At 38.2% G+C, this 72089-nt stretch overlaps 2 protein-coding genes and 1 pseudogene across 2 annotated transcripts; 1 reads left to right on the top strand and 2 right to left on the bottom strand.

The window, feature by feature from the left end:
- The first annotated feature begins 6610 nt into the window (after positions 1-6610).
- Positions 6611-7960, top strand: LOC141641692 (uncharacterized). The gene is made up of 2 exons (XM_074450345.1): positions 6611-6919; positions 7097-7960. The coding sequence occupies exons 1-2, from the start codon at positions 6611-6613 to the stop codon at positions 7958-7960; spliced, it is 1173 nt and encodes a 390-aa protein (XP_074306446.1).
- Positions 7961-30829: 22869 nt separating this feature from the next.
- Positions 30830-31261, bottom strand: LOC141641693 (uncharacterized). The gene has a single exon (XM_074450346.1). It carries the CDS (start codon positions 31259-31261, stop codon positions 30830-30832), a length of 432 nt encoding a protein of 143 aa, XP_074306447.1.
- A 3943-nt stretch (positions 31262-35204) lies between these two features.
- LOC141641694 (L-ascorbate oxidase-like) lies at positions 35205-37691 on the bottom strand (annotated as a pseudogene).
- Between the last annotated feature and the right edge of the window lie 34398 nt (positions 37692-72089).

The raw sequence follows: 72089 nt of genomic DNA on the forward strand, positions 1-72089 counted from the left end.
AATCACTTCATTGTCTTGGAGTTGTCTAACTGCAGCGTGCCTTATTCGAATATGTCTCTTTTTCGAATTATAGACACTATTCTTTGCAACACCAATAGCAGCCTACGAGTCATAGTGCAGGGAGACCGGTGTTAGCCGTCCGCCCCACACTGGTATATCAGCTAGAAGGTTTTTCAACCATTCAGCCTCTTGTCCTGCCAACTCAAGAGCTATGAACTCAGATTCCATGGTAGAGCGTGCGATACAAGTCTATTTAGAGGACTTCCACGATATAGCACCTCCACCCATGGTAAAGACATAACCACTAGTAGAACAAATCTCATCGTTACCTGCAACCCAGTTTGCATCACAATATCCTTTTAACACAGCAGGAAATTTACCATAATGCAAACATAAGTCAACTATTCCTTTTAGGTATTTTAGTAAACGACGAAGAGCATTCCAGTGTTCATTACTAGGGTTATGTGTATAACGACTCAGTCTACTAACCGCATAAGCAATATCTGGTCGAGTACAGTTCATTAAAAACATCACACTACCTAAGATTTTAGCATACTCTTCTTGGGAAACACTCTTGCCCAAGTTTTTACACAAAGGTACACTAGGATCATAGGGTGTTCTAGCATGCACATCATCAAAGCAGTTAAACTTTCTCAACACTTTTTCAACATAACGAGATTGACTTAGACAGATTCTATTGGGGTTTCGGATGACCTTAACTCCTAGGATAACATCAGCTTCTCCTAAGTCCTTCATCTCAAATTGTGATGACAAAAATTCTTTGGTTCTAATTATCACCTCCAAATTATTACCAAGTATTAACATGTCATCAACATATAGGCATATAATTACACAATAAGATCCCATTATTTTTGAATAAACACATGAATCAGAATTGTTAACCACATAGCCATTACTTATCAAAGTGTTGTTAAATTTCTCATACCACTGTTTAGGTGCTTGTTTCAGTCCATAAAGCGACTTGTTCAGTTTACACACTTTACTCTCTTGACCCTCAATCACAAAACCTTCAGGTTGAGACATATAGATCTCTTCCCTTAGTTCACCATTCAAAAAAGTAGTTTTAACATCCATCTGATGTATAACAAGGTTATGAATAGCAGCTAAGGCGACAAGAGTCCTAATATTCGAAATTTTGGTCACAAGAGAGTAAGTATCAAAATAATCAATACCATTCTTTTGTGTAAAGCCTCTAACTACAAGTCTAGCTTTGAACCTCTCTATTGTACCGTCAGGTCTCATTTTCTTTTTAAAGATCCATTTACTTGTAATGAGTTTACTACCTTTAGGTAAATCAGTCAACTCCCAAGTCTGATTTGACACAATAGAGTCAAGTTCGCTTTTAATAGCATCTTTCCAAAAATTAGCATCAATGGATTTCATTGCCTCACTATACGTTTTTGGGTCATCTTCTATTAAAAAAGCTAAAAAAAATTCATCACTAGCACAAACAGTGTATCCATGTTCAGACATCAAAGTTGAAACAAAATCAGCTCCAAAGTTCTTTGGACATCTAGGTCTCTTAGTCCTTCTAGGTTCAACAACATGATCAATAGAAGTGCTACTACTAGCATGTAAAGAGATATCAACAGATGTAACAGGTAAACTAGGAGGTGAATCAACATTCTTCTGTAATGGAATAACATGCTCAAAAAACACAGCATCTCTAGCTTTACATATAGAATGATCACTTAAAGACATGAATCTATAAGCAGAACTATTTTGAGCATAACCTATAAAAACACAATCATAGGTCTTTGGTCCAACAGTAGGTCTCCTAAAGTCTGGTAAACCCACTTTAGCCAAACACCTCCATACCTTAAGGTAACTCAGGTTAGGAGGATAGCCCTTCCACATCTCGTAGGGTGTCTTGTCAAGTTTCTTATGAGGTACACGATTAAGAATGTGACAAGCCGATAGAATTGCTTCCCCCCCCCCCCCACATATCGTCAGATAGGCCAGAACTTAAAAGCATAGCATTCATCATCTCTTTTAAGGTTCTATTTTTTCGTTCAGCTGCACCGTTAGAATGAGGTAAGTAAGGTGGACTAGTCTCATGTATTAAACCATTAGCAGCACAAAAGTCGGCTAGATAACTAGATTTATACTCACCACCTCTATCAGATCTTACCCTTTTAATTTTTCTGTCGAGTTGATTTTCGACTTCAGTTTTAAAGTTTATAAACGATTGTTCTGCTTCATCTTTAGTCTTAAGCAGATAGACACGGGTGTACCTTGAACAGTCGTCTATAAAGGTGACATAATAATTCTTTCCACCTCTACTTGCCACATTTTTGAAGTCAGCTAGGTCGGTGTGAATTAACTCAAGAAGACTCGTATTCCTAATTGTGACTGGTTTACTAGGTTTCTTTGTGAATTTAGCCTCAACACAGCTAGCACGTTTAGAGAATTCTTGACTCGTCAAACTTGGAATTAAACTCATAGTTCTAAGTTTTTTTAATATAGTCAACATTCACATGGCCTAATCTACCATGCCAAACATCAATAGACTCAGCAATATAAGCAGAAGTAGATGCAATATTATTAGAAACTGAATCAGTGTTCAATACAAAAAGATCCCCAGAAAGATAACCCTTGCCCACAAATTCCCCATTAAGCGACATTACAACCTTGTCAGCCTCAAAAACAAGTTTCAAACCAGCCTTGTTCAATAAGGCACCAAACACGAGGTTTCGACGCAATGAGGGTACAAACAAAACATTAGTGAGAGCAAGTGTTTTCCCCGAGGTGAGTTTGAGAAAGATCTTGCCTTTGCCTGTGATGATTGCAAATGAAGAGTTACCCATGTAGACACATTCCCCATCAGCTACTTCCTCAAACTCAGCAAATAACCCCTTATCAGCACAGAGGTGTCTAGAAGCACCAGTATCCAAGACCCATTCAGCAACGTTACCCACCAGATTAGCTTCCACAACCACAACAGCAATGACATCATCAGTCACAGCAACATTGGCTTCAGCAGTTTTCTTTTGAGTGCATTGGTAGGCTTTGTGACCCGTTTGACCGCAAACATAGAAAACAAGAGGACCCTTCAGTTTCTGGATCTTAGCAACCGGTTCAGTGTGCTTCGCTGGACCATTCTTTTTAGCAGGACCCTGGCTCTTGGACTGACCACCCTTGGCCTTACCCTTGCCCTTTTCATAAGCAACATTAGACGGACCACCAGACTCAACCACAACCATGTTGACTTTAGTAGCATTAATAGGAAGAGTAACACGGTTATCTTTTAGACGGTTAGCCTCCTCAGTCCTCATATGACCTACAAGCTCTTGGAGGGACAAATCCTTTTTTCTTATGCTTGAGATGATTTCTATAGTCAGACCATGAAGGAGGGAATTTTTCAGGAGCACATTAGCCAAGAAAGTGTCATCTAATTTCATCCCCTCATTAACGACATCAGCACATAAATTTTCATAAACATATACTTGTTCCATTATAGGTTTACCATCCTCTATAATAAACTGAAGCCATTTCTTAACCACATACTTCATTTTACCCGCGTCATCCGACCCATATTTAGACTCTAAGGTTTCCCAAATGACTTTGGCAGATTTATTTGGTGCAAATAAATCGAAAAGGGTATTAGTCATGTGATTTAGCAAATGAAATTTGGCAGTTTTGTTGTCTTTTTCGAATTTCTTAATGGTATCTTCATTAGACTTGACAACAGTAGCAGCAGGAGGGGTAGTCTCAACATAAGTAGGAACAATAGGTTTGGGAGGGTCATTAAACAGAACATAATCGACCTCTAATTGCTCAAAATACAACAACAGTTTCTGGGACCATCGCTTATAATTATTGCCATCTAACGATTCGAGTTTAGACAAATCAGGAACGATTTTCGACATGACAGACATTGTTACAGCAACAAAATAGTTTTCAAATTGTTATAACGAAGTGCAGTAACAACGAAAGTAAGAGAAAAGAAATTAGAACCGATTTGCAGCGACGAGGTATAAAGGCCTCAGCCTTGAAAACTATTTCGGCACGACCGTGGTGGCGATCAGCAAATACCGGTAGTTCCCCAAGGTTTGACACTGCAACACCTAGACTCGCCCACTCAAGGCCAGAAGCTTTGGAACGAGAGCAAATACTTTACCCAGAATTACAGAAGAGAGAAATAGAGGAGAAGATTTGTGATTGTTGTTGTGTGTTTACTGTGACGATAGGGCTCTTATTTATAGCAAAATAAGAGCAGTTAGAGGAGCCTAAACAGCTTCCTAAAACCGAGCAGTCAAGGACTGAAAGTGGGGAGGAAGAATCGCACCCACTAATAGTCACAAAGACTGATTAAAAACCGCACATACCAAATGAACTTAGACAGTTCAGAAACACACAAAACCAAAAACAAAGGACAAAAGGGGGCCTTTGGCCCGCACCGCAGGTGCTCTACCCAAACCCAAACTGGAGCCCGAGCTCGAGCCGGGCCGGCGCGCGCGCGCTTGTGTGTGTTTGGACCCAAACCCATAGGCCCAACAATCACCACAAAAGCCTCCTTGGTCCAATCTCTTAACCATACAAAAGAGGGAGGATATATAAACATATGGAACTTGTTGTTTCCCACCGATGTGGGACAACAAAAACAAGATTTTGCCTTCTACTTCTCAGGCATTATGTCCAACAAGATTTAGGGGATCCGCGGTTGTATGATGATATCATGTTAGGTTATTAGGTTTAGCAGTTTACTCCGTCTGAATTGTTAATCGTAGCATCTTATAGCGGTTAGATTAATTAAGTGCACGTAATTAATTGACCTTCTTGTTAAACCTTGACCTGGATCGAGAGATTGGAAAGGGCGAAGACTTGCTACGAACAATAGGATAATCTAATTAGGGCGAGAGCTACATTAGAATTCTAGGGCAAACAGTGGACGAAGAGGACCTGTTCAGTTCCCTTTAGACCGTTTATTGATGACCGTTGACCTTACCTTAGATCGTTATAGACCGCGGTGAACCGACCATCCTAGCTGTTTCTCTCTTATTTGAATTCATTTATAATTTACTTTCTTTTGTTTGCTACCCTAATTATTAGACAAACCCATTTCAAACCCCCAATTTGTGACTTAGACGGACTTGAATTGACATTTAGATTTGCAAACAGCCTCCCAGTGGATACGATCCCGACTTCCCTAGCTATATTAGTTAGAGACCAGTTGGTTATTTTTGGTAGGTATACGATTAGCCTGTCAAATTTTTGCGCCGTTGTCGGGGAGGCGACGCATTTTTCTATTTGTTTTATTTCAGTTTGTCTCTTGTCTCAAGGAACCTGTGTTCCTTGAGACCGTTTCTCACCTTCCAGTGCTAGTTTTGTTTATGCCCAGGTCTTTCAGGTCTGAACTCATACCCTTTGATCCAGAACCAGAAAGGACTCTCCGTGCTAGACGAAACTTTTGGCAGGAGATATATCAATCATAAGACTTGAGTACGCTTGATTTAGCTTACGCAACATTTCTTGTAGAAAATCAGTCTTTAGAGGAAGACACGTCTACTTCTGCCCCTACTACCATCATGCCGACTTTAGCAAGTCACTCTAAGCCCACTCTTGCTTCTCTCCCCAAGGGATTCAAGCTCCCCACCTCGGATATGGGTACTTTCGAAATTCGCCCATCTTACATTAATCTGGTGGAGGGGAATTTATTTGGAGGAGGAGCTGGTGAGGACCCAGCTAAACATATGGAGAAGTTTGTAAATTACTGCTGCTCCATTCCTGTGACTGCGGGGGTGACTCAGGAGCAAGTCAAACAAACACTTTTCCCCTTTTCCCTGCGAGATGATGCAGCGGAGTGGCTGCGTGACTTGGATATGGAAGCTCATGGTGTCACGGACAGGAATTCATTAGCTCTTGCCTTCTACAAGAGATACTTCCCACCCCAGAAGACTAATGCTCTCCGAAGCCAAATTACGAGTTTCAAAAAGGTCCTGATGAGGACTTTAATGAGGCATGGGTTCGTTTTAAACGACTTGTTCACTCTGTTCCACATCATGGTTTTCCGATCTGGTTCCTCTGTAACCAGTTTTACAATGGGCTATATGACGATCATAGGGCATTACTTGATTCAGCTGCCAATGGGAGATTCCAAGACAACACTAATGATACCAATGCCTGGAAAATAATTGAACAGATAGCTACTCACACAGCCGAGTACGGTAATCCAAGAGGCAGCAAAAGAGGAGGAGGCTTGGATAGTGAAATTGCAACTCAGTTAGAGGCTCTAATTTCCGAGATTGCCGAACTAAAGACATCTCAGTCCTTGGGAAATCGGCAGACAGTTAATGCTTTGGTTCAGCAGGAGGTTCCTTGTGAGCGATGTGGTGCTCATGGTCATGTTGCAGCTGGTTGCATGAGTACTTTGGAGCAAGTTCATGCCTATCAATCATTCAAGCAAGGTACTCCGTATTCCAATTTCTCTGCTGAGAGAAATTAGAATGTGTACCAACCTACTCCTCTGTCGGCCAATCCTTACATCATCCCTCAAAATCGTGGTAATCAACCACAAGGGAACTCTATTAGGCCGCCTCAACAGCAGTTTCAGCAGATGCAAGCTCCTCCTCAGGCTTCGATCAGTGATATGTCAGATATTAAAGCTATGTTACAACAACAAATGGCTGCTTCACAAAAGCAGGAAGCTTTAATCGCTCAATTGTTGGCTCACAATAAAGTCTTAGACACTCAAATTGCCCAGTTATCGAGCCAAAATACAAGTAGGCAGCCAGGTACGTTGCCGTCTAAACCTGACAAGCCTCATGAGACTGTTAATGCGATATATCTACGAATTGGTCTTACATATGATGGACAAGAGATATCCCGGGTGAACAACGAGGTTATTATTGAAGATCTGGATATTGATGCGGAAGATGAAAGTGCGGACGAAGTTGCTGTAACGTCTGAAAAAAGTCGATCGACTGGAAAAAGTGGTCGATCGACTGGTCCTTTTAGTCGATCGACTGAAAAAAGTGGTCGATCGACTGAAAAAAGTGGTCGATCGACTAATTTTCCAAACGGAGTTGCTTATTCATCGTCTACTGCTTGTAAAACGCCTTCTACTGCTGATAAGGCGTCCATTTCGGATGGAGGGAAGAGTAAAATTGATGAGCCACTTATTGCGATTAAGCTTCCCTTTCCGGCCCGACAGATGAATACAAAGATTGAGCAGCAATTTGGGAAGTTTTTGAAAGTCGTGAAGGATCTGCAGATAACGGTACCTTTCACTGAACTTATAACTCAAATTCCCTCATATGCAAAGTTTATGAAAGAAATTCTGTTTCGTAAGAGGAGTTTTGATGAGGTAGAGACTATAGCTTTTACTGCAGAGTGTAGTGCACTCCTACAAAATAAGTCTCCACCTAAATTGGCCGACCCAGGTAGTTTTTCTATCTCCTGTTTTATAGGCATCCATACTATTGATAATGCTTTGTGTGATTTGGGTGCCAGCATTAGTGTCTTACCTTTGTCTTTAGCTCAAAAGATAGGTTTAACTGAGCTTAGTTGCGCAAATATGACTGTCCAAATGGCTGACCGTTCCTTGTCGCGTCCATTAGGGGTCCTAGAGGATGTTCCTATGCGGGTAGGGAAGTTCTTTATACCCATCGATTTTGTTGTTTTGGACATTCCTGAGGATACCCATACCCCTATTATATTACGGAGGCTATTCTTGCACACTGTTGGTGCAATTATTGACGTGGGAGCGAGAACTCTGACCTTTAAAGTAGGGGGTGAGACACTAACCTACACCCAATCTAGTATGCGCAGGGCACCTATGCAAGTCGTACCTTGCCATGTGATAGTTGATAGTCCTACAGTTGAGTCTTGTTTTGCTATTACTGTGACACCTCCGCCCCATGCTGGGAGCAAGATGGAGGACCATGTTTTCGTATCTCCTTTTGCAGGACATGACAGGTTGATCTACCAGGAGGGTTAGGGTGGTGCACTTGGTGCGTTGGGTGCTTTTTCTGAGGCTGACGATGCTGATTATGGTGGACAAAAAGGATATCCCTTGCCGTGTGCAAAGAAGGAACGACCATAGGCCAAGTGTTGTGAGGAGGCCTATGCTGCGGGACGCCCTTCTATTTTCAAAAACATGTTCGAGTGGTGGCCCAAAGTGAAGAATGCTGAGGGGACTTCATTGAGTCAGCGGCCAAGCTGTGCGCCGCCTGATTGTTGATGACTCATGAAGTAAGGTCGAGCGGGACCTCAAAAACCAGCACTGATCGGGAGGCAATCCGGATTGAATAAACTTTATTTAGCAAAGGACATTTTAGTTTAGTTTATCGTTTGCTTTATTTGCGTTGTAATTAGGATTTATTTCCGTTTGCTTCCGAGACAATTCGGACACGTGCTTTGGTTTTTGCTGGGAGATATGTGCTTTATTTTCAGGTGCGCCGGTAAAGAGGCTAGTCATTTTGGCGAACTATGATTAAAGACGAGTTTGTGCATCGTATAAGGAATAGAAAAGTCGATCGACTGGTTGTTTTAGTCGATCGACTGGGGCTGTTATTCGATCGACTGGTGATGTTGGTCGATCGACTTTTCCTGGAAATCAGCACGTTATTTAAGGAGGTGATGATCCCGATTTTGCTGTGGGTTATGATTAGAAACTGCTGGCCACGACCTCTCTTGTTTTTGGCTGGTTTGGGGAGGTCGTTAAATTGTAAGTTCCCGCTGCCCCTATTTCCTTCTACTTTCCTTCACTTGTTTTCATCTCGTTTTGCGTATCCTTTCCCATATATTTTGATGCTTCCGATGGTTGTTTGCCGAACACAATGAGGGCATTGTGTGATCTGGTTTGGGGAGGGTATGCATCTGTCTGTTTGCATCCATCTGCATTTTTACTGCATTTCTGTTTGCATGTTTATTGCATTTCCGTATGCATTATTTTTCCTTTTTCACCATAAAAAATTGAAAAATTTGAAAAATTTGAAAAAATACAAAAACATGTTTTATTTTGCATTTTAGGTCGAGTCGGAACAGTTAGATAACAATGATGAAATTGCTTATGTGCTTTATTTTTAGCCCAAGCCTTGCTTTGCCAATCTTGTACGATCGTTGCATAATCTACGAGTTTGTGATCAACGTTTCTGAACGAATAGACCTGACTTAATATCGGCAAACTACTCAAAGTTTCTAAGGAATTAGAGCCTTATAAACTGATGACATTCATGATCAGTTTCATTCTAGGATGAGAGTAGTACTCCTTATAAGACATGTATCATCAATTTGCATAAACATGATTTTTGTCTCTTAGTGCCTGTATGCATTCGGGTTAGCGGTGGTGTCACATGTGGAGAGGCATCCTTTTTCCTCTTATTTTACCCTTGAGCCTCACATATCCATATTGACTTATTTTGACCCAATTGTTAACCACATTCCTATATAGCCTACCCAAGTCGAGCTAGTACGGTTAATATTTTTGGGTATGTGTGTATCTGTCGATCGTAGCAAATATTTTTTGTTGTGAAGGATATGAGAAGAAGGAAATGGAAGAATGAGAAAGAAAAAAAAGGTAAGAAAAAAGAGAAAAGGAAAAAAAAACGTGAATATGAAGAATGAAAAAAAAAAAGAGAAAAATGGAAAATCAAGTTGAAAAAGAAGATAGTTCACTCCTATGCTCTTGTTCCATATTATCTGAAGAGTAATTTGTTTTGGTGTGTGAGTTTATGCCAGTTTTGGCATCGTTTTATCTTATATGGTTGGGTTGTTGAACGGGATTTGCTTATTACTATTGGTTTCGTTTTGGTACTAGCTTGGCTCTTACCTCCACTTTTCCAAAAATGTTTTGCCTCTTCTTACCCAACTACCTCACTTCACCATATTTGTAAGTGCTCGACATGTGACTTGGTCCTGTTTGGTTGGAATGCATATGTACGGTCAGTAGAGATGACTATCATGTTAGACTGCATGCATGTTCTTATAGGTTGCAGTTAGGTGAGTGTCTTATTTCTTTCTATCTTACATTATATACTCACCATGTTCTTTAACGAGTGGGCGACCCGTGAGAGTCCGATATATATGAGTCTTGCAAGGTTGAAGGTTCAGTAAGTTGTTTCATATGTATAACTCGTTTGCAATCGATTATGTACTTTGGTTTTGGCTACGTGCATTAAATTGGTTTGGGCGTATGAAGCATAGTTAGCTCTGAGCTTGTCTACCGTTCCATTAGTTGTTTTTGTCCTTAGTCTTTGCTTGCTTGGGGACAAGCAAGGGTTTGGTTTGGGGAGGTTTGATGCGTGCCTATTTCGTACATTTACCTTACTCATTTGCACGCATTTCTATGCTTATTTAGTAGCGACTAGCTACTTTTCTCCCATGAATCGTCTACTTTGGGCCGTGTGGTGTTCTATGCAGGTTATAGGCTCGAGTATGTGCAAATAAGCTAAAACTCATCACGAAAGCTTGAAATCCTGGTCTTGATGGAAATGAGCTTGGAAACCATCCTTTTGGAGTACTTAGTGAAGTAAAGAAGCTTAGCGAGCAAAAGAAAGGCTTCACATTACTAGTGCCTACTCTGAAGAGCCATAACTAGGGTTCTACAAATGATAATCAAGTGATTCCAATTGAAGGTGAAAGCTTGTCCTCTTAGCTTTCCAACGCCACCGAAAACGCTTTATTTTCCCAAGTAACGAAGAAATTGCGGCTGTTTGAAATTCGGTGCGCGTTGTAGGAAATGCACGCTGAAGAAAAGTCGATCGACTGGTTATTATAGTCGATCGACTGGTACCTTTAGTCGATCGACTGATCTGTGTAGTCGATCGAATTTTTTCTAACTGGAGACCTGGCGCTTGTTCTATTTAGTCGATCGACTGGAATTTTGGTCGATCGACTATTTTACTTATCAGGCCGTGTTTGCTTAGCTTTTTATTTCGGCCCGGTAGTCGTTTAATTAATAATTCTTAGCTATCTCTATATAAAGACAAGCTGAGAACTTGATTAGGGCATCTTTCACTTTTGCAAAAACACAGTTTTACGTTACTTTGTTCTTTCAATTTTCCGGATCTAAACTTGTAATCTTTCTTTCCCTATTTCGGTAATTTCAATTGTTCTTCATTCCTTATTTTTATTATTGTTCTTTTATTGTTCTTATTCGCTCCGCTTTATGCTAGTTTATTTACCTAATTCCATTATGCAATTCTTAATTTTCTCTTCCTCTTTAATTGTTGTTTTCCATTTAATTATGCGTAGCTAATTCTTTTATGCTAGGATTTAGGGGATCCGCGGTTGTATGATGATATCATGTTAGGTTATTAGGTTTAGCAGTTTACTCCGTCTGAATTGTTAATCGTAGCATCTTATAGCGGTTAGATTAATTAAGTGCACGTAATTAATTGACCTTCTTGTTAAACCTTGACCTGGATCGAGAGATTGGAAAGGGCGAACACTTTCTATGAACAATAGGATAATCTAATTAGGGCGAGAGCTACATTAGAATTTTAGGGCAAACAGTGGACCGAGAGGACCTGTTCAGTTCCCTTCAGACCGTTTATTGCTGACCGTTGACCTTACCTTAGATCGTTATAGACCGCGGTGAACCGACCATCCTAGCTGTTTCTCTCTTATTTGAATTCGTTTATAATTTACTTTCTTTTGCTACCCTAGTTATTAGACAAACCCATTTCAAACCCCCAATTTGTGACTTAGACGGACTTGAATTGACATTTAGATTTGCAAACAGCCTCCCTGTGGATACGATCCCGGCTTTCCTAGCTATATTAGTTAGAGACCAGTTGGTTATTTTTGGTAGGTATACGATTAGCCTGTCAAGGTTACATCAATTCTTTATAGGACTCGATGCGACATTATACGGTAATATCCGCTCTTAACAGTTTCAACTCGATCCCCTACCCACTTTGAACCGTGCTTATAACCTTGTCCTTCAAGAGGAACGTCTTCGTTTCGAGTCTGTTCCCGATGTGTCTGATGTTAGTGTTTTTGCATTATTATCTGCCAATTCGACTGTTGATTGGCGGGTTTTGCGCGATAAAAAACGGGCTAATCGTCGCCCATTATTTTGCTCTCACTGTGACACCCGAGGACATGAGATTGTCACCTGTTTTTTTAAGACTAATTGTTTTCCGGATTGGTGGGGAGACAAGCCACGTACTCTAGCTGAATATCGGCGTTATAGGGTGACACACTCAGGGAGTTCGCGTGGTAGCAATGTCACGGGTTCAGGCTCCTCTAGTTCTGGGGCTAGTACTCATAAGGATGGAGCTGTTCCTGTTCATGCTAATGCTATGATGGGTCCTACGGCTCATTCTCTTTTTACTTCCGATCGACTAAGCGGTATGTGTAATTGGATTCTCGCCACCGGCGCTTCCAATCATGTGACGGGCATTCTGTCATGTTTGGAAGAACGAAAAACTATCAGTGGCAGGCCGGTTTGTTTAACCAATGGACAACAAGTCATAGCCACCATGATTGGATCGGTTTATATTAATGCCTCGCTTTCCCTTCATGATGTCCTTTATATACCAAGTTTACAATGCAATTTGATTTCCATTTCGCAGCTTACATCGGGCACTAATCTCTGTTTTGAATTTGCTAATTCCTCTTGTCTTATTCAGGACCGTTCCTCGAGGAGGACGATTGGAGCCGGTGAGTTACGGGATCGACTATATTGGATCTGTGCGGGGACAAAGCCTACGGTGGTGCATAATGTGACGCAACAAGCTACTTTTGATCTTTGGTACCGGCGTCTTGGTCATCCGTCGGATAAAGTAGTCAAGATTATTCCTCCTCTTAGTCATTTAAATTACAATAAGGATTTGGTTTGTGATATTTGTCATTATGCAAAACAACATCGTCACAGTTTTACTTCGAATAATAAGCATGCTTCGGATTTGTTTGAATTGATACATTGTGATTTGTGGGGATCTTATCGTACTCCTTCATCGTGTGGTGCGCGATATTTTTTTACCATTGTTGATGACTACTCACGAGCTACATAGGTTTATTTATTGCTCGATAAAACTGAAGTAACCGACATGTTTATGAGTTTTATTAATATGGTTGCCAATCAATTTTCAAAAACAATCAAAACCGTTCGTAGCGACAATGGGACGGAATTTAATTGTGTAGCAGCATATTTCTTTTCTCAAGGCATTAAATTTGAGACATCTTGTGTCGGCACGCCTCAACAAAATGGGCGTGTCGAACGTAAACATCAACATATTTTAAATGTTGCGCGTGCCCTTTGCTTTCAAGGTAATCTTCCCACATCTTTTTGGGTGAATGTGTCCTATCTGCTGCTTATTTAATTAATCGGACTCCGTCATCGTTACTAAATGACAAGACTCCATTTGAATGTTTATTTGGAGAGCCACCATCGTACATGAATATCTGTGTCTTTGGTTGTTTGTGCTTCGCCCATAATCAACACACTAAAGGAGACAAATTCGCTAAACGAGGACGTAAGTGTATCTTTGTTGGTTACCCGTCTAACAAAAAGGGGTGGAAACTCTATGACCTCGAAACCCAATCATTTTTCATTTCCCGCGATGTCGTGTTTCATGAAACCAAATTTCCATTTCTAACTGATGATGGGCCCGCTGCAATGACACCTTCCCCTGAGTGTGATCCGCCACTGTCAGACGAACCCTTTAATGGGTCTCTTTCCTCTGATACGGCTCATTCTCCATCGACTGAAGGGTTGGGTACTGTGTCCAATGCCGGGTCTGGTACAGCGGGTACTAATACGTGCATTTTATATAGTCCTTTTTGGCCTTTTTATGTACGTATTTCTATGCTATTATCGTAGTTTTATGCTACGAAATGCCCCGAATATGCTACTTTGGTTTGTTTTGTTCTATTTGCATGAATGGACTATAAAGTAGTGAAATCGAGCCTTTTACCGTCCGTTTAGCATGCATTTGGAGGAAGAGTGAATTTGGAGCGGGAATGTAGCTGTCTTGAGATGCGCAAAGAAGTAAGATAGCTAGGCGAGCAAAGGAAGGACTTCAAATTACTAGTGCCTACTTTGAAGAGCCATATCTCGCGTTCTACCACCTATTTTCAGGTGATTCTAATTGGGGATGAAAGCTTGTCTTCTTATCTTTCCAACGCCACTGGAATCGTCCTATTTGCACAAGTAACGAAGAAATGGCAGCCATTTGAAGTTCAGTGCGCGAAGCAGGAATTGTGCGCTGGAAAGTACTCGATCGAGTACAATTGTGTTCGATCGACTCCTTTTTCTACTCGATCGAGGAGTTACATTTTAGGGTTTACTCGATCGAGTATTTATTTCACTCGATCGAGTGGTTTGAGCTTAATTTTGCTCGATCGAGTGGTTTCAAATCACTCGATCGAGTGGTTTCTTATTGGGCTCGGGCTTTTTAGCTTTATTTTGTTTCTAGGTCAAATAAAATCGTCCTTCCTATAAATAGGAAGACAACAGTACACCTTAAACATCACTTTTACAATATATTTTCCATGTTACTGTTACTTATTGCTTTCCTCTCTTTTCCGGATCTTTTCTCTGTAATTTTCTCTCTTTTCCCTTTTCTCTTTATTTAATGTTTATTATTTCTCTTTCTTTTGTTTTTGTTCTTTCTTTTATCATGTCTAGCTAATTTCTCCCTGCTAGGATTAGGCGATTCGATGAACTGACGTTAATTGCTAATTAGTTTGCAGATTGTCGTTGTTGTTTTTGTCTATGTTGTTAATCACTGCTTTAATTGTATTTTGCTGATTGAATCGATGCAATTAGCTTATTTAACATCGGTAATATAACACCCCCATACTCCAAGTGCCTTACCAGGACCACTCATGTATAAGGATACTACCATCTCGGTCGCCCGAGGCAATGAATATCATAAGACAATAAAGAAACGTACTTTAAAAGTAATTATAGTTTAAGTGATTACATGTTCAAAACCAAAACTGATAAAAGGAAATACAAGTTCTCAAAACTATCTACTATCAAAATACTATCAAGCGTCAGACACAAATAAAGACTTCTAAACGCAACGTGGTGACTCATCCCAGCTATCCTATACGCATCGTCTCATACCTGCTCAATAACTGCTCACCACCCCCGAATGGATCACCACAGTTTTTAAAACAATAATCGGGGTCAGTACTAATCACACAATTTATATGATCCAACAACACAACAAACAACATAGCTCAAAGAGTCACACACACAATCACACCCACTCCAATCAATCTCCGTCACCGACTGTCCACTGGACCAGCCCTGCCAGTGGGGGACCGCAGTCGTTCCCACCTAAGCCCCGCTCATCATACCGAGCGATAACCCTGTCCCATTAATGTGCACATCCCCTCCCGTGGCGGGTTCCACGGAAGGCGAAACTAGGGCGTGAAGCCACTCCCGCAAGTAACTCCACTCAGCCGAGAACGCATCTCGAGAACCAGAGACAAACAATCAGCAATCACAATACAACATCAACAACCGTTTGAATCAATCAACAATATACAATCACAACCGTCTGAATCAATCAACAATCACTAACTACAGCACAATCACCATACATTATGTAATTAATACTGAGTAGGGAAACCCTACGGAATGCAACACAAACATCGACGATCTAGCAAATTGCCTCAAAACCTTTCCTCTACGAACCCTTCTCCTATACACATAATCAAACAATTATCACCTAATCAACATAACCCTCCCAAAATCCCCAAATCTACCCAATTAGGGTTTTAAACAAACTCAAAGAAACAGTATAAAATTGGTATGTAGATCTTACCCTTGACGCAAGGAACACTATGATGCAAAGAACAAGATGATCCGACACTCCTAGCCTTGGGGATTTGCCAACAACGCGACGAGAGAGAACTACGTAACTCCTTTTTCTTTTGAAGGGTTTAGAAAGGTTAAAAGTGATTAAATAAACTGACGGAAACCTTTTATATCAAACTCGTGTTATTAGCAAAATCCGTCAAATCATTCCCCGTAAACCGGCTACTCGATCGAGTGGCTAAGGTACTCGATCGAGTGCCCCCTTACTCGATCGAGTATCTACGTTACTCGATCGAGTACCCAACAGGTCAGAAACTATTTTAAAACGCAACACACCCTTACTCGATAGAGTAAGGCCTACTCGATAGAGTACCCAGAGACTCATAAAACCGTAGTATTACAGTCTTCCCTCCTTAAAAAGAACTTCGTCCCCGAAGTTCAACCCATACATAAAAACAACATACTAACTCGGTCAAGACGCAACAAAGCTACTAAGAACTCAAAACAAAACCCCAACTTACAAAACATGAAACCATGAACTCTTAACACCAACTCTACCAACTATTCCTAACTCCACACCTCGCTCACGATGTCGTATCAACTACATCATAAACTCTCCCGGCACTAACTCCATACATAACCAACTACATAAACATCAAACGGAATGTTACATTCTACCACCCTTAAAAGGAACTTCGTCCTCGAAGTTTACTCACACTCATAACCTCATCATCCAACTGTCAACACTATCGAAGTATTCTCGCATTCCTAACATCGAACTACTACAAGCACGTCCATGACCTTTTAACACTATCAACCACAACATATACAAATCCATATCTTATGCTACACCAACACTCTACGTCCAAATATACTACCATATGAACAACCATCAAAATCTCTTTTATCGCATCCTACTCCTCTTAAGATAAATGTTACGTCCTCGTAACTCATTAATACTAAATCCTAGATATATCTTTTCATTATCCTCATCACCACCGCATGTCAAAGATAACCACCTATAACCTAAACACTCGCCATGCACATATCCAAGGCTCTCTTACTTAAACATTTTTCATACCTCAACTCGTACGGCACACCACCTAACCTATACCATAAAACTCGTAGCAAAATCACCATACTAACTCTCCATTCTTACCGCAAAACAACATACCTCTCTATGTAAGGCACCTATCTCCCAAAAGCATAACTCACGATCTACACTCGTTACGTACACTCACACTAGATCCTCAAGTTCTTTTCTTTATTACCGCAAAACTCATACAAAACTTAACATGACACTAATTCCCAACACCCTACACTCATTGTCCCAAAATCTGATTATGAACCACCTGCAGCGTCCACATCAATACAACACATGTTCCACCAATCACTTACCATGACTATGTCTAAAGCCTCATCTTAAAACAAGATCAAAAGTACTGTAACAACTTCTGACAACTGTGTCCCATCAACAGAATGACACTATACCATGACAACAACGAAAACATATACAACTCTCTTTCATATCATACTCTACCCTCATACCAAAACTTAACTGGTAAGGAACATCAATAAACAAAACAACTGTCTATCTGTACAAACTGAAACTCACAGGAAGAAACATCAAACAAAACAACAATTTATGTGTAACTGGTATGTACTTTCGAAACTCGAATCATAATCATCCCGCCTACTCCACCACAACCGGTGATGACATCGCAACACCACCACCAACAGCCACACCGCAGTGCGAAAATACCCGCATCACAACACTATGTACCATGCCCGGATCATCACCCGAGGCACCACAACTACACCAATAGACATCACAACAGACACAATCCCATAAACACTGACCCAACATAACTTCTCGGACAAGAAAAACTTACTCAAATCCACTTTACTAGATCACAATGCAACATGTTATATGAATTAAATAGGTAATAATCTCATGAACATCATCCTTACCATTTCACGGAATAAACAAGTATCATCCATACACATACAATTTTAACTATCCATGCCAGATCAATCACATTATTACCTTTTGAACCTCATTCCATTAGTATACCGTACCCAACATAAATTACAAAACAATCATATAACAACTTTATAATTATCACACCATGCCACTTCTTGTGAGGTCAGAACCTCACACAAACATTTACACGTATCATAACCCGTAATCATATCCACCTAGTCAATCCTGATCACGTAAGTTACCACTCAACAAAGGTTACCTGTCGCCCGAGCTTAACTCATATGCCCCTCATAACATATTCTCCCATTCGCATATCCATCACCCCCAGCCAAATGTAGCCATACTATTAATACTCAACTACTAACAACCGCCTCATATAACCACATCGTACACTCTCTTACAACCATACATATCAACCTGGTCTCTGCAAAATCAACCGCTTCAGAATTGTTACCTTTCTAATATACCATCACCCATAACCACTAGTCACAAACCATATCACTACCACTGTCCGGACATCAAATCCTTACACTCATCTCTAATTATCACGATTTCTTTCCTATCTTTGGTTAACATCCCAAATAACGAACATCAAATCCATCAACAAAATTACTTCAACATTCTTCCCAATACCATTCTTAACTGTATCATCATCCAAATCTCCACCAAAATCTCATATCATGTAGATATTCTACCAACTTCTTACTTTCCTGAATTCCTCAAAACTCAAGACTAATTATGTTGTCCCGAAACTCCTCTATAACCATTAACTAACATCCTCATGATTGGTAGCACACATCTCGACGACTCCTTACCTCTATATCACATAACTCCGGTCAACATTTCCTTAGTTTTATTCCCCTCGTTCTTTTCTTTTACACTCTACAAACTCAATTAACCATTCAACTCCTTATCACTTCTACCTAACTTTTTAGTGTTCCGGTTACTTTCTCACTGCTCCAAAACTCACATCTAATTATTTCATATCGATATCATCTCACTCTTTCTTACCACAAATATTCTCTTATTATGTCATCAATCACCCTTGCCACTAATCCATCCATAGAATCAACGTTTACTGTTCAACAATTACATCTCTAGAAATCAAAATTCCTTTCATACCGCTAATTGACCAAGGAAATCACACAGTAGTTTCATCTCTTAATAAACCAAATCTCCCAAACTCATTCACTGTCTACAAATCTACCTCGCGATATGTCTCCACAAAGTTCACTATATACTACTCTTCTCAACCCTTTTAAAACGAACTTTCACTATGTATATTATTAACCCACACGACTCCTAACCATCCCCCTCCATGATTCTTCACACATCTCAAGATGCCACCATTTGCGTCCCTCATTTCAATCTTTTCATTCTCACGTTCCATAAACTCACATCATCCCTTGCCCACATTTAATTACTTTTGCATTACTCAACGTACAAACATATCGCTCATCTCATCTCACAAAACATGCTCTATGTCTCCATAAACCATAACGATCTTCCTTTTCTTTATCCACTATCTATCACAACCACGTATAACTCATGTCCTCCCACCGAACTCATACTCACCACAGGTTCCACTCACTACACCACAAGATTGGGTAACTTACGCGTCAAGACCAACGTACATGTAAAACAATGCATAAAGAAGCAAAATAACAACTTTGAATTAAACATAATATGCAACGAATTCAAAAGATAAGCATATGACCCGAAACAGGGGTCACTAGATCGAGTACAGGACACTTGATCGAGTAAGTTACTTACTCGATCGAGTTGGTGAAGATCAGAAGCACGTAAAACAAATTACCAGGGCTACTCGATCGAGTAACTAACGTACTCGATCGAGTCCCCCCCTACTCGATCGAGTACCAAGGCTACTCGATCAAGTACCTACGCATTTCTCAGCACTGTCCAGTTTTCGTAAAACAGTCATAACTCGCTCATTTCTTGGTCGTTTTGGGCGTGTGACCTATCGTTAGAATCGTAAAAGGACAAGCTATCACCTCCAATTGAAATCACCTTAAAATCATTTATGCTTCTCAAGTTATAACAGTTTAAAGACAACTTCCCTATAATCGAAAACACAACTACTTGATTTTACTTCCCAACAACTTAAACGACAACATGGTAAACAAAAACAACTCGATGCTCATAAAACCAGTATCCCTAACCACATGTTACTAACTTCAAAAGTCAAGCAACAAATAACTCGATGCACATATATCATTCAACTTACCAATCACATATTACCCACATGTTTTTATTATATAACTTTACGTAAACAAAATCACAATTATATGACATCAAGTATCATATTCACATGTTACTAGCATAACAACCTTATAAAATCTCTTCCATCATACAACATGCGTTATAAAAAAAAAAAAATCATATTATCATGCAACAATTATCATCTTTTTCCACCAATTATTCATGCTCTTACTCAAACTTTCAGCTATATAAACACGTACAACACTACCAACAACATATATGTATACATAACTCTATGTATAACTCCAATCAAACAAATTTTCTTTCCGTATTTCTATAATGCCATATCGTAAATAAACTATCATACTTTCAATCAATAACTTACGAAATCACATCATCACCATCTTTTCTACACATTCCCCATTCTCAACATACATACATCCACTGATTCATTCCACACATCACTACATAGGTACACATTACACAAGGTAAACACATAGCGATCCCGACTCATATCCCATAGTGACCGGTTCAAAATTGTAGGGCGAGTTCGCGACTTTAGGACGTCTCCCAAGTCTTTGCATTAGCTCCTACAACTTTTACCCCGGGTTCATTTTATTTGACTCCCTATGTTGATTGGGTTCATTGGTTACAGGTTTCAGGATCGTCTCTCTGATACCATTTGTAACACCCCCATACTCCAAGTGCCTTACCAGGACCACTCAGGTATAAGGATACTACCATCTCGGTCGCCCGAGGCAATGAATATCATAAGACAATAAAGAAACGTACTTTAAAAGTAATTATAGTTTAAGTGATTACATGTTCAAAACCAAAACTGATAAAAGGAAATACAAGTTCTCAAAACTATCTACTATCAAAACACTATCAAGCGTCAGACACACGGAAGACTTCTAAACCGCAACGTGGTGACTCATCCCGGCTATCCCATACGCATCGTCTCATACCGCTCAATAATCGCTCACCACCCCGAATGGATCACCACAGTTTTTAAAACAATAATCGGGGTCAGTACTAATCACACAATTTATATGATCCAACAACACAACAAACAACATAGCTCAAACAGTCACACACACAATCATACCCACTCCAATTAATCTCCTTCACCGACTGTCCACTGGACCAGCCCTGCCAGTGGGGGACCGCAGTCGTTCCCACCTAAGCCCCGCTCATCATACCGAGCGATAACCCTGTCCCATTAATGTGCACATCCCCTCCCGTGGCGGGTTCCACGGAAGGCGAAACTAGGGCGTGAAGCCACTCCCGCAAGTGACTCCACTCAGCCGAGAACACATCTCGAGAACCAGAGACAAACAATCAGCAATCACAATACAACATCAACAACCGTCTGAATCAATCAACAATATACAATCACAACCGTCTGAATCAATCAACAATCACTAACTACAGCACAATCACCATACATTATGTAATTAATACTGAGTAGGGAAACCCTACCTGGAATGCAACACAAACATCAGACGATCTAGCAGCTGTCTCAAAACCTTTTCTCTACGAACCCTTCTCATATACACATAATCATACAATTATCACCTAATCAACATAACCCTCCCAAAATCCCCAAATATACCCAATTAGGGTTTTAAACAAACTCAAAGAAACAGTATAAAATTGGTATGTAGATCTTACCCTTGACGCAAGGAACACTATGATGCAAAGAACAAGATGATCCGACACTCCTAGCCTTGGGGATTTGCCAACAACGCGACGAGAGAGAACTACGTAACTCCTTTTTATTTTGAAGGGTTTAGAAAGGTTAAAAGTGATTAAATAAACTGACAAAAACCTTTTATATCAAACTCGCGTTATTAGCAAAACCCGTCAAATCATTCCCCATAAACCGGCTACTCGATCGAGTAGCTAAGGTACTCGATCGAGTGCCCCCTTACTCGATCGAGTATCTACGTTACTCGATCGAGTACCCAACAGGTCAGAAACTATTTTAAAACGCAACACACCCTTACTCGACAGAGTAAGGCCTACTCGATAGAGTACCCAGAGACTCATAAAACCGTAGTATTACAGGTAAGCCTTGACCTAGACCGGAATGTTGGAAGGGGTGAGACTTGCAGTGAGCATTAGGATGTTTTAGTGAGGGCGGAACCTAAGCTAATAGTATTTTAGGGCGAATTGAGACCGGAAGGAGATATTCGTTGCCCCTTAGACCGATACAACTGACTGATCTGTGACCTTAGCTGCAATTGACCGATAATCATTGATGACCCGACATCCTAGTTCCCTTTTCTTATTGTTAATCTCTCTTTTTATTTCCTCTTGCCTTAATCTCCCTTAGTTAGTTTATTCAACTCAAACCCCCAACTGTGACATAGACAGACCAAATAGACAAGTAGATAGTGACCGCCTCCCTGTGGAGATCGACCCTACTTACTGCTAGCTTCTGTTAGTTGTACTTAGGTATTTATTTTTGATACTTGACGACGGTATCAGGTACCCAGGCCGACACTGCTACTGATACAACCGCAGGTACAGCAGTCTAGGGCAGCTCTGACATGAACATCGAAACAGAGGCTGCCATGGGCAGGGGTCATCGCATTCGCTTCCCAAATTCACGACTTAGTGGCTATGTTCTTGACACAACGCACAGTCCATCTCCGTCTCCTAGTCCACCGAGCTCTCCCACGTCGTCCTCAAGTACGCACTATCAATTAGCAAATTTTCTTAATTGTAATTTATTTTCGGAGAAACACCGTAATTTCTTGGCAGCCGTGACTATGGGCATTGAACCACCATCCTTCAAAGATGCTATCCGTGATCCTGGATGGTGCGATGCTATGAAACTCGAAATTGATGCACTTGATATAAATGAAACATGGGAACTAGCCGATCTTCCGTCTGACAAAAAGGCACTTGGTTGTCGCTGGATTTATAAAATCAAATATAAGTCCGATGGCTCGATCGAACGACTGAAAGCCCGCCTTGTCGTCTTTGGAAATCATCAAATAGAAGGATTGGATTATGGTGAGACCTTCGCTCTTGTTGTTAAAATGGTCATTGTTCGCACTTTCTTAGCCGTCGCAGCTATCAATAAATGGGAACTCCATCAAATGGATGTGCATAATGCTTTCTTGCATGGTAACTTGGATGAGGAAGTATACATGAAAATTACTCCGGGTTTCAGCCGTGGCAAGGAAGGTAAAGTTTGTCGCTTGAGGAAGTCTTTATATGGCCTTCGACAAGCCCCTCGTTGTTGGTTTGCCAAGTTAACCACGGCTCTCAAAGAGTACGGGTTCCAACAATCTCATTCCGATTATTCGCTATTTTCCTACTCGCAAGACCAGGTTCGACTCTTTATTCTTATTTATGTTGATGATCTGGTCATTGCGGGGAATAATTCTTCCGCTGTCGCAAATTTCAAATCATATTTAGGAAAATGCTTTCATATGAAGGATTTGGGACCTCTCAAATATTTTTTGGGTCTCGAAATTTCACGGAGTTCGGAGGGAATTTATGTTAGCCAACGGAAATATGCTCTTGACATAATTTCTGAAGTTGGTTTATTAGGATGCAAGCCCGCTACTACTCCTATTGAGCAGCATCACAAGCTCGGTGAAGCCACCGGCCCATTACTCGAGAATATCCAGTCTTATAGACGCCTTGTTGGACGCCTTGTCTATCTCTCAGTGACACGCCCGGATTTGTCCTATGGTGTCCATATTCTCTCTCGCTTTCTTCATCAACCCCGAGAGGAGCATATGTCGGCGGCATTACGGGTTGTCAAGTACCTTAAAGGGAGTCCGGGTCAAGGGATTTTACTTCGTGCTGATAGCGATTTGACTATTAATGGCTGGTGTGATTCTAATTATGGCGGATGTCCAACATCGAGACGATCCGTAACTGGTTGGTTCATTTTCTTAGGCGGGTCCCCAGTATCGTGGAAAACAAAAAAAACAAACCACGGTCTCGTTATCCTCGGCTGAAGCAGAATATCGATCCATGGCGAATCTTGTTTGCGAATTAAAATGGTTGAAAGGTCTACTTCTAAATTTCGACATCAACATTTGCAATCCCATGAAGGTCTTTTCCGATAGCAACTCCGCCATTGATCTTGCTCGCAACCCCGTTTTTCACGAGCGCACTAAGCACATCGAAATCGATTGTCATTTCATTCGGGATGCTATTATTGATGGCTTGATCACCACGGCTCATGTGTCTACTACGTCTCAATTAGCCGACATTTTTACCAAAGCCTTGGGTGCACCACAATTTCTTACTCTTCTCCGCAAGCTAGGCGTTCTCGACCTTCACGCTCCAGCTTGGGGGGGGGGGGGGTATTAGGAAATATCCCATATTATTAGGAACATATTGTTAGTCATATCATATTTGTTATTCATCCCGATATTCTTGCCTTATGTTGCGAGATTACGATTCCGTTTGTAATGCTATTTAAGCCGTGTTAGGCATAGTAATACGATCAACCTTTTCCCTCTACTCTCCTAACATCTTTTTTTGTTATTGTTGATCGAGAGTTTTCTCTGTGTGTTAAAATTAAGAGTCTTTATTCCAAATTTTAATGTAATTGTAGTTCGATCGATTTGTCTATGTGAAAAATCAATTCTCTCACAGAGAAACGGGATGGTATTAAAATATCCCAAGTGACCTATGAAGCTTGTCTACTTTTCGATTGAATTGTGAAAACTACACTTCCGTCCCAATCATCTATTTATCTTTTTTGTTCTTTGTAAGGGGTATTTTAATTAAAGGTAAACAAATGATCGAAGGACGCATAAATATTGAGATTTTAGTTGAGGTAGAGTTTTCTAAGTTCCATACATTAAAATTGTTCATGTTAGTAACCTAATGAATTCACTATGATACTCATGTTAAACTTACGGCTAATATTACGAACTACATATGCTATCAATCAACAATTAGTTAAATCAAAGTCGATTAGCTCAAATGGAAGAGCGTGTGTAAAACACAAGGTGTGGATTCAATTCCCACGTTGGCTACATATGAAAACATGTGATTTTTAAGTTGAAAATTGGGGTTTTTAACTTGAAATCTCATGCTCGAATTTAGAATCTGTGTCTGAAAATGGAGATGTAAGCAAAACAAACAATACGTGATTCAAATCTCACATCGATCGGTTACGGATTTTAAGATTTTAAACGTGGTATTTCGAAAGTCAATTTTAGAAATCCGGTTTTTAAGTTGACATCTAAAGTTTTTGAATCAAAAACTGGAGCTAGAGACTATTCGTATCTAATTAGAAAACTTCAGTAACATAAAACCTGGCCTTGTAGCTTGAAAACTAAGGTTTTTGATGCCTTCATGGGATAATTTTATTGAACGGTGATATTTGCTCTTAATTTGAACTTTTAAACTCTAGGCTCATAAATGAAAAAATTTGATAACTAACATTATTAAGATGAAAACCATTTATTTTAACTAGTGCTTTAAAGTTGAAAAGTATTTAAGTTGAAAACTTTGATTTATAACATTATTAATTTAAGAACTTAATTTAAATTTCAAGTTAGAGATTCTTATATTTTAACTTGAAAACAATAACTTTTAGATTTAATTCAGAAGTTGTTATGGATACAAAACTTAATTTTGGATTTTGCATATAACTTGAAAATTGAAGTGTTTATCCTAAAAACCCTTCATATTTGCTCTATTGTTTGTTACTTGTGTTTTTTGTTGTAAAGGTGGGACTATAGTTTAACTATTGTTAATTTAATGTTGATGACTTTTTTTTTCTGTAATTAATTTATATTTTTTTTATTAAGAACAATTTGTTATCAATAATTTATGTTTATACATTTGAAATTTTAATTTGATTATAATAGATTTTGTAAAATAAACTTGGCCTTTAACAATGAAAACCAATGATTTCAAGTTAACCTCATGACTACTTATAAGTATTAAATTCTCATTAATAAAAGTAGTACTAGTGGTTAACAAGACAAAAGCTACTGTAAATTCTGCTACTATTCTAAATCAATAGGTCTTGGTATAGACGGGTGGGAAAATGGTAATGGATATTTTGTGAGGGAAAATGGTATCCGTCTATATGCATAGATGGATAGTGTCCGTCTATAATAAGAATTTGTGATTCTAATACTCTAGTAGCACCTCAGCAAAGAAATGCAGTTTGTGAAAAAAGTCTGAAAGGTGGGGCCAGATAGAGGGTAAGTGTTCAATAATTTGTTTCGGTTATACTCACCCCCACGTTCTTTTACTATAAAAATAAAGAAAGATTAGGAAACTATTTTTTCCTTTTTTTAAAATAAAAAAGAAAATAAATTCTCATATTGGACTAAGATCTCCTATTGGGCTAGAGAAGTATGAGCTTAAGCATTGTATGCAAATGTAAATTACTGGGATTGTTTTCGGTGTAAATGTGTGAAAATATTGAGGAGAAAATATTTGTTCATAGGTGACTTTCTCATCTCATTGATAATTCTCTCTCTCTCTCTCTCTCTCTCTCTCTCTCTCTCTCTCTCTCTCTCTCTCTCCCTTACAAATATTGCTGCATCATCTATATATAGCATGGCTCTTACAAGTTTTACCCTAGATGCCATGCTAAAAGACAAAGTACATTCCTTATCATATTCCAGCCTAGCTTCTACCAACTCTGTTGTCTTTTTCCTCCTGCTGTCACCTGATCATTTCTCCTTTGTTGGGATGAGTCATTTGGTGCACAAGCCAACAAACAATTCCTTTTGCTACTGCTGTTATGGACATGGGCCTGCTGCTTACACCACAACTTTTGGGCTGTCCTTTTACACTCCCCCTCAAGATGTAAGTGTGGATTGTCCATCACTCCCATCTTGTGTAGAAGTCTAGAATGTTGTTGCACTGGTAGTTGTTTTGTCATAATATCAACAATCTGATTGCTTGACTGAACATAGGTAGGTTTAACAACTCCACTAGTCACCTTGTCTCTTATGTAGTGACAATCAATCTCTATATGTTTAGTCCTTTCATGCAAAATAGGATTAGCCGCTATGGCATTGGTTGCTTGGTTGTCACACTTTAGAGCTGCTGAGTCAATTTTAGACAAGCCCAAATCTTTCAGAAGGGACATTAACCAAGTCACTTCACAGGTAGTGAGAGCCATAGCTCTATACTCAGCTTCAGCTGAAGACCTGGCCACTACAGTCTGCATTTTAGATTTCCATGAAACAGGTGAGCTTCCTAGAAGCACACAGAAACCAGTGGTAGACTTCCTTGGCTATGGACATGATGCCCAGTCTGAGTCACAGTAAGCAGTCAGGGTGGCTGCAGAATCATTAGCTAGGAGAATACCTTGCCCAGGAGCACCTTTAAGGTACCTTAGGACTCTCCTTGCAGCTTGCATATGGTCAGATGTAGGAGCCTGCATAAACTGACTTAACAATTGGACAGAGAATGATATGTCAGGCCTTGTAATAGTCAAATAGATCAGTTTTCCTATCATTCTTCTGTACAGTTCAGAATTTGGCAGGTTTGTACCTTTAGTAGCATCTAACTTGCAGTGGCTGTCTAATGGAACCTTGAGGGACCTTTGATTTTCAACTTTGAATTCCCTCAACATGTCCACAGTATATTTCTTTTGAGAGACAAACAATCCTTGGTTTGTCTTTGTGACTTCCAAACCAAGAAAGTAAGACAAATCTCCCAAATCCTTCATATGAAACACAGACTTTAGCATAGTTTTGAGCTTGTTAATTTCAGCCATGCTATTTCCCCCTATAACCATATCATCAACATAGACCCACACGGTAGTCATCACTCCATTATTGGACTTGACAAACAGGGAATGATCAGCATGAGATTTAGAGAAACCAAATTGCATCAAGGAATGAGACAATTTAGCAAACCATTGCCTAGGAGCCTGTTTAAGGCCATATAGGGATTTCTTAAGTTTACACACTTGATTGGAATGTGTATTGGAAAAAGCTTGATTCAAAGAAATCCTTGCACCTGTCCTCATGTAACCTTGAGGCAAAATCATATAGACTTCTTCTTTTAAATCTCCATGTAAGAATGAATTTTTGACATCCATTTGGCACAAGTGCCAACCTTTTATGGCCGCCACAGCTAACAAGGCTCTCATTGTGATCATTTTTTCCACTGGTGCAAAGGTCTCAGAATAGTCAACTCCATACTTCTGCCTGCACCCTTGAATTACCAGCTTGGCTTTATGCCTCTCAATAGATCCATCAGGTTTGTATTTTACTTTATAGATCCATTTACTCCCAATGGCTTTTCTTCCTGGTCGCAAGGAACCAATTTCCCATGTCTCATTTTCTTCCAAGGCATCAAGTTCAGTGTTCATTGCTCCTACCCATTCTTGTTTGACTACAGCATCTTTAAAACAGGTAGGTTCTTCAACACAAATAATTTGGGACACCATGTTCACAAAATGTCTTGTGACATTGGCACTGACAATGTTTTCAGCTTGTACAGCATCACTTTTTGTTGTCTGGCCTATGTGTGAGACAACAAAGTCTTTCATCCAACCAGGTTCTCTTCTCACTCTGTCTGACCTTCTTACCTCAGGAAGTTCAGTCTCATTTTGGGCTGTCCTTTCTTGAGGTCCATGGAACACTTGTTCTTCAGAGGTAGGAGAAGTGGTACTGGACCTGTGGTAGATCAGAGGGAGAGATTCTGTCAAAGGTTCAGAATCTGAACCAGGAAATTGGACTGGACAAGGCTGTAAGAGTTGCCCTTTGAACTTGGGCGTGTATGGGAATATGTGCTCATAAAACTTGGCATCTCTTGTGACAAACCTTTTCCTAGATTGTAGTTCTTCAACCATATATTCCTTTTGAGTAGCAGGATAACCAACAAATAAGCATGCAACACCTCTGGCCTGGAATTTGTCCTTATTTCTCAAGGGGTTATAGGCCATAACAAGGCAACCAAATGTTCTAAGAAAAGAGTAGTCATGCTGTTTATGGTGAAAAATTTCATATGGTGTTTTATTGTTGGCCACAGATGAAGGTAGTCTGTTGATAATATAAGCTGCAGTCATGACACAATCACCCCAATAACCTAGAGATAGTCCAGCTTGAAACCTCAAGGCCCTACTTATTTCCAACAAGTGTCTGTGTTTCCTCTCAACAGTACCATTATGTTGTGGCCTGTCATTTATACTGGTTTGATGCACAATCCCATTTTGAACAAAAAATTCTTGACAATATTGTTCATCAAATTCAAGGGCATTATCTGACCTTAGAACCTTGATGCTAGCCCCAAACTAAGTCTTAGCATATTGATAAAATTCTTTCAAATAGGTAAAGGCCTGAGATTTATGTTGCAATAAATAAACTCAAGTCCCCCTTGAACAGACATCAACAATTGTTAAAAAATATTTATATTTTCCCTTATATAGAACCCTGTAGGGCCCCCAAATATCCATGTGAATCAAGGCAAAGGGATAGGTAGCAGTGGAAGACCTTAGAGAAAAAGGAGATTTTGTCATTTTAGCCATAAGACAACACAAGCATATTTCCTTTTGGGCATGTGAGACATTAAATTTGAGAGATGAAATATGCTGAAGTTTACTCATTGGAGCATGTCCAAGCCTGTTATGTCACAAGGAGTAAGACAATTTGTTTGCATTCATAATAAAAAGAGGTCTATTACAAAGTTGCTTCTTAAACATAAATGGCTTTGGACTAACACAGTCAGCCTTAGGAACATAAACTGAAAAACTATTTGAGAAACTATTTGAACGACTCTTTTGTGTTTTCTGCATGTGTTGTGTTGTTGATACAGATGATTTTGGTCTTTCTAAATAGTATAGTCCACACACTGCCTTGCCTTTTGCTTTGACTTCATGGGTAAAACAGACCTGAATAAGACATTGATCAGTATAAAACACAGCATAACACAAGTTGTCATGAACCAATTTTTGAACAGACAAGAGGTTATGTTTAAATTTTGGGACATACATCACATTTTTCAGTTTTAAACCATTTTCCAATCTCAACTCCCCCATGTGAGTCACATAAGCCAACTTTCCATTTGGAAGATTTATTTTTGGCTGCCTCATCAAGGTTTTTATGTTATGCATTTTATCCAGGCTAGTGATCATGTGATCACTAGCTCCTGAATCAATTATCCACTCATTCTTGGCTATGTGAACATTATGGGCAGAGATTCTACCTGCAAAGTTGCACTCCAGCTCCTCATCAGTGTCATTTCTAGACCTGGTTCCTCCTTTCTGCCCTGGGACAAGTTTCATTAATTGTTCAAGGTGCTGGTTTGTAGCTGCCAGAGATGCTGCAAGATCTGCATTGCTTGGTTCAGCTTGTACCACTTGTGCCATTCTCCTGTAGCCTCCCTGACCATAAGAAGCTTGTTGATTATATCCTCCTTGAGGCTGGCTGTAGTAGTTATAGCCACCTCTTCCTCTTCCTCTGAAACCGCCCCTGACGCCTCTGAAACTGTTCTGACCTCTGCCTGAGTTGTTGGCTCCCCTCTTACGCCTGGAGTTACCAGGACCAAACCAGCACTTCTCTGAGATGTGGCTTCTTAACCCACAATGCTTACATGAAGGTTCAGATGACTCCCCCTTTCCCATAAAGGCTGATGCTTCTGCCTCAAGTTTTAGCGTAGTCTCTGGAACCTGAGATTGAAGATTATGTTGTTGTGCTTCTTCTTGCACCATGATAGACATGGCATCATCAACCTTTAGCAGGGGTGACATGAGTAAAATAGCACTTCTTTGAGCTGCATAGGCTGGATCCAAATCATTCAGAAATTGAAAAAGCCTAGCTTCTTCTTTATGCTTGTCTATGGCTTCCATAAACATTCTGATTTCTTCAGTCATTATGGTGACAATGGGATAATCATTCAAATTTTCCAATTCATCCCATATTGTCTTAAGTTGGATGTAGTACTTTGGTGTCATAAGTATCCTTGTTTAGCTTGTACTTTCTTGCTCCATTGCTAACAAGGTACCTATTTTTTAGGAGTTTCCAAATCTCTTTAGCAAACACAGTGTACATGATTGCCATCTTAATGGGCTCACTCACATTTTGAACAATCCAGGCTATAACAAGACTATTGGCTGTCTCCCTTGCCTCAAGTTTGACCTGATCTCCCTTTGGTTTCTCTACTGTTCCCAAGACAAATCCAAGTTTTCTTTTTGTGGAGAGGGCTAGTTCCATTCCTCTTTTCCAGGGAACGTAATTCTCAACTCCAGTCAATGTTGGGGTGATTTTGAGGGAATTTATGTTGTCATTTGGGTGACAGTAGAGGGGGTCAGTGACATCAATAACAGTAACAGGTCCACTTTCTTTACCATCAGGCATGGTTAAACACAATAACAGAGTACACCCACACTACTTGGTGTAAAGACTCAAACTTTAAGGCAACAACACACAATTTTGGGATAAAGACTCAAACTTTGATGCAGCAACACACTATTTGGAATAAAGACTCAAACTTCAAGGAAGAATTGATAAAACCAGAACTATATAACAAGAAACAACTTACAGCAGAGGTGAAGGATATGCAGAAGCCAGAGCACACAATGCTCATGGCTCTAATACCATGTAGAGAAGTATGAACTTAAGCATTGTATGCAAATGTAAATTACTGGGATTGTTTTCAGTGTAAATGTGTGAAAATATTGAGGAGAAAATATTTGTTCATAGGCGACTTTCTCATCTCATTGATAATTCTCTCTCTCTCTCTCTCTCTCTCTCTCTCTCTCTCTCTCTCTCTCTCTCTCTCTCTCTCTCTCCCTCCCTCCCTTACAAATATTGCTGCATCATCTATATATAGCATGGCTCTTACAAGTTTTACCCTAGATGCCATGCTAAAAGACAAACTACATTCCTTATCATATTCCAGCCTAGCTTCTACCAACTCTGTTGTCTTTTTCCTCCTGCTGTCACCTAATAATTTCTCCTTTGTTGGGATGAGTCATTTGGTGCACAAGCCAACAAACAATTCCTTTTGCTACTGCTGTTATGGACATGGGTCTGCTGCTTATACCACAACTTTTGGACTGTCCTTTTACACCCGTCCTATGCTATAGGACGGTCATATAGGAGAGTAGCTGCTCGTGTTATTATTAGTATTTGGTTGGGCCAGCCGGGACTCCACATATATGGTGTAAGATTCTCATATAAATTTTATTTTTTTTATGAAATTTACCCACATAACTAAATAAGTCATCTAAAATATATATATAATATAAATACGGAAAATTTACGTGTTACCCCTAAACTACCCTATTTTGCACGTGGTCATTGTTGTTAAACTCCCGATCCGGATCGTAGGATCTTATGATTCTACGATCCAAAAAGTGGTGACCAATCCCGATCCTAGGTAGGATCTTAATTTTGTAGAATCTTACGATTCAACTTTTTTCAAAATTTTCTAAAGTAGAATCAAAACCCGATCCTACGATCCTACGATTATACGACTCGATCCTACTTAAGTAACATTTCCATTTTTTCGGTTTGTAAAACTTTATATATGACTTTAAGATAGAAAATTACTATAAACTGGAATAATTTGTGGACACGAGATAAGATTATAGTGTTTTGAGATTTTAACGTAATTTGATGGCATAATTAACTATTTTAGTTAATTTGTAGGATCTTACGATCCTACGATCCGATCCTAGTAACCTCATCGATCCAAAGTAGGATCCCAATCCTAACAACATTGCACGTGGTAACCAACTTTTTGAGTTTGTGCACAAAATACTCTTGATTTTTTATTTTCAAGCATGAGGTGCTCTTTTTATCGTTCTTAAAATTTTTAATTGAGAATAAATCATAGACCAGAAATCGTATTTTGGTAATTCTTTTTTTCAAATTGATTTATAACTTGACAAAACGAAAATGGTTATTCGGAAATTTAAAATCAAAGTTATGATTAATTTGAAGTTTTCGTACAAAAAAATCCCGACAAAGCGTCAGTCGACATTTTTTTCCCTTAAATCATAGAGTATGACGAGATAATCATTTTAAAAAAAATTGGTTGATTCTGAATTCTAGTCTAGGAGGTATGTGAATTTTTCTTATAGCGACAAAAAATGTATGTTATGCATGAAAATCAAACATAAAGTGTTGTACATAAATTTTAAATATTGGGTATCATGTATAAAGTGACAAAATTTAGGGGTACCACGCATTGTTGTCAAAATCGCGATTCGATCCAACGATGCTACGATTTTACGATCCAAAAATGCTTGACCGATCCTGGATCCTACGATTCTATCATAGTTGTAGAATCTTACGATCCTATTAATTTGAAAATTTCTAGAGATGGGATCATAATAAGATCCTACGATTTTACGATCCTACGATCCGATTCCATAATAAAAAAAATTAATATATATTTTTATATAATGACACCGAAAACCCAAATTTCGTGTAAGTTGTTCATACAATGATACTAAAATCATTAATTGCCAATATTTTATGAATAAATATTAATAAATAAGTGTGTTGATTTTCAATTATATGTTTTTACCAAATAAAAAATTATATTTAGTGAGTTTGTAGAATCTTGCGATTCTACGATCCGATTCTACCGATTCGATCCTACCCTCCCCATCGATCCAAAGTAAAATCCCGATCCTGACAACATTGGTACCACGTGAATTATCCGATATAAATATTATACATATTGGTTTACCAATTTGACCCTTATAATTCAACAACCATTTAAACCCTACGCCCACCTTTATAAATACATCTACCTATTTACTCCATAGACTACGGTTAGTCTCCCTTAAGTCGGGTGTTATCCAACGTAACATTAAAATGGGGTAAATATAATCTCATCTGTGTATATAATGAGAACTCTTTTTGCTTGTTCCTTTACATTCTACTTTTCTCGTATCCATACTACATGACCGGTGTCTTAAGCTCAAAGATAGATGTATCTATCTTAAATCAGCAAGTCTCCCTTGTAACAGACAAAACAGATTTCTATTCCCTAGACACTCCGTTTTTGTCATATCTAATTATATGAATAGTACTTGACCCGTCGCACAAACTTCCGATAATAGATATGTTTGTCACAAATGAGAATTTGTAATCTCAAATAAGAGTTTATAGAAAGTCTAAATAAATAATTAGTCTCACTTTAGACAGGAAGATTTTGTATGTAACAGTTTTGCTCGTGAGACTAATTCAAAACGTATTATATATGTTTGAAATTTAATTATTGAGTTAACACAAATTCTACTTTAAAACTGTTTTAACTTAAGAATTAAGATGTATGTTACATCCGATTACCATAGAGGTTATGAGAAGTTTTAAATTAAGATGGTAAAGTAAGACTAATGTTGAATTAGGGTGTGTGAGACTGATAAGTGAAACATGGCACAATTTCAGAAGTAGTTTAACTATAGTAATTCTTTGAAAATGTTTCATTTGTCTCTCTAATACAAAGTAGAGTAATTTTACTAACAAAAGCGAAAAATGATCAATTTGAAAGAATTAGTGGGAGTATTACATAAAATTCACCCTGATCTCATTCCTTTGATGTAGATTGTACAATATAGTGGAGGAAGAGCATAAGATTTATAAAGCTCCAATGCTAGTCTCTCAGCTCTTAAGCTTATCTCGAAGCTAGCTGAGGTCTATATCACAGATTCACACGACTCAATATTTTTTAAGCCAAGCGTGGAAATTTCGAATGCCCAACTTATCGATCGGTAAGAAATCATTTTCCCCAATGATGTCTGCAAGCTACATAGTCATGACGATATACGAGAGCGGCTTTGATCATTATTTGATGGTGTCCCAATCGAACGAAATGGCGTTTAGCCTTGTTGTGTTCATTTGTTTATTCATAAAAAACAGGTTTTTAAGTAATTGCCATATTTTTTTTTACAAGTTTGTCAATGTACAAATTGTTAACTTAAATATCTTGAATTTTACATTATAAAACAAAGTTTGAAATTTTTATAGCACATGACTATTTTGAAGATTATCTATGCATACAAAATTACGCTGCATAAAAACTTTCATTCGAAAATCAATTGAAAATGAATAATTTAAGAAAATCATAGAGTCCATTTTTTTTTTCAAGTTTCAAATGATTAACATATTTGTGTCATTTATCATCAAGACATCAACTAACTCCAACCATAATCTAAAGGTTCAAAAATGGAATAATTTAATCTTTTTTACTTTCAAACCGTATTTTATGACAGTAATTTGTTACAATGAAGCAAGAGATAAAAAATGAACATCCGAATCGTGAAATCGAAATGAATTAACTAGCTTAGGAAGTGAATAGAAGCTTGCTTTTACCACAACCCATGATAGAAGAGGGCAATTCCCCAACCCTTTCGATTCCTTCCTCAAATACAATTCTCATGCCCATATAGAAATGGGACTCTATATGACAATGAAATAGCCATACTCCTGGGTTATTTGCCTTAAACCGGATAGCAGTCCACCCATAAGGATGAACGGAGACTGTATTCTTAAGTATAGGGTTTATAAGATTGTACTTCTTTGGATCATTAAAGGGGTCAAACTTACCTTGACCATAGCCCAACACCCAAAAGTCATGCCCATGAAGATGCCAAGGGTGAGTCTCACTATTGTTCACATTCAAGGTGTTTGCATTTTGCAAAACGATATCGATTGTTGAATTAAACTTGAGCCTGTATATAGCATTGCTAGTGGTGGCATTTGGGTTAACGGGTGGGATATATATGTCGTAGTTTTTATAATCGTATTTATCAGGTGGTGACCCTTGATCGAACATTTGTGGGAGTTCTCCCTCTAGCCTTTTCTCCCCGAGGGCCACCAAATAAGGTGTTGCTGGTAAGGATAATGACACATTATTGACAGACCAGCGTAAAAACCCATTAATCTTATTTTTTGTGTTGAGTAACATGATCAACCGGTCTGAGGTGGGGGGCGGAGGTTCGATGAACCCTTGTCGGGCTTTAATGGCTAAGCTTTGGGCTTCTCTTAGAGTAGTATCGTTCCACAAAGGTCCAGTGGTTGGAATTGTGGGCGGGTTTTGTTCTGGTGTGTTTGGATAGTAGTTGAAAATGGCCAGCCCAGTTGTCGTTTTGGGTAGATGGGTTACCACATTAGTTGTGGCCCAATAGTTTTGCGATGGATCTTGGTTGGCTTTGATTAAGACTGAGTAAGTCTCTCCGGAATATATAAATAGGTTTTGGACATCAAATGGTTCAACATAGTGTCCGTCTGCTTCAACTATCGTCATGTTGTGCCCCTGTTTGAATTACATGACACAAGTGCAAAACTAATTAATATACAATTATACATCATGAATAATTAAGACAGATAATCTTTTTGGTAGAGTCTCCAGTTTTAAAAACTTATCATGATATCCTTATTTATTTTAACATATGACCATATTACCCAAACTGTCAAAAAAGAAAGTATAAGTTTACCTCCACAGCAAAACTAAGAGCAGACATGCCAGTTAAGCTACCAATACGTAAACGGTATGTTTTGCCTGGGACAACTGTCAAGGCAAAGGGGGTGCAGTCGGGATTGCTGGCGTTACAAATCGTGGGATTCGTCGGAGTATTTACAGATGAGCAATTGAATCGACCTCTTCCTTGTATAAGTAGAGACTACAAAAACCAAATCAAATTGAAAGATAAACTAAAATGTATCATTTGCAGTTCCCAGTATCTCTGTGAGATCAATCAGAATTAGAATCCTTATATTCTTAAATTAACTGGTCGTCCTCTATATTATATAAAGTTTGTTCCGGATAATCGACTTTATGTTTTCCGGATAAGTTTGTTCCTCTACTTTGTTTACACAAATTTTATAGCAACTTAGCAAGACGGTCTCGTAAAAAAATTATTTAAAGGCGCTATTGATTCTAGACACATACCTGAGGTTCACCGGCCTTGACAAATGGGATGGAAGACAATCCGGTGGCAGCCTCATAGGTGCTCTTGTGCCACCAATCAGTTAAAAGAATGCTATGATCAAAGTCGTAAGTGAAAGGTTCAGATTGTCCCTCGAGAAGCGACACAACGATCATGCCATTCAAACCCGCTTCTCTCTGCAGACCATAATGGCCATGGTACAAGAATGTGCCCGGCTGCATCACAACCACCAAAATGCAACGTTTCATTAGTATTCATCACCAAAATTGTAACTTCATTGCTTTCATCAATAATTTAGGTAGAAAAGAACATACCGTATCGACCACGAATGAGTACACAAATGTGTCTCCAGGACCAAGAGGACATTGTGACACGCCGGCACTTCCATCTGACCACGGTGTTCCAAACTGTCGAAAATTACTAGTTTTAGATATTTTTTATGTGTAATTACATAATCCGGAGATTATGTAATAGGAATAATTATAATAGTTGAGCATCAACCATCAGATGACCATCTCAACCAAAACCTTAAGGTGATAGTTGAGACTCAACTATTATAATTATTCCTATTATTATGTATAATAATACCTTTGACAGAATTACGGACCTCACGAATGCCATGCCAATGAATGGCAAGGTTCTCGGTTATAAAGCTATTAGTAACCTTAACGACAATGGTGTCGTCTTGTTGGGCAGTGATGGTCGGACCAGGGGTCAGGGGACATGCCATTGATGGTAATGGTCAACTTGTTAAAACAATCAGGGGACTTAAATTCATATTTAACGTCCCATTTATAATATCTGGTTTCAGCCTCGACAGTTGAATATGTTATTACACCAAAGATTATGAGAAGAAGATTAACATAAATTTGGTATTTCATTTCAAATTTCTTTCACAATTATTGTAGTTATTAGGAATTACGAAGTATGTTTATCCTAACACATATATCGTTGACATCCTTATATAATTAAAGATTTAATATTTCTATATATAACATGGTTGTTAATTGCTATACAAGAAGGTGATGCATACTTGCATAGTGTATAATAAAAAAATAATGGGTTATTTGATGAGAATAATCCAAACTATGTCTCACCTTCTCAAATTAATCTCAACTATACTTTAACCCATATTAATCCGATCTTTGTACCCATTTTTCTCATATCGCTTTCTTGGAAGGGCAGCCTGTTAAACAGGTTACCCCTATCTCCTTAATTATTTGAACCGCCATTTTCTTCTTTGTTATCACCTACCTTACCAATCTTCATTATCCATCATCTTCCTTCTTTACCCAATATTCAAACTATCAAAGTTCAATGAACCCATATACACAAATATTCCCATGGCGTACAACAATGGTGCAAACAAATTCCTCATGAAGCAATCTCTTCCCCCTTTTACCCTCCGATGATCACTCGACTGAATAAACAAATATACTAAAAACTGACAAATCAATCCAAAAAAAATTAAATCCACGAAATCTCATGATTCCAGAGACAAATTAAATTGACACCCCTATGGAAAAATTCAGCATACTACCACTATAACCACCCACTGAGACCTCCAAATCCTCTCAATCTAAAACTCCAGATGAAAAATCAAAATCGAAAAAAAATAACCTTCTTCATCAATTCTGCTACAATGGCGTCTGACGAAGGAGAGAGACGTGAAAAAAATGGAGGATGATGAAGGATGGAGATGATAGTAGATGAGTAAAATACATGGACCACAATTAACTAAAAGAGTAAATAAGTAAAAATTAATAAAGTAAAACGCCTGTAGCCGTGCATCAAAACTAAAGAAATATCAAATTTTGACGACAACCCTTGATTTTATGGTGAAATTGAGTAATGGGTAGTTAGTGTTTGATCAAATAATTAATGGGTTTGTGATTAAATTGAGAAATTTTGGGGAAATAATTAATGTTGTAAAGAGATATTTGAAGTATATGAGTGAGTGTGAAAGTTGTGGAAGGGGTAGAAGAAAGATGATATTAAGAATATCTGAGTTGGACAAATAAAGATGTTAAAAAAAAATTTGAGATGCAGTCAATTGATTCTGGGTTTAATGGTAAAAAGGACATTGAAGAAGAAAAAGACCAAAGAAGATGAAGACTTGAAGAAACCTACAAAGATTTATTCTTTACCGGTTATAATAAGTCAAAAATAAGGCTGGTGCAATATGAGAAAAATGAGTACAAAGATCGGATTAATATGGATTAAAGTGTAGGTGGGATTAATTTAAGAAGGCGAGGCATAGTATGGATTATTCTCATCAAATAACCCAAAAATAAAAGCAAGATAATGAACAATAATAAAATCACAAAATCTCATTGAAGACGGCGATATCCGTCACAAGCTTGTGACGGATACCATTTCCTCTCACAGAATACCCATGAGAGGTGAGTGGGGAAGCACATGGGGGTGCCCCACCTTGTCCCCTCTACCTTTTTGTGAGAGGTCTTCAGCTTGTGACGGGATTAGCCCGTCACAAGCAAGACGCTTTGTAATAAAATATGCACCGTGATGACTATGTCCCATTTTAGATTATTAGTTTGGAGATATGATGACTCATTTTGTCCTTATCACTCAATATATTTCTAGGTTGCACGGACACTCCTAGGGGTGTAAACGAGCCGAACTGAGCTCGAACTCGTGTGGGCTCGGGCTCGGCTCGAATTTTTTAGCTCGAGCTCGGGCTCGGCTCGAAGCTCGTCGAGCCTAAAATATTGAGGCTCGAGTTCGGCTCGGGAAAAGCTCGAGCTTGGCTCGAGTTCGAATCGAGCTCATCTTGTCATTATATACTTCCACTTTCTCACCTTTTAAATCTAATTAAATATAAATATTTTTGAAAAACAACTAAATTATAATATACTAAAAAATATTATATCATAATATACTTATATAAATATCTAAATAACATATAATTTGAAATTAACATAATATTACAACATAAAGATTATACAAAAAAAAATTATAAACGAGCCTAAACGAGCTTCCGAGCCGAGCCTTGCCGAGCTCGGGCTCGGCTCGTATTAAGCCGAGCCGATCCCGAGAGCTCAACGAGCCGACTCATATCATTGACAGCCCTAGACACTCCTCCTAATCGGCGTTTCCGTGTCGGACATTCGTGTCGGACACGACACTCGTCGGACACACGTCAAAACGTGTCAGAGTCAGACACTTGTAAAACCGTGTCTAACTTTCATCTTTTATTTGGGCACGTGTCCGACACGTGTCCATGGTATTTTGAGCCGTGTCCATGGTATTTGGACACACCTCCAAACGGAATCAAGTTGAATTTAAGGTAAATGGCGAGAATTGTTATATGGTTGAATTTGGTGGGGAAATAAGTTGAATTAGAGACAAATGATGTTCTTTAGACTAGTAATGAGATGTTAAAATAGATTGATTATTATAAGTTGATTTTTGGTTTTGGAAATGACAATGAGTTATAATTAACGTAAATTTTACTTTCACTTATTTAAATTTAATATTCAATACTTTTTCAAAAATAAAATCACACCTATATAACTATAAAATATATATTTTATTAAATTTAAATGCCGTGTCCCGTGTCCTAAATTTCACGGGATGCCGTGTCATGTGTCTGTGTCGTGTCCGTGTCCGTTTTGGTGCAACCTAGATATATTTCAATTATGGCCGGCTGGTCGTAACGTATGGTGACTAGTGGTGAAGTTGGGGGGTTAGTAAGGGCTCTTGTCTCCGCTGGCGAATGAAAAAATTCAAAGTTTTTAGTTACTCGTATAATTTTCTAACCGTTTTTGAGTTTTCCTTATACCATTACCCATTAGCTTTACTACGTTGAAATTCTGGCTCCGCCGCTGGTACTTGTGGTTATAGTAGTCCTGGGCGCAACACAGAGCGCGGTGATTTATGGGTTGTGACTTGTGGTGTTAGTGAGGGTGGAGACTGGTTCGTGCACTCGTGCCTTAGCTTAAGGGTGGTCCAAAAGAACAGTGGGGGTGCGTGGTGGCTAGAGTCTAGAGCCACTATCAATGGGTGTTATATATAGACCTGGCAAAATCAATCCGACCCAATTGACCCGACTCGAAAAGACTGACCCGAGACCCGAAGTAACCCGAACGTGACCCGAAAACCAGAATTGACCCGACTCGACCCGAACATGACCCGAGCTTCTTGACCTGTAACTGACCCGACCCGATATTAACCCGATCCGTAACCACCAAGCCCGAAATGACCCGACAAAATATAACTTTAATTGAACCGAAAATACTTGAAATGACTATTTATTTATTATTCGTTGACCTGAAAATGACCCGATCCGAAACAACCCGAAATAGACCTGACCAACAAACCTGAAACCCGAAATGGCCCGTCCTGACCCGAATTAACCCGAAATCATTGAGAAACCCGAACTGACCTGACCCGAATTGGCCCGAACTGAACCCAACCCGTTGACCCGTTTTGCCAGGTTTAGTTATATAGACATATACTCCCTCCGTCCCGGTCATTTGTTATTCTTTGATTTTGGCACAAAGACCAAGGAAGGGGGAGGGGGCCAATTGTTAAATAACAAGTGGAATAAATTGAGTATAAATGATCAAATTACTCATCAAATTTATTCTTAAAATAGAAAGGACAACAATGACTGAGACATCGAAAAATGGAAAAGGACAACAATTAACCGAGACGGAGGAAATAATGTATACGAATAATTTGTAGGCGTGGGGAGGTTTAAGTGGTCAGGTCGTCTTTTTATTAAGGCCCTAAGAATTTGAACAGCTCCAAATTGATCTCGCAACTCTTAACTAATCTAAAAGCTAGCTGTAATAATCCAAGGAGTATCACATACAAATACTCATACGAAGTACAAGTCAAGGTGATAAGTAAATACAAATATACAGACAAATTGACAATACAGCAGATAAAAGGATTAATTAGAAAGAATAATCCAAACTATTGGGTTACTACGGATGACAATGGATCAGGTTGTATCGGATTTTGCAAGATTAAAACCCGATCCACTAACTTAGTGGATCACCAATTCATATCCAAACCCGATCCATGATCCATCCCAAAATTTCAAAATCCATACCTAATCCATTATACTGTTTCCGAATCCACACACTCCAAATCCATACCCGATCCACCATATAATCCAAAACCCGGTCCAAATTTTGATTTGACTATATAAAAAAATTCATTTTATATGACAAAATTGAAATTTCAAAAACAATAAAGCCTAAATGTTTCAAAAAATCTTGAATGGATCGGGTTCGGCTACGAATGGATCGGGTTTGGATTTGGTTCGGGTTTCCCAATAGTGGATTTGGATATGAATTTTTAAATAGTACGTCGATCGGGTATGGGTTATTAGGAATTGGGTTTGGATCAGATTCTTTCCTTCGGGGACAGTTCAGTTTGAGCCATAATTGTCATCCCTATTGGTCATCTTCTTATATTATTTCGAATTGACCATCATTTTTATACCTCAGAATAAACCTCATTATTGACTCTTCTACTAATAATAGATCATAATGATTGGTTACCTACTAAACCATATGGGATCTTTAAAAGCTCCAGGTTCGGACGGATTTCAGGCCTTATTTTATCAAAAACACTGGGGGCTCGTTGCACCATCACTCTGCGAAATGGCATTCAAAGCTCTTGAGGGCAAGGGCATGCCAAGGGCCTTAATAATACTCACATAGTACTCATCCCAAAGGAAAACAAACCAGAGTCTATTTCTCAATTCCGCCCTATAAGCTTGTGTAATGTTGCATATAAAATTATTAGCAAGACACTAGCTAATCGTATGCGAAAAGTTTTACCGAATTTAATTTCCGAGACTCAGAGTGGATTTGTCTCGGGTAGACAGATAACGAACAATATTGTGGTTTTTCAAGAGGCTGTTCATTCAATGAGAAAGAAAAAGGGAAGAGTAGGGTTCATGGCTATTAAAATAGATTTGGAAAAAGCATATGTCTACGATGGAGCTTTATCCGTGATACTATGAGCAACATGGGTTTCCCACCTCTTCTTACCGATGTTGTGATGGAGTGTGTTTCGTCTACTAGAATGCAAATTTTGTGAAATGGGGAACCGACTGAGCAATTCATCCCAACTAGGGGAGTTAGACAAGGTGATCCATTATCGTCTTATCTCTTCGTCATGTGCTTAGAAAAATTACAGCAAGCTATTGATCAGGAAATACGACATAACAACTGGAGACCAATCACCCTTGGCCGAAACAACCCATCTATTACTAACCTTTTCTTTGCAGACGATATGGTCTTGTCCGGGGAAGCTACAGAGGAGCAAACTTTATTCATGAAATATGTTATTGTTAACTTCTGTCAAGCTTCGAGGGAGAAGGTTAGTGTGGCGAAATCGCGCGTATTCTTCTCAAATAACACGGATGATAATATTCGGTCATCTATTACTCAAGCTCTCGGTGTTGAGGAGACAAATGATCTTGGTACTTACCTGGGCATGCCTGCAATTAAGGGTCGGGTCACTCGTCATTCATTTGCACATCTAGAAGACAAAATAAATAAAAGATTATCGGGATGGGCAACTAAAAAGTTATCGCTAGTAGGAAGGGAAACGTTGGTTAAATCGAGCTTGTCTGCCATCGCTACTTATAGTATGCAAACTGCCAAAATCCCAAGGTCAGTATGCGATACCATTGATAGAAAGTCTCACAGATTCTTATGGAGTGGTGATGAAAATAAAAAATCTATTCATTTGATTAATTGGGACACGATTCAGAAACCCAAATCACGCGGAGGTTTGGGAATAGTCTCTTCTAGACAAGCTAACGCCGCGTTTCTTACCAAACTGGGTTGGCGAGTTTTAGCCGAGCCTCACAGTTTATGGCCACGGGTCCTTCGTGCGAAGTATTGCCAGAATAGATGTGACATCGATATTTTTCAGCCCAAGCAAAGTATGTCCAACGTCTGGGCAGGTATTTCGTCCCAAGCTCGTACTATAGTGAGGGGCACGACCACCGTGGTTGGAAATTGTGACACCCCCATACTCCAAGTGCCTTACCAGGACCACTCAAATATAAAGATGTCACCATCTCGGTTTTCCGAGGCAATGATAATCAAAAGACAATAAAGAAACAACATTTAAATAGTATAAAGTTTAGTGTTCATAATCCAAAACCAACTGATAAAAGACGGGTTACATGTTCTCAAACCAAATGTCTAACAACTAATCAAAATGTCTGACAACTACTCAAAACTACAGCGGAAGACTCTATCATCTCGTGGTGACACATCCCAGCTAGCCCATATGTCTCGACTCATACCTGCTCAACAACTGCTCACCATCCCCGAATGGATCACCACAGTTTTTCAAAACAAAGACGGGGTCAGTACTAATCACACAATATATATATATATATATATAATCACAATAAGACAGAAACCAACACAGCACAATCATCACATAGCCCAAACTCCATAATCAACTCCTCATCACTGACTACACACTAAAGAATGTAGCCCTGCCAGAGTACCCATCACAACAGGTAACTCCACTCCGCCAGTGGGGGGCCGCATCCGTTCCCACCTAAGCCCCGCTCATCTCCATTGAGCGAATAACCCAAATCCATTAATGTGCACATCACTTCTGTGGCGGGTTCCACAGAAGGCGAATAATGGGTGTGAAGCCATTCCCGCAAGTGACCCCACTCAGCCAGGGACGCACCCCGAAGAACACAGACAGGTACAATCAATCACAACCATTAACAATAACCAATTCCAACAACCGTCACCATACGAGTATGATATTATACAACAATCACAACCAACAATCAACACATTATGTGACTAATACTGAGTAGGAAAACCCTACCTGAAATGCAACACACGCAGACAATCTCAACTGCTGTATCAAAATCTCTCTTCTACGAATCCTCCTCCTAACATACAACCATATAATTACTAACAATCACAAAACCATCAAAAACCCCCCAATCCCCAAAATTAGGGTTTAAACAAACTTAACTAAATACTATAAAATCGGTACGTAGATCTTAACCTCGACGCAAGGATCACAAGGATGCAAAGAATGATGAAATCCGACCTCTCAAGCTCCGGGATTTGTCAATAATGCGAAGGATGCGAAGAACGTAGTTTGAAATCTCTTTTGAGTGTATTAGGTTTAATAAAAGTATATTAGAGAAGATGACGGAAAGTTATATATACTCATTCGCATTATTAACAAAACCCGACAAAACATTACCCGTAAACCGAGCTACTCGATCGAGTAACTGACGTACTCGATCGAGTGCCACTTACTCGATCGAGTGCTCAGGCTACTCGATCGAGTACCATACAGGCAGACTATTGATTCTAAAAACAAAACACCCTTACTCGACAGAGTAATGCCCACTCGATAGAATACCCAGAGACTCATAAAACCGTAGTATTACAGTCTTCCCTTCTTAAAAAGAACTTCGTCCCCGAAGTTCAAACCACAACAAAATAAAAACATACTACCATACTCCCGACACAACAACCAAAACAAAATGCAACATAAAAACTCCGACACATACTACCAACCAAACTCAACCCGACTCAAACCACTACTAGCTATACCAAATACAACTTAAGAAAGATGCAAAAACTCTTCGCGATCATCTCCTACCCCCCTAAAAGAGACAAGGTTACGTCCCCGTAACCATACATACCTGATAAAAAAGGAAAGGGTAACGCTCTCTCATGGCCTCTTCTGCCTCCCATGTAGCTTCCTCAACCTCATGATTAGACCAAAGGATCTTAAGCAAAACTGTCTCACCAGTCTTAGTCTTCCTAACTTTCCGGTCAAGAATTTGCTTAGGCACCTCAAGGTAAGACAAGGACTCATCTAGCTCTATGCTCTCTGCCTCTAACACATGTGACAGATCACTCACATACTTGCGCAGCTGAGATACATGAAACACGTTATGTACCCTAACCAAAGAAGACGGTAAAGCCAAACGATAAGCAACCTCTCCAACCCGATCTAGGATCTCATATGGTCCTATGAACTTCTGACTTAGCTTGCCTTTCTTCCCAAATCTCATAACCCCACGCATAGGAGACACTTTCAGAAGAACCTTGTCCCCAACCTGAAACTCTATATCCCGGCGATGTAGATCTGCATAACTCTTTTGCCTATCCTGAGCTGCTCTCGTCCTCTCTCTGATCGTCTTAATCTGCTCAACCATCTCATGTACCATCTTGTTGGGAAATGTGTCCTCAACAATAGTGCGATCACATGATTTAAATATCATTATTAAATCTCATTTCAAGAATACGGAAGGGATGATACATTACATATATAGTCAACTGGTCCACACATATCGGTAATGATTGGCTGGCTAGAGTTTGACATTACTGTCGTGCGACGGTGGTGATCGATTGATCCTTCGAGGTCACACCTAAAGGACGATTCTCTTAATTAAAAAGGTTAATTAATTGTATACCCGTCTGATTAATTAATTCCTTAAAAATTGAACAAATTCAATTTGTGAGAGAGAATATTGATATCTTATTGTAATGGGATTAAATAAGATTTATTTTAGTAAATAAAATGCTTTATTACTAAAATTGTTTATTGTTTGAGAAACAATAAAGATAAGAATGAATGGTTGATTATAATTACAAGACATTGTGAATTATAATTATATGACCCATTTTATTTACGTGATCAAGTATCACTAGTCAATTTGTTGAAGTAACTTAATTAATTCATAAAATGATATTTATGTGATAAATATGCATTAAATTAATTAATAACATGTATCATACTACATGTGACATATTGTGTGACAAATGACAAATTGACAAAATAAAATGGTAGTCCATTTTAAGCATATGGACCGAAAATGGAGGGTGTGTTAGTGGGTTTTGGTTGTTTTATTTTATTTGATAAAATAAACATAATAATGCCTACCTACTACTAGTCTTACACCTCTTAGACACCTACTATTTTTGAGAAGAGTAAAAGGAAAAGAAATGATGCCAATTTTGGCTCTTCCAACCGTGACACTCCCCCTCTATTGTGGGTTGTTGGTTATTTTATTTTCTAACACACACATTCATATGATGATAATTCATTCTTACAAAACATGCAAAAAGGTTCATGCTTTTCTCTCTTCTCTCTCTTTAATCTTCATAAAAAAGATGAGATTTTAATCCAAATTTGTTCAAAAGATTACTAAAATTATCAAAGTAATATATGAGTATTAGTAATCAAATTTAAGGTAAACCACAATATAAACATCTAGTACATGTTAGTTTGTGGGATTAAGGGATTGTCTTGGGTGCTACTAATTGGAGAATCTCTACTTTGGGATTTTTGTATGTTCATCCATTATTGGAAAGCTCAAGAACAAGAGAGAAAGGTGATCTCTCTTGTGCCCATAAACCGAAAATCCATATGTAAGAATAATGCTTCTTCCTTATTTTGTTTTAAAGTTTGCATGCATAAGATCAATCTTTAATTTTATGACAAATTAAATTATAACATATATGAGCATGTTAGTATATATATATCTACTTTTCCTTCAATCGGTATCAAGAGCCACGGTTGTTTGCATGCAAATCGGTTAAAAGTTTTTCCGAGTTATAAGAATAACATATAAAACTTGTAAAATTTGTGTTATTATGAGATATCACGAAATTAATCCATACATGTTAATATTTCTGGTCCTAAAATGTTTTAGGGTATTTTGGTTAATTTTACGGATTTTTATTGTTCATATAATACAATAATGGCATTTAAATATGATTTTATGAGTAAAAATGTCATTTTCGGTCTAAAATTAGCTATACTTCGAATTTTCAGTTGATTTTTCGATATGTTGTCACATATATTATTTTGAGATAACCTGTAAATTGTCATAATTTTTGGACTTGTTATGCTCGAAAAATGGATTTTTCATTATTAAATTCGGATTTAGGTGAAAAATAGGTTAATATGAGTTAAATTTCGGATCTGGTCATAGAAAATTAATATGTTGTCACATGCAATTTTACAAGATGTGTGTAAAATAATTGGCTATAAAGAAGTCTTTTTTGCATGATTTATAGATTTTTAAAGAAAAATAGCATAAATAGTGACATTATTAGTGAAAAATTAATAAAACATAATCTATGACTTAGGAAAAACGTCTAATGTTGCATTTTATTATCTTTTTCAGATCTAAAATTGAAAATTTAATGAAAATAATTTTTCCATGTTTTTATGATTATTTTATTTAAAACCGATAAACCGCAACATTGTTTTTCCGGAAAAATTTCGAAATTTTTAACCTAAGTTTTTGAACATTATGAGTGTCATGGTATTTTTCCAGAATGTTCATGAGTTTAAATTTCAAATTTTGAATTTATTTGAAATTTTGTGATTTATTTGAAGTTTATAGCTTATTTTTGTAATTTTTTGGTCCATTTATGAACAATTTTATAAAATATGGGTTAATTATGGTCAAATTATTAGTGAAGACTAAATTTTGAGTCCTAAGAGGTTAGGGTAATTAACTTATGCATAAATATGAGTTTATGTATTTTTGTGATTATAAAAATGTTGAAATCACGCAAATCCGTAAAAACAGAGTAATATACGATATTGGCTAATTAAAGGCGATTTAGCATAAAATTGAGCATGTTCATACATATTATAATGCTGAATTTTATTTATGATTGTCATAATTTTATTTTATGTAATTTTTGAATTATGTAATTTTACTTAGTATGGCCTTAGATTTTAATTGGTATTACCCGAAATGTATGGGAATATCGATTCGGTTGTAATTTATTGTGATCTCGTATCACCGTTTTGTAATTTAATAGATTTATTTTATTTTAATTACAAATGTATAATAGGAAATTATGTAATTTGTTATGTAATTTAATTTATCTCGGAGTTCCCAAAGACGGATTTCTTCAAGAATGGCGATACATAAAGACGGTGTTACCTCGAGATGCGTGCCACAACCGAAGTTCAAGGGACCAATGGAGTTGGTTTCCGAATATGTAATAGTTAAATAGTTTTTCTATTTTAGGAAAGGCCATACTAGGATTTATTTATTTTTATGCTTGCATTTTATTTTATGTTGCATGCATCGCTAAATCGCCATAACTAAAACATGCATTATCATTTTATCGAGTTTATCGACCGTGTCAATTATAATTATCGTAGTTCACCGCTTTAGTTCACTTAAAACGTGATAGATAATAAATTGACATGACCTCTCGCTAAAATAAACAATTGAGACTTAGCCTTACCAAATAGTAGAAACCATGAAAACCTATTTCGCGAGGGAGTGCACTCGGCCCTACCGGGGTACAAACCTTGTTACGTAGGGGAAGTGGGTGATGAATGTTGATCCACCGAATTCATGTTGATAAGGGATGAATCGGCCCTACCGTGCCCAAGTTGATGTGGATTTGGATCATGGACACATTTATTCGAAATTTGGGTTGAACTCAACAAAAGTTTTTGATAAGGGATGTATCGGCCCTACCGTGCCCTTGTCGAATGTGTTTTGGGCTAAAGATAATTGTTAATGTAATATTATCGACCAAGAGTTCTAAAAGTAGAATCGATTAAAGAGTTAATCTACCGAGTTATATTGATAAGGGATGAATCGGCCCTACCGTTCCCAAGTTAATATGAATTTGGATCTTGGAATCATTTATCATAGTTGGGTAGAGGGCACTATGTAAATGCTTTACTTGTTATTTACAAGTATTAATGAAACGATAAATGTTAAGTTTTCCACTATTCCGTTGTTATATTGTTCTATTTCTTTACCACAATTCATATACGATATCATTTCGATTCAAAACTCCATTAAAACATCGTAACTAAAGACAATATGAATTTGCTTCTAAAACCTCATATGAACCATTGCTAAGGATCTCTTGTAAAGAGTATAGATTAAAGTTAGTCATTATCAAACAGGTTTTTGATTCTAGACTAACATATCTACTTACAATGGATTGTTTTTCATGTACTTAAATGAATTAAGTACCTTGAAGCGATAAATTGTTTTGGTAATTAGTTTTGTCGGAATTCGTAATTGACCAAAATAACGCAACCACTTCAATGAAAGTTTTAAGACTAAAACGAACAAATGAAGAGTGATCTTCGTGAATTCAATTTTGCTTCTCAAAGCAAAGACTCATTGATATAAGTGGGAGCATTCTCTTAAACTGTTAAGATGAGGACGAGGTTCAAGAAGTAAATGGAATTGATACAAGGTAATGTTAAAGGTAAAGTTGTTGAGAATGACGATACTAAACCTATCAATCCCGACCGATAAAGTTTCCATTATCTTAAATGTTGGACACGAGAAAGGAAACTACCCCAAATTATTGAAGAATCAACAAGTTAGTTGTGGGACATGTAATGGGACCTTCTTCGTTAAATGTTTATTTGATTAAACACAAATTTTGCTAGTATTACTTCGTCAATATTAGAAACCGGTGGTGGTTTTCATCATTATGTTTGATACATAGGATGATTAGAATATGACGACTAGCAACAATGAAGTCAAGAGATAGAGTCATTGTGTACTAAATCTAGTTTTCGGGTTTGGAGTTGTACTTAATTGTGACTATTAAGTACATAAACTCTAAATAAGAATACAATTTGTTATAGATACAAAAGAGGTTTCACTTTTGTGACCCTATACACCATGATTTGATGTATGGCTAGCCCATCATCAAGGTGATTATATTCTAAACCAAACTAGAATAATATATCATGAAGATGATGCAAGACTCAAATTGGTAACCCAAGATTAAACTTTAAAATTTTGGAATAATGAACGCAAAGAGTTAACGAGTACTCTTGAAACCATTAGATTGTTAATGGTATATGCGTATCTTGTATTCAAAGCAAGATGTCTCGTGCCTTTTGGTTGAAAAGGAGATCGAGGTTATAAATCATTGATCCATAATAGGTTTTCATTCTCTTTTACCAACGATTTAAGTTGACGCTAGTGTGTTCAGTTAATAAGGTAAATAGAGAAATCTTTGAAAAAGTTCAAGAGTTCAAGGAATCACGATTTAGTCGTGATGGGATTATCAAAGTGAAGACTTTGATATAAGCCAAAGGAAATGTGATATAGTATCACAAGTTAATCTCTCTTAGCACGCATTATGAAATAATGTGTGGATGGATAAGAAATCAAACGCTATTCGATATGGTTTGGACTTCAATCAAGTTACTTTGAGTTACTTGATCCTTTTGGAGATTTTATCATTTTTGTCTAAATTATTTTTCCACTAAATCGAATCATATGAGATATGAAATGGTAAGGGTACCATGGTTGTAAGTTTTTCACAAGATACAAATGCTCATTTTTCCCTTGCAATTATCACGAGCACGACGGGTTTGCGGCTCATGAAGTTGTCTTTCTAAAATACAAGTTTATTTTTAGAAGACAGAGTGGGAGAAATTATTCAAGAGCCACAAAGAATGCCACAGAGAATGTTATGTCGCAAGAAACTGGTCTTTCTTGGCTACATGAAACGTTTTGTGTAAGACATTATACATTGTTTCTTTAAAACCTAGGAGGTTAAATTCGTCACTTGTTAAAGATGATGAATTCATGCTACTCTTAAGAAAGTAAAGAGCTTATAACTTACAAAAGAAATTGTTTGATTTAAGTTGATTACTTCTAGAAATTAATGAACATATGACTTACATAAGAGTGTTTAAAGTCACAACTCAATACAAGGCTTAGAGCCATGAAAATCCGAAACGAAGGGGCTTGATTAGTGACAAAGGGTCTTGCACTAATAAAGAGATATTTCAATGCAAGATTAGTTGCAAAGGGTTTTGCACTAATTGAAATGATTAAGTCTATTTGGATGTTCTTAGGGATTGTGTTTCATTATGAGGATATGCATACAACAAGTGAATCTAAAACCCACTTCTTCAATAGAAGGAATGTATTCAATACATGTCATAAGTTTTATAGATTCTTGCAATCCTAAGATAATGTGAAACTTAAGAGAGAATCTTAAGTAGGACATCAATGAGTTGGAATCAACATTTTGATCATGTGATAAAACATTTCTCGATAAGTCGAGAAGTTGTGTTTATACATGGAGTTTAGTGGGAGTTACGGAATTTTTAATTAGTCCGATATGTGGATGACATATTGATCATTGAGAATGATTTAAGACTTTTGGAGTATTATAATACATCTTGAATATCCGGATTTATGAAGATAAATCCACATGATATTAGCGTTAGTAAGAAGTCTTATGTTGATAAGATTCATGACTAGTTCAATTAAATTGAACATATTTGATTGATTTCATTTAGTTCCGCTGCCGAATAAATTAAAAAGAAATGATGTATAACACTTCATATGCTTTGAGTATGATGAATTGTTTTCAAAAATCGAATTTAAGTAATCTTTATCAAGTAAGCTATAAAGATTACCCTTAAGTGCTTGCAGAAGCATTAAGGAAGTAAAGCAAAGTGTTTATGATGCAATATTGTGTAAGGGTGTTACACAAGTGACAATTGACAATTGAGATTGCGCATGGTTTCCGACAAAACCATAATCAAAACACATTAGGATGGTTAAGATACCATTGTGGCAATGTTAATTAAGAAGTAGATTTTCTAGAATCGTTCTAGGCAATAAAGAACAATGAGAGATATTTATAACGGAAATTGAGTACACTTGCGATCATGAGATATGCAAGAAGGATGAGTCCCACACACTGTGAAAACAGTGGGAGCTATTCTTAGGCTAGAGGGCCTATGTCTTGATTGGATCTCGACACATACTCAGAAAGTTTTGTAATGCAAATGTATACATTACAAAGGAAAACGAGTATGTAGTAAGGTTGAGTAAGGTACAAGAAGTTGATAAAACCTACTAACCAAAGCCTTCTCATAGGCTTGACATGATGAGTCATGTCATTTCAATTAAATTGAGATGAATAACTACATAAAAGATCAAATTAGATTATAGAATGTGAAGTAGTAATCAAGCATTGACTATTCATATGTGATAATCGCATTTGTCGTTTGAGTTTTACTCTAAAACTCTTCTTTTATACTTTGTTACATCCAAACGGGTTGTAGAGACAACATTGAACCCCGTTAAAGTGAACACGGATTAGCATTGTATTCGCCCATAGTCACTTGTATGAGGTGACGTCTCGAAGTGACTAGAGAGTGATGCGATTGATGGCAAGTTCAAGTGCCATAGAGTCATGTGAGATGACTAGTCGATCACATAGGCAGACTGTTAGGAACACTTAGTCGGGCAGTGACCGCTTATAGAGTTCTGGCAAATTTATAAAGCCTGGTCGTGACGAGAGCTACTATAGTATTCTAATGAGTCGATTCTTTTGACTAAAGACTGTTCACCTAAGATGGCACAGTTTCAGATTAACTTTGATTTGTGTTACTACGACCTTCGTAAATGGGGTCAAATGGGCATATTTTGGGTTATGATGGTGTGGCTAGTCGAAGGGAATAAGTGCGATAGGAATTGTCCACCCCCTTGTCGGGGTTAAAACAATATCTCAGGGCCACTCGAGGAGTAATGAAGTGGAAATGCGTGGCCACGCTCGGAAGGTATCCATGGTGGATAAATTCCGGTCAATCGATTATTCTCCGGATCGAGGAAACCACTCTCGATATGATCACTTGCAAGTACGACCCGAAAGACACCTTGCATTGAGTGGGAGATAGTAATAGGACAAGAGAATTGGTGACGCACACTTGTCGAGGACAAGTGGGAGATTGTTGGGAAATGTGTCCTCAACAATAGTGCGATCACATGATTTAAATATCATTATTAAATCTCATTTCAAGAATACGGAAGGGATGATACATTACATATATAGTCAACTGGTCCACACATATCGGTAATGATTGGTTGACTAGAGTTTGACATTCGTGTCGTGCGACGGTGGTGATCATTGATCCCTTGAGATCACACCTAAAGGACGATTCCCTTAATTAAAAAGGTTAATTAATTGTATACCGATACAGATTAATTAATTCCTTAAAAATTGAACAAATTCAATTTGTGAGAGAGAATATTGATATCTTATTGTAATGGGATTAAATAAGATTTATTTTAGTAAATAAAATGCTTTATTACTAAAATTGTTTATTGTTTGAGAAACAATAAAGATAAGAATGAATGGTTGATTATAATTACAAGACATTGTGAATTATAATTATATGACCCATTTTATTTACGTGATCAAGTATCACTAGTCAATTTGTTGAAAGTAACTTAATTAATTCATAAAATGATATTTATGTGATAAATATGCATTAAATTAATTAATAACATGTATCATACTACATGTGACATATTGTGTGACAAATGACAAATTGACAAAATAAGATGGTAGTCCATTTTAAGTATATGGACCGAAAATGGAGGGTGTGTTAGTGGGTTTTGGTTATTTTATTTTATTTGATAAAATAAACATAATGATGCCTACCTACTGTAACACTACGGATTCTCTTTGGAGCCTACTCGACCGAATACTCGGCCGAGTATGCACTTACTCGATCGAGTGTCCGGTTTGGCGGAGTGTTATTTCGACGGTTTGATTAGGGAATGTTTAGGGTATTTTATACAACCGCGTCAGTTTCTAATATCATTTCATAAGCGTTATCATTTCTACGTTAACCTAATCACACCCAAATCATTTCGTAATCCTCCTCTCGAGCATTTCGTAGCGTCATTGTGTGGATAATCGTCGTGGTTCTTGCGTTTAAGTTCTCGTTGCACTGTTGGTAAGTTCTATCTTCATGATTATTTGTATTGTTGTGAGTTACTGTACATTTATATGAGAAGAAGATTTTGAGAATTTTACAAAGTGTAATCGTGTTGCATGATCATTGTATAGGAGAAGACTTCGTAGAGGAGCCTTTTTGATTGTTCGTGTTGCATACTGCTGTTATTGCTAAGGTAGGGTTTCCCTACTCAGTTTACTGTGCGTTACATGACTTGTTGTTGTAATTATCGTCGTCTATTGATCATCGTAGAATGAAGGTTTTTGTGACAGTGTTGGTGTGAGGGGATTGAGATGACTGTAATGTCATGTGATTATGATTGTGGTGGAGTCACTTGCGGGAGTGGCTTCACACCCTAGTTCGCCCTCCGTGGAACCCGCCACGGGAGGGGATGTGCACATTAAGGGACAGGGATCGTTGTCGCTCATTGAGGAGCTGGACTAGGTGGGATCGGCTGCGGTCACCCACTGGCGGCGAGGATTACCTGTTGCGATGGGTAATCTGGCAGGGCTACACACTTTGGTGTGTAGTCGGTTACTATGTGAGCTTGGGTGATTAGGAGTTGGTGATGATCAGACGAGTATTGCATTTGGTTGTCTTGTTAGTTGCATAATACTGACCCCGTTGTTGTTTGTGGAATCTGCGGTGATCCATTCGGGGATGGTGAGCAGGCTTGACAGGTTTTGCTAATGAGAGCTTGGGGATTATCTTGGGAGATTTGCCACCACGAGTCATAGCATCACCGTCTGAGTTTTAGCGAGTTTTCTTTTAATGTTAAGACTTTGAGGTTGTATTTCGTTAGACAGTATTTGGTTTTGGATATTGTAAACTTTGCATTTTACATTACTTTAATAATGATGCTCAATTCAGACGCTTTGGTATATACTAACCTCGGGAAACCGAGATGGTAACGCTCTTTCATGGTAGGGTGGTCCTGGTAGGGCACCTTGGTATGAGGGGGTGTTACAAAGTGGTATCAGAGACGAAGATTCCGGCACCTAAACAAATGAATTTAATGAACCTAGGGAGTCTAAATAAAATGAACCCGGGGAGAGTTGTTTGGAGCTACCGAAAAGACTCGGGAGACGTCCCGGAGTCGCACATTGGCCCTTACTAACTCGAGCCGTTAACATGGGGGGAAGTGTGATGAGAACTAGGCTTTGTATGTGCACGTATGTGAAGATACATGTTGGTAAAAGTCGATAGTTGCATATATGTGTGATGAAGTTCTTAACTGTTGTGATGGGAGGAGTAGTAGATGAAACGGGTTGTGATTTCAACGTTGGATCTAGCATATGTGCAAATTGGATGCTGATATGGTTACAATATGGTGTTAAAGTTTTAATATATGCATTGCATGCTGACGTGATTATAACATGGTTTTAAATCCTTAAGTATTTTGTTGCGGGAATAGTGAGCATGATAGGGGAATCGTAATCTGTAAATCTGTTTATAGCGTAACTCGGCCGAGCAGGGCAGGTACTCGACCGAGTATGGAGTACTCGGCCGAGTAGCCAAAAACTCGACCGAGTGTTGTTTGATGGAAGTAGCAGTTGCTACTGTTTGTGATAACTCGACCGAGTATGAGAGTATACTCGACCGAGTATAGTCCACTCGGCCGAGTGTTGTTACACTCGACCGAGTGTTCTTTTATGTTTTGACGTTTGTCTCTGGAGTCGATACTCGACCGAGTATCTGGGAGGATACTCGACCGAGTTATCTTTACTCGACCGAGTATGATGTATACTCGGCCGAGTGTTCTTATGGCGGAAGAAGTGTTAAATTTTGAGCATGTGTTTACGTTTCTTTCATTCTTATCAGCTCAAAATGCCGCCCAAAAGAACTCCCGCGCAGATCCAAGCTTCAGAGATGACTCTTGATGAGGTTGCTCGCATGATTGAGCAACAAGAGGCTCTCCTTGAAGCTCTCAAAAATGTGGGAAAAGGAAACGAAAAGACGATGGATGCAACCCAGCTTAGCATCAACATTGCTCGTTTCCACCCTCCCACATATGACGGGGTAGGTGAACCAAAGCTGCTCGAGAAGTGGCACCGTGAGATTGAAGCTCTCATGGAAATGGTTAAGTGCCCCGAGGACATGATTGTTGAGCAGGTAGTGTACTACCTAAGAGGAGAAGCTGCAGTTTGGTGGCAGAACGTCAAGGATGATGTTAGAGCTTACTACCAGGCGGAAGGGGCTATTCCGTGTCCAGGTTGAAGAGTGCTATGAGAGAGCGATTTGTGCCGGAGCATATCCGACACAAGATGAGATCCGACTTTGATTCTTTCACCATGTCCGAGGAGATGATGAGTCACCGATTACTATCATCGGTTTTTGGAGCTATCTCGTTATGTGGAAGATATGCGGCTGGACAAAGAGGTTTGGCTCTCCGTTTTGAGAGGGGTTTGTCTGCTAAGATCGTGAGTCGTATGCCGGCTGGGGTTGCTACTGACCTCAAGGAAGTGTATCTGAGAGCGGGTCAAGCTGAGAGAATGGTGGATCTCTCAAGGGAGATCGAGGAGAGGACTGCTACAGAAAAGAGGAAGGCTGATAGCGGGAACAACAATCAGCCAACCAACAAGAAAGGGAATTTCAACCATGCCAAGGCTTTCTCTAGTGGAGCTGGTTTCTCTGGAGGTTCTCGTGGCTGGGGAAAGAATGGAGGTCGGGCTGTAAGTGACAACACCAACCTTACGTGCTTCAACTGTGGTGGGATAGGTCACAAAAGGCGGGAATGCACGAGCTACAAGCCCGGCAATGGTTCAGGAGCTCGATCAGGAAATTTCTCTCAGGGGCCGACTCAGAGTTTTGCTAGCAACCGACCGGGAGGTTCATGGGGCAACCGAGGTGGACAGGGTAACCAGGGCGGTTACAACCGCGGTGGTGGTGGATCTTATCAGCGCCAGAATAACAGTGTCACCCAGGATTCGACAGCCTAAGCCAAGTACCTCCAATGCTTGATTCGGGGTGGAGAGGAAGAAGAATAGTGGAAAGCTCTTCATGATGGACAAGCAGGAAGCACAAGATGATGCTCATGTAGTTACCGGTACCTTTCTTGTTAATAATGTACCGTCCTTTGTTTTGTTTGATTCCGGGGCTACACATTCTTTTGTGTCTAAAAGTCATGCTGTGTCTATGGGTTTGGGAAAGTTTGAGGTTGTAAAAGATGATGTGTTCATACCTTCGGGGGAGTCCGTGTCGTGTCTCAGGTTATATAAGGGTATATCTATGGTGATTGGAGGGGTAGATTTACCAGTAGACCTGTTAGAGTTTCCTAAGGATGGGTTTGAGGTGATTGTCGGGATGGATTGGCTAGGTAGGTATGATGCCAGGATAGATTGTAGACAAAAGAGAGTGTCTTTAAAGGGTCCCAAGGGTGTTAGGGTGTCCTATAGAGGGTTTGTGGTAAAGCCTAAGTGTAGGTTTATAGCAGTTATGACCTTAAAGTCATGTTTAAGGAAGAAGTGTCCCTTAATTCTTTGTCATGTGAGAGATCACCGAGTAGAACCGCCGACAACTTCTGAGATTTCCGTGGTGAAAGAATTCGAAGATGTCTTTCCTGAGGAAATACCGAGTTTGCCTCCCAAGAGGGATGTCGATTTCAGCGTGGAGCTTAAGCCGGGAACGGGTCCTATATCTAAAGCACCTTATCGTATGGCACCTAAAGAGTTGGCTGAGTTGAAGAAACAGATACATGAGTTGTTAGACAAGGGTTATATCAGGCCTAGTGTGTCACCGTGGGGAGCTCCAGTTCTTTTTGTAAAGAAGAAAGATGGGAGTATGAGATGTGCATTGATTACGAGAGAGCTCAATCGGGTTACTGGTGAAGAATAAGTATCCGTTGCCGAGGATTGATGATTTGTTCGATCGGCTAAGTGGAGTGGTGTGTTCTCTAAGATTGATGCGAGGTCGGGGTATCATCAACTGAGGATAGCGGATGAGGATATTCCTAAAACAGCGTTCCGATCTCGTTATGGTCACTACGAGTACGTGGTGATGCCTTTTGGGTTGACCAATGCGCCAGCAGCTTTTATGGATTTGATGAACCGGATCTTCACACCGTTTTTGGATAGATTTGTGGTTGTTTTCATCGACGATATCCTAGTTTATTCTAAGACTAAGGAAGAGCATGAAGAGCACTTGAGGATAGTTCTGCAGACTTTGAGAGAAAATCAGCTCTATGCCAAGTTATCCAAGTGTGAGTTCTGGTTAGAGGAAGTGGCTTTTCTGGGCCATGTAATATCCAAGAAGGGGTATCTCGTGGATCCTAGTAAGATTGAGGCCGTTACCAAGTGGGAATCGCCGAAGAATGTTCCTGAGATTCGGAGTTTCTTAGGCCTTGCCGGCTACTACAGGAGATTTGTGAAAGATTTCTCTACCATATCGCGGCCTATGACATCTTTGATGAGGAAGGAAGTCAGATTTGTTTGGGATAAGAGTTGTGAGACGGCGTTTCAGACCTTAAAGGAACGCTTGACCACAGCTCCTATCCTAGCCTTGCCAGAGGGTTGTGAGAACTTTGAGGTCTATACCGACGCTTCAAAGAACGGTCTAGGTTGTGTCTTGATGCAGGGAGGGAGAGTGATAGCTTATGCTTCGAGGCGGTGAAGCAATATGAGGAGAATTACCCTACTCATGATGCGGAGTCAGGTGCGGTTGTGTTCGCTCTTAAGATTTGGAGGCACTACCTTTATGGCGCAACTTTTAAGGTGTTCTCTGATCATAAGAGTCTAAAGTATATCTACACTCAGAAGGAGCTTAACATGCGACAGAGGCGGTGGATGGAGCTGATTGTAGATTATGATATGGAGATCATCTATCACGAGGGTAAAGCTAATGTTGTCGCAGATGCATTGAGTAGGAAGAGCGTTCATTCGCTATGTACAGCTATGTCTTTGCTGAAGTTGAGAGATGAGATGTCTAGATTGGGGATCTTTATGATTCGAGAGGGGAATACCATCGGGGATTTGACGATCGAGCCAGAGTTGTATGAAAACATCAAAAGTAAGCAAGAGCTTGATCCTAAGATCCAGGAGTGGAAGTCAAAGGTAGAGAGTGGAGTAGCTTCCAGGTTCTCTATACATCCAGATGGGAGTGTTCGTTTTGATGGGAGATGGTGTGTCCCTGACGATGCAGAGTTAAGGAGAATGATCTTGTCAGAGGCTCATTGCACTCCTTATTCAGTTCACCCGGGTGGTGACAAGCTTTACAGAGACCTTAAGAAGACTTTTTGGTGGCCGAACATAAAGAGGGATGTAGCTGAGTTTGTGGCTAGATGTTTGACCTGCCAAAGGGTCAAAGGTGAACAAAGGAGACCCCAAGGTAAGATTCGGTCTTTGTGAGGTGCCGAGTGGAAGTGGGAGTCGATCTCCATGGACTTTATTGTGGGGTTACCTAGGTCACAACAAGGTAACAACATGATTTGGGTGATTGTGGATCGGTTAACCAAATCAGCCCATTTCGTTCCCATGAAGGATACTTGGTCTAAGATGCAGCTGGCATTGGGTTACAGAAAGCATGTGGTTCGGTTACATGGTATTCCGAAAGATATCGTTTCTGATCGTGATGCGAGGTTCATATCAAAGTTTTGGCAAGAACTGCAAGAGTTGATGGGTACAACGTTGAAAATGAGTACAGCTTTTCATCCGGCAACCGATGGTCAGACAGAACGGACCATCACGACCTTAGAAGACATGCTAAGGGCATGTGTTATGGACTTTGGGGGCAGTTGGGAAGACAGACTTGATTTGATCGAGTTTTCATACAATAATAGTTATCATACAAGCATTGGGATGGCACCTTTTGAAGCTTTGTATGGCCGAAAATGCCGAAGTCCAGTTTGTTGGGATGATAGTTCCGAGACAGTGGTTTTAGGGCCACAATTGGTTCAAGATATGGCTGAGCAAATCCAGTTGATTCGCCAAAAGATGAGAGCAGCTCAAGATTGCCAGAAGAGCTACGCCGACTTACACCGCAGGGACATTGAGTTTGCGGTAGGTGACAAGGTGCTTTTGAAAGTGTCACCTATGCGAGGTGTTATGAGGTTTGGGAAAAAGGGTAAGCTAAGCCAAAAGTTTATAGGTCCTTATGAAATTCTGGACCGTGTTGGCGAGGTAGCCTACAGGTTAGCTTTACCACCAGCTTTGGATAGAGTGCACAATGTTTTTCATATGTCTCAACTCCGGAAATATGTGAGTGATCCGTCGCACATCCTCGAGATGGAGAACATCGAGCTTGATGAATCCTTATCCTATGCCGAGATTCCTAAGGAGATTCTTGATCGCAAGGTTCGTAAGACCCGGAATGGTGAGACGGTCTTACTCAAGGTCCTTTGGTCTAATCATAATGTGGAGGAAGCCACATGGGAACCTGAGGAAGCTATGCGAGAACGTTTTCCTAACCTTTTTGATCAGGTATGTTTGGTTATGGGGACGTAACCGTTGTCTTTTTAGGGGGTAGGAGATGGTCGCGATGGTGTTTTGTTGTTTCTTTTTTTTGTTTGGTTCGAGTCTGGAGATGCGTTTGGGGTAACTTGTTGTGATGCTTGTATAGTTCCTTGGAGTTGTCTCATGTGATTGTTATAGTCTTGTGACGTAGTGTTGTGCTTGCTTGTGTAGTAGAGTGTGAACTTCGGGACGAAGTTCTTTTTAGGGGGAATGATTGTAACACTACGGATTCTCTTTGGAGCCTACTCGACCGAGTAGAGCCTACTCGGTCGAGTAGTGCTCTGGGTGCGTGTTATTTTGGTTCTGCCGAGGAATACTCGGCCGAGTATAGTGAATACTCGACCGAGTATTGGACACTCGGCCGAGTATGCACTTACTCGACCGAGTGTCCGGTTTGGCGGAGTGTTATTTCGACGGTTTGATTAGGGAATGTTTAGGGTATTTTATACAACCGCGTCAGTTTCTAATATCATTTCATAAGCGTTATCATTTCTACGTTAACCTAATCACACCCAAATCATTCCCTAATCCTCCTCTCGAGCATTTCGTAGCGTCATTGTGTGGATAATCGTCGTGGTTCTTGCGTTTAAGTTCTCGTTAATCGTTGGTAAGTTCTATCTTCATGATTATTTGTATTGTTGTGAGTTCTTTGTACATTTATATGAGAAGAAGATTTTGAGAATTTTACAAAGTGTAATCATGTTGCATGATCATTGTATAGGATAAGACTTCGTAGAGGAGCCTTTTTGATTGTTCGTGTTGCATCTCTTTGTTATTGCTAAGGTAGGGTTTCCCTACTCAGTTTACTGTGCGTTACATGACTTGTTGTTGTAATTATCGTCGTCTATTGATCATCGTAGAATGAAGGTTTTTGTGACAGTGTTGGTGTGAGGGGATTGAGATGACTGTAATGTCATGTGATTATGATTGTGGTGGAGTCACTTGCGGGAGTGGCTTCACACCCTAGTTCGCCCTCCGTGGAACCCGCCACGGGAGGGGATGTGCACATTAAGGGACAGGGATCGTTGTCGCTCGTTGAGGAGCTGGACTAGGTGGGATCGGCTGCGGTCACCCACTGGCGGCGAGGATTACCTGTTGCGATGGGTAATCTGGCAGGGCTACACACTTTGGTGTGTAGTCGGTTACTATGTGAGCTTGGGTGATTGGGAGTTGGTGATGATCAGACGAGTATTTCATTTGGTTGTCTTGTTAGTTGCATAATACTGACCCCGTTGTTGTTTGTGGAATCTGCGGTGATCCATTCGGGGATGGTGAGCAGGCTTGACAGGTTTTGCTAGTGAGAGCTTGGGGATTATCTTGGGAGATTTGCCACCACGAGTCATAGCATCACCGTCTGAGTTTTAGCGAGTTTTCTTTTAATGTTAAGACTTTGAGGTTGTATTTCGTTAGACAGTATTTGGTTTTGGATATTGTAAACTTTGCATTTTACATTACTTTAATAATGATGCTCAATTCAGACGCTTTGGTATATACTAACCTCGGGAAACCGAGATGGTAACGCTCTTTCATGGTAGGGTGGTCCTGGTAGGGCACCTTGGTATGAGGGGGTGTTACACCTACTACTAGGCTTACACCTCTTACACACCTACTATTTTTGAGAAGAGTAAAAGGAAAAGAAATGATGCCAATTTTGGCTCTTCCAACCGTGACACTCCCCCTCTATTGTGGGTTGTTGGTTATTTTATTTTCCTAACACACACATTCATATGATGATAATTCATTCTTACAAAACATGCAAAAAGGTTCATGCTTTTCTCTCTTCTCTCTCTTTAATCTTCATCAAAAAGATAAGATTTTAATCCAAATTTGTTCAAAAGATTACTAAAATTATCAAAGTAATATATGAGTATTAGTAATCAAATTTAAGGTAAACCACAATATAAACATCTAGTACATGTTAGTTTGTGGGATTAAGGGATTGTCTTGGGTGCTACTAATTGGAGAATCTCTACTTTGGGATTTTTGTATGTTCATCCATATTGGAAAGCTCAAGAACAAGAGAGAAAGGATCTCTCTCTTGTGCCCATAAACCGAAAATCCATATGTAAGAATAATGCTTCTTCCTTATTTTGTTTTAAAGTTTGCATGCATAAGATCAATCTTTAATTTTATGACAAATTAAATTATAACATATATGAGCATGTTAGTATATATATATTTACTTTTCCTTCACATCTCTGGTCCTAAAACCACTGCCTCAGCACTGTCTGTTAGAAATCTATATCTCATTACTTAACATATTCATATATGTGATGATTTAATTTAATCATAAAATTAAACATTGATCTTATGCATGCAAACAATAATAAAAATAAGGAAGAAATCATCAACCCTTACATTGATATTTCGGATTTTTGGGCACAAGTGAGTTCTCCTACTCACTTGTTCTTGAGCTCTCCAAATATTGGATGAACAAGGATTCAAGTGTAGAATCCCTCCCAAGGATTAATACCCAAGGTAATCTCTTAATAAAATTAATATAATTATTACTAGAACAATATTAATTTAAATAAAATTGACCAAAATATTATTTGTTCTCTTAATATTTCGGCTAAGAGAAGGGAGAAAGAAGAAGAATTTTATCTTTCTAAAACTCTTATTTTAGATGGTTGGATAGAATGAATAATACACTAAAACCATGAAGTAGTGTATAAGGCAAAAATTAGAGGAAAAATCCATGGTTTTTCCTTTCATAAAACCGGGTAGAGGGAGGGGTTCAAAGGGCCAATGCATGAGCAAGGTGCTCTTCACAAGAGGCATTAGGTTTGCATGGCTAGGTTTTAGGCAAAATGATTATGTTTACCACTTAGTTTAACATAATATTTTCCTAATACTCCCACTAATTTCGGTCCATATTAAGAGAAAATGGATTCCATTTTAACTTTGTCAATTTGTCAATTTGTCACATGTCACATGTCACATGTCACATGTCATGTAAAATTGTTATGTATTTTTAACATATTAAAAATCAACGCATTAATAAAAATACGTCATATATAAAATTGACTTAGTAATTCATAATTACTTGTACCAAAATATTTTACCAATTATAAATCACAACATCTTGTATTTATAATTAATTATTCATTCAAATGCAATTGTTTCCTTAAACAATAATTTCATCTAAGTAATAAAACAATTCGATCACTTAGACCGTATCATATTTAATCAAATTATAATGAGATACGCAAATATTACTTCCAAAATCGTCCGTCAATTTTAAGTAATTTAATTAACCCGTATTGTCATACGATCAATTAAATAATCAATTAAGAGTGTTACCCTTTAGGTATGACCTAAGGGGATCAACTGATCACCACCGTCGCACGACAGTAATGTCAAACTCTAGTCAGCCAATCATTACCGATATGTGTGGACCAGTTGACAGTAAAATATTACTTCCCAAATGTATTCTTAGAATGAGACTTAAACATGTGATCATCATGATCGACAGTTGTGATCGCATTATTGTCGGAGGACACATATTCCAACAATCTCCCACTTGTCCTCGACAAGTGTGCGTCACCAATTCTCTTGTCCTATTACTATCTCCCACTCAATGCAAGGTGTCTTTCAGGTCGTACTTGCAAGTGATCATATCGAGAGTGGTTTCCTCGATCTGGAGAATAACTGATTGACCGGATTTATCTACCATAGATATCTTCCGAGCATGGCCACGCATTTCCAGTTCATTACTCCTCGAGTGGCCTTGAGATATTGTTATAACCCTGACAAGGAGTGGACAATTCCTATCGCACTCATTCCCTTCGAATAGCCACAGCCATCATAACCCAAAATATGCCCATTTGACCCCATTTACGAAGGTCGTAGTAACACAAATCAAAGTTAATCTGAAACTGTGCCATCTTAGGCGAATAGTCTTTAGTCAAAAGAATCGACTCATTAGATTATTATAGTAGCTCTCGCCACGACCAGGCTATATAAATTTGCCAGAACTCTATAAGCGGTCATTAGGCCCGACAAGGTGTTCCTAACAGTCTGCCTATGTGATCGACTAGTCATCACACATGACTCCATGGCACTTGGATTTGCCATCAATCGCATCACATTCTAGTCACTTCGAGACGTCACCTCATGTAAGTAACTATGAGCGAATACAATGCTAATCCGTGTTCACTTTAACGGGGTTCAATTGTCTCTATAACCCGTTTGGATGTAACAAAGTATAAGGTGAGTTAATAATAACTCGAACGACAAATGTCGACATCACATTCGGGTAGTCAATACCATATTACAACCTTGTGATGCATATCGTAAGTGTGTAAACACTAGTTGATTGCAATAGAAGTTTAACATACCATGTGTCCATGTGTTCAAACTTCTTTTATCGCATTTTCCTTTATATTCATGTTATCTCTCATAGCATGAACCTTACCAAGTACACATATAGGTTCCCAACCTCGGTTTGCGTTCTTTATCTTGAAAGAACTTTCTGGTTGTTTATCACACAACCAACAAATTTGTGGTGGATGATATAACTTGCACTGGTCAAGTGTTCCACCAACTCACAATGCACTAGGTATATGTTTTGTAGAGTCTTGCAACAATTGTCAAGATGATTAGCCTAGCACTTCTCACAAGTCCTAGCATATTAGAAAATATTAGTTTTGAGTAACTTCTTACTTCAACTAAGTATCTTTCATAACTTCTTATTTCTCCTTTTAGCTTGAAAAGCTTAGGATTTCCATAAATCCTTATGCGTGTTCGAACTTTAATATGTGCAACCTCTTGACATATAACAGAGTGTTCTGTCCAACACTGAAATTGCTCATCGGATTCTCCTCGAGAATTCATGACGATTCTTCTATGGCTTGCCAATGATTCATCATGCTCTTATGCATATGATTCATTATTGGATATGTGCATGATTATTCTAATGGAGGAAACATTAGTAACTAATAATCATGTGATCAACCATTCTTAGGTTCAATGAACGACCATGACTGCTAATGGCAATTCCATTTTCATTGACATGAATAACCTACGTTTCTTGTTGATTCGATGTGTATATCTCAATACCTATCCAACATCTCATGATGTGATTGGATTCATCATAGTCCATTTTCATCCAGAATTGAAAACTCAAATACTTCTTTGTGAAGGAAAGTATTAGCTCGTCATTCTCAATGAGTAATGAGTTATAAACTTTTACAAGATGATTGCTCCCACTAAATTCCATGTCTTCACATGATAATTTCCAACTCCCACTTAATTCCACATGTTTCGCAATTGACTACTCAATCGAAACATTTCAAGAATTGAAATATATTTTGTTTTGCTAAGTTATTAAGATAAAACCATATATGTTCCCATCATATCCTTTCAAAATACCTATTTTGAAGAGGTTTCATCTTAACCTTATGGAAAGAGATTTTAATCTCTAACTCATTCATTTTATAATGATGTGTAGTAATGTCATTATTTAAATATGAATAATATCTAATATACGTCCTTCTCAAAATACCCTTTTCGGAAGGAGGTTTAACCATTTCATTTTCATAATGAGGTTAAGTAATGACATTAGCGTGGTTAACAATTAATTTAGCTTTTGTAGATATCGGCATATCATTCTTTGCAACTTTTAGTAATAAATCTCATTTATTTTCGAGGATGCAACTTTGATTCATTTGGGCTCTTAAGTAAATATCAATATTGAAACTATTGGTCAAATGTTGTTCATAAACTAGTCAAAACTCTTGTTAAGACTTTACATTAGTCATTCTTATTCCAAAACTTTGTTTTGGTCTCCTCGTGTAGTTATCTTGAGAACATATTCTTTTGATTACTTCACTTGGTCTCTTTTGTCATGTAGATATAATCTATTTGAGACTATAGATCTCATCTATTCGAGTATACTATACAAATAGGTATACAAATCATTCTTTAATCATTCTTTCTTGCGTAGATCTCATTTACACAAGTACACAAATTTTGCTTGGTGCTCTTTGTGTCTTCATTTTTCTCCCACTCTATCTTTAGAATAAATACACTAGAGATTCAAAGATAGCATATGAGACACAAATAATGATTTTGAAGTATAAGGAGGACTATCTCATAGGTTGACTAATTGTTTTAAATTTGATAAGTGTACTTGGTGATTGACATTCTTTTAAGAGAGTTCCTCAACTCAATATCACTTTATAATTGATCACACACAAGCCTTAAGCTTGTGGACATATAATGAATCCCATCATTATAGTTGTCTATTAGATCACTTTAAGTAAATAATCATATGTTTCTATGAGCAAGCATATAAAGACGAATTTTAGAACAAGGATAAAATACGATAAAACGGGTGACTTGGGTTGCAAACCAAGCCACCATTATCCAAAATACAACAATTGTTTAGAAAGGATAAAACATTTCCATGTCGAACACGGAAATCAAAAGGTTCTAAAATCCGAAACATAATTAAAATAAGACAATAAAAAGCCAAGCTTCATGGAAGCTACTCCTAGTTTCTTGATGGTTTCTCAAGCTTGCTTTTCTTTTCCCTTGTCCTTGATTGGTGGAGGCCCTATTTACAATAAAAGGGGATACATTATCACAACTTTGTATCACAATACCATAGTTGAATTAGAAACATAAAAGAAAGGATAGTCATTTACCTACTGGAGTGATCATTCCAGCTTTAATGTCACCAAGATATTTGGAACAATTTCTTTTCCAATGTCCAACACCATTACAATAATGGCATTTATCAAGAGGACCCTTCTTGATCTTGGAAGTGCTAGCTTCATAAGTCTTAGCTTTGGTGAAAGTGGGAGCTTGCTTCTTACCCTTCTTCCCATTCTTCTTGAACTTCCCCTTGCTTTTGGTGCTTATGTTAAGCACATCCTTAGGTGGGTTAACATTTAACCCCATGTCTCTTTCGGCTTGTACAAGTAACTTATGCAACTCTTCAAGAGACACGTCCTTGTCTTGCATGTTAAAATTCACCCGGAATTGAACATAAGCTTTGACTTTGGATAAGGAGTGTAGAATCCTATCTACAATGAGTTCTTTGGGGATTTCAACCTTTTGAATCTTCAAGGTCTCGACGAGCTCCATTAACTTGAGCACGTGAGGGCTAACCTTTTGGCCCTCTTTGAAGTCGAGATCAAAGAATGCCGCGGCCGCCTCATATTGAACGATCCGCGGAGTTTGTGAAAACATTGTCACAAGCTTGGAATAGATTTCATTAGCGGTGCCCATCTTAAAGGCGCTCCTTTGGAGATCTGCCTCCATCGCAAAGATCAACACATTTTTAATTGTGGCGGACTCTTTGTGGTAAGCCTCATATGCTTCCCAAGTAGCGGCACTCGACCTAGCATTAGGTTCGGGTGGAGAGGCCTCGTTGAGATAACGAAGCTTGTCGTCACCTTGGGCGGCTAGTTTAAGTTGGGCATCCCAATCGGAGAAATTTGACCCATTCTTTTCAAGTTTACATCTATCCATGAAGGATCGGAGCCATGAAGTATTAGTGAGAGGTGTGGCGTTGGTGTTTGGAGTGGCCATTTGTTATGGAAAAATAGAAGCGGTCTACAAAACAAAATATAGAAGGAATAAAGCATATGTCGTTTTCAAAATAATAATAATACTCGTAAAAATTTTAATTTAAACAAGTTTTATTGCATTTATCTAGTAACCTCTACCCAACTTAGATAAATGATTCCAAGACCCAAATTCATATTAACTTGGGCACGGTGTGGCCGATGAAACCCTTATCAATGTAACTCGGTGAATTAACTCTTTAATCGATTCTCCTTTTAGAACTCTTGGTCGATAAAATTACATTAATATTTATCTGTAGCCCAAAACACATCCGACAAGGGCACGGTGTGGCCGATAAAACCCTTATCAAAAACTTTTGTTGAGTTCAATCCAAATTTCGAATAAATGTGTCCATGATCCAAACCCACATTAACTTGGGCACGGTGTGGCCGATGAAACCCTCATCAACATGAATTCGGTGGATAGACATTTATCACCCACTTCCCCTACGTAACAAGGTTTGTACCCCGGTGTGGCCGAGTGCACTCCCTCACGAAATAGGTTTTCATGGTTTCTACTTTTTGGTAAGGCTATGTCTCAATTGATTATTTTTATCGAGAGGTCATGTCAATTTATTATCTATCACGTTTTAAGTGAAATAAAGCGGTGAACTACGATAATTATAATTGACACGGTCGATAAACTCGATTAAAAAGACAATGCATGTTTTAGTTGTGGCGATTTAGCAATGCATGCAACATATAAATAAAATGCAAAACATAAATTAAATCCTAGTATGGCCTTCCTAAAATAGAAAATCTAATTAACTATTACATATTCGGAAACCAACTCCATTGGTCCCTTGAACTTCGGTTTTGGCACGCATCTCGAGGTAACACCGTCTTTATGTATCGCCTTGTTGAGTGACACCGTCTTCAAGGAACTCCGAAATAAATAAATTACATAACAAATTACATAATTTCCTATTATACATTTGTAATTAAAATAAAATAAATCTATTAAATTACAAAACGGTGATACGAGATCACAATAAATTACAACCGAATCGATATTCCCATACATTTCGGGTAATACCAATTAAAATCTAAGGCCATACTAAGTAAAATTACATAATTCAAAAATTACATAAAATAAAATTATGACAATCATAAATAAAATTCAGCATTATAATATGTATGAACATGCCCAATTTTATGCTAAATCGCCTTTAAGGAGCCAATATCGTATATTAAACGGTTTTTACGGATATGCGTGATTCAACCTTTTAAAATCACAATAAATTACATAAAATCATATTTATGCACAAGTTAATTACCCTAACCAACTTAGGACTCAAAATTAGTCTCCACTAACAATTTGACTATAATTAACTTATATTTCTTAAAATTGTTCATTAGTGGACTCAAAATTACAATAAAATGCTATAAACTCCAAATAAATCATAAAAAATTTCAAATAAATTTGAAATTTGAAATTTAAACTCATGAACATTCTGGAAAAATACCATGACACTCATAATGTTCAAAAACTTAGGTTAAAAATTTCGAAAATTTATCGGAAAAACAATGTTGCGGTTTATCGGATTTATCAATAATAATCATAAAAACATGAGAAAAATTATATTTATCAACTTTTCAATTTTAGATCTGAAATAGGTAATAAAATGCAACATGTGACATTTTTCCTAAGTCATGAAGTATGTTTTAGCAATTATTCACTAATTAAGTCACTATTTAAGTTATTTTTCATCAAAAATTCATAAATCATGCATAAAAACTTCATTATAGCCTATTATTTTTACAAACATCTTGTAAAATTGCATGTGACAATATACTAAATTTTTATGACCAGATTCGAAATATTTCTCATATTAACCTATTTTTCATTTAAATTTGATATTTATCATGAAAAATCCATATTTCGAGCATAAAAACTCCAAAACTTCTGAAAATTTACAGGTCATGTAAAAATAATATATGTGAAAACATATCCAAAAACCACTGGAAAATTCAAAGTTTAGCTAATTTTAGTCCGAAAATGACATTTTTATCCTAAAATCACATTTTTAATGCCATTATTTTATAAGATGAACAATAAAAATCCATAAATTAACCAAAATATCCTAAATATATTTTAGGACCAGAAACTTTAACATGCATAATTTATATCGTGATATATCATAATAACACAAATTTATAAGTTTTATATGTTAATCGTATAACTCGGAAAAACTATAACCGATTTGCATGCAAACAACCTAAGGCTCATGATACCGCTTGTTAGAAATCTATATCTTATTACTTAACATATTCATATATGTGATGATTTAATTTAGTCATAAACTTAAACATTGATCTTATGCATGCAAACAATAATAAAAATAAGGAAGAAATCATCAACCCTTACATTGATATTTCGGATTTTTGGGCACAAGTGAGTTCTCCTACTCACTTGTTCTTGAGCTCTCCAAATATTGGATGAACAAGGATTCAAGTGTATAATCCCTCCCAAAGATTAATACCCAAGGTAATCTCGTAGTAAAATTAATATAATTATTACTAGAACAATATTAATTTAAATAAAATTGACCAAAATATTATTTTGTTCTCTTAATATTTCGGCTAAGAGAAGGGGGAAAGAGGAAGAATTTTATCTTTCTAAAACTCTTATTTTAGATGGTTGGATAGAATGAATAATACACTAAAACTATGAAGTAGTGTATAAGGCAAAAATTAGAGGAAAAACCCATGGTTTTTCCTTTCATAAAACCGGGTAGAGGGAGGAGTTCAAAGGGCCAATGCATGAGCAAGGTTCTCTTCACAAGAGGCATTAGGTTTGCATGGCTAGGTTTGAGGAAAAATGATTATGTTTACCACTTAGTTTAACATAATATTTTCCTAATACTCCCACTAATTTCGGTCCATATTAAGATAAAATGGATTCCATTTTAACTTTGTCAATTTGTCAATTTGTCACATGTCACATGTCATGTAAAATTGTTATGTATTTTTAACATATTAAAAATCAACGCATTAATAAAAATACGTCATATATAAAATTGACTTAGTAATTCATAATTACTTGTACCAAAATATTTTACCAATTATAAATCACAACATCTTGTATTTATAATTAATTATTCATTCAAATGCAATTGTTTCCTTAAACAATAATTTCATCTAAGTAATAAAACAATTCGATCACTTAGACCGTATCTTATTTAATCAAATTATAATGAGATACGCAAATATTACTTCCAAAATCGTCCGTCAATTTTAAGTAATTTAATTAACCCGTATTGTCATACGATCAATTAAATAATCAATTAAGAGTGTTACCCTTAGGTATGACCTAAGGGGATCAACTGATCACCACCGTCGCACGACAGTAATGTCAAACTCTAGTCAGCCAATCATTACCGATATGTGTGGACCAGTTGACAGTAAAATATTACTTCCCAAATGTATTCTTAGAATGAGACTTAAACATGTGATCATCATGATCGACAGTTGTGATCGCATT

The sequence above is a fragment of the Silene latifolia genome, chromosome 2 (genome assembly GCF_048544455.1).
Source record: "Silene latifolia isolate original U9 population chromosome 2, ASM4854445v1, whole genome shotgun sequence".
NCBI classification, from domain to species: domain Eukaryota; kingdom Viridiplantae; phylum Streptophyta; class Magnoliopsida; order Caryophyllales; family Caryophyllaceae; genus Silene; species Silene latifolia.

Excerpts from the sequence above, each read along its gene's own strand:
- LOC141641692 (XM_074450345.1), top strand. The coding sequence starts at position 6,611 with ATGTCAGATATTAAAGCTATGTTACAACAACAAATGGCTGCTTCACAA. Across the intron at positions 6,920-7,096 it reads AAAGTGCGGACGAAGTTGCT|GCGTCCATTTCGGATGGAGG; the intron begins GTAACGTCTGAA and ends ACTGCTGATAAG.
- LOC141641693 (XM_074450346.1), bottom strand. The coding sequence starts at position 31,261 with ATGCCTGATGGTAAAGAAAGTGGACCTGTTACTGTTATTGATGTCACT.